This window comes from Oncorhynchus nerka, linkage group LG15 (genome assembly GCF_034236695.1).
Source record: "Oncorhynchus nerka isolate Pitt River linkage group LG15, Oner_Uvic_2.0, whole genome shotgun sequence".
Classification (NCBI taxonomy): Eukaryota; Metazoa; Chordata; class Actinopteri; order Salmoniformes; family Salmonidae; genus Oncorhynchus; species Oncorhynchus nerka.
In genome coordinates this window covers 13,009,087-13,073,337 of record NC_088410.1, presented here as the reverse complement: position 1 = coordinate 13,073,337, position 64,251 = coordinate 13,009,087, and the positions used below count along the sequence as shown (strand labels likewise).

Sequence of the window (64,251 nt, the reverse complement as noted above, 5' to 3'; positions counted from 1 at the left end):
CTTGGAGTGGGTTTAGCATGCCTACACACACACACACACACACACACACACACACACGTACATGCACACGCACACACACACACACACGCATGCACAGGCACACACACGCATGCACAGGCACACACACACACACACACAGACACACACACACACACACACACACGTACATGCACACACACGCACACACATGCACGGGCACACACACTCTGGAGTTCAAGTGGGGCTTTTGGGAAAGGGCCCCTCTTGAGTTTTCCACAGACTGAAGCGATTTCTGGGTAGTCTTTAATCTGAAGACTACTGGGTTGATGGATGAACTGAGGTGTTCTATTATTTCTTTACCTCCTTCCATCTCTCTCTCTCTCCTTTCACTCTCTGTCTCTGTCTCTCTCTGTCTCTCTCTCCTTTCACTCTCTCTCTCTCTCTCTCTCTCTCTCTGTCTCTCTCTGTCTCTCTCTTCTTCTCTCCTTTCTCTCTCTCTCTCTCTCTCTCTCTCTCGTTTTTACCAAACGTGAAACACTATCTACTTCAATTTACTATGGCGGTTCAACGTGACTCAACACACCAGCTAAACACACACACACACACACGTCTTTTAGTGTGGTTTGTGGTTGTAGTTGCTGAGAGATCACATTTCTCTCCTAGCATCCTGAACCCTTGACACCATTATACCAGAGCAGCAGAGAACTACTGTAAACCAGGAGGAGTGGGTGTGTGAGAGATTGACAGTTGGGTGAAATACCATATTGTCCAATCACAGCAGCAAGATTTATGACCTGTTGCTACAAGAAAGGGCAACCAGTGAAGAACAAACACCATTGTAAATACAACCCATATTTAAGTTAATTTTTTGCACATGGTTAAAACACTGTGTACATGATATGACATCTCTTTTCTTTTGGAACTTTTGTGAGTGTCACTTTTGTTTATTATCTATAGTCTCTGATTAGAGGTGAAGACTGACAAAAGCAGTGGAACTGTCTTCAAGGTCCAACATTGACAAGAGAGGAGATTTTATTGGAACGCACCCTCTGCTTGTCCCTCAGTGCTGGGACCTTTGACCCCACAGCCCAGGGAATACTACTTCCTGTTTTAGTGATGAACTGTCCTGACTCACAGATGGCAGGGTTTGCGGCAACATGGGTCATTGACTGTGTGTGTGTGTGTGTGTGTGTGTGTGTGTGTGTGTGTGTGTGTGTGTGTGTCACGAACCGGCTCAAAGCCCGTAACAAAGGGAGACAACGTGGAGATAATGAGTAGAAAGATATATATTTATTAACTAAAGCAAATAAATATAATATACAATGGTGTGTGTAATCAGTAATCAGTAGTGTAAGTGAGTGTTTTGCAGGCGTGAATGTGATAATGCAGGGTGATGAAAGGTGCCAAAGCAAACAAACAAACAAACGGCCATCAAGAACCACAACACAATCTACAGAGGGTGTCTGCATGGAGAGAGTCTCCTCCATGAATGGGGAAGTGGTGTTTTTATCCTGGGAGACACCGGGCCCAGGTGTTTCCCATGTAGCTGACGACCCTCCCAACTCCGCCCACCAGCATCCTAATAAGGAAATAACAGAGAGAATACAGCAGACAGAGTGGGAGGGTCGTCACAGTGTGTGTGTGTGTGTGTGTGTGTGTGTGCGCGTGTGCGTGTGCGTGCGCGCGTGCGTGCGTGCGGAAGGTTGATTCGGTGTGCGGCATCCCCAGCCGCGCCCTCAGAGCATGCGCAGACCAGCTGGCCGGTGTGTTTACGGACATATTCAATCAATCCCTATACCAGTCTGCTGTTCCCACATGCTTCAAGAGGGCCACCATTGTTCCTGTTCCCAAGAAAGCTAAGGTAACTGAGCTAAACGACTACCGCCCCGTAGCACTCACTTCCGTCATCATGAAGTGCTTTGAGAGACTAGTCAAGGACCATATCACCTCCACCCTACCTGACACCCTAGACCCACTCCAATTTGCTTACCGCCCAAATAGGTCCACAGACGATGCAATCTCAACCACACTGCACACTGCCCTAACACACCTGGACAAGAGGAATACCTATGTGAGAATGCTGTTCATCGACTACAGCTCGGCATTCAACACCATAGTACCCTCCAAGCTCGTCATCAAGCTCGAGACCCTGGGTCTCGACCCCGCCCTGTGCAACTGGGTACTGGACTTCCTGACGGGCCGCCCCCAGGTGGTGAGGGTAGGCAACAACATCTCCTCCCCGCTGATCCTCAACACGGGGGCCCCACAAGGGTGCGTTCTGAGCCCTCTCCTGTACTCCCTGTTCACCCACGACTGCGTGGCCACGCACGCCTCCAACTCAATCATCAAGTTTGCGGACGACACAACAGTGGTAGGCTTGATTACCAACAACGACGAGACGGCCTACAGGGAGGAGGTGAGGGCCCTCGGAGTGTGGTGTCAGGAAAATAACCTCACACTCAACGTCAACAAAACTAAGGAGATGATTGTGGACTTCAGGAAACAGCAGAGGGAACACCCCCTATCCACATCGATGGAACAGTAGTGGAGAGGGTAGCAAGTTTTAAGTTCCTCGGCATACACATCACAGACAAACTGAATTGGTCCACTCACACTGACAGCGTCGTGAAGAAGGCGCAGCAGCGCCTCTTCAACCTCAGGAGGCTGAAGAAATTCGGCTTGTCACCAAAAGCACTCACAAACTTCTACAGATGCACAATCGAGAGCATCCTGGCGGGCTGTATCACCGCCTGGTACGGCAACTGCTCCGCCCTCAACCGTAAGGCTCTCCAGAGGGTAGTGAGGTCTGCACAACGCATCACCGGGGCAAACTACCTGCCCTCCAGGACACCTACACCACCCGATGTTACAGGAAGGCCATAAAGATCATCAAGGACATCAACCACCCGAACCACTGCCTGTTCACCCCGCTATCATCCAGAAGGCGAGGTCAGTACAGGTGCATCAAAGCTGGGACTGAGAGACTGAAAAACAGCTTCTATCTCAAGGCTATCAGACTGTTAAACAGCCACCATTGAGTGGCTGCTGCCAACACACTGTCATTGACACTGACCCAACTCCAGCCACTTTAATAATGGGAATTGATGGGAAATGATGTAAATATATCACTAGCCACTTTAAACAATGCTACCTTATATAATGTTACTTACCCTACATTATTCATCTCATATGCATACGTATATACTGTACTCTACATCATCGACTGCATCCTTATGTAATACATGTATCGCTAGCCACTTTAACTATGCCACTTTGTTTACTTTGTCTACATACTCATCTCATATGTATATACTGTACTCGATACCATCTACTGTATGCTGCTCTGTACCATCACTCACTCATATATCCTTATGTACATATTCTTTATCCCCTTACACTGTGTATAAGACAGTAGTTTTAGAATTGTTAGTTAGATTACTTGTTGGTTATCACTGCATTGTCGGAACTAGAAGCACAAGCATTTCGCTACACTCGCATTAACATCTGCTAACCATGTGTATGTGACAAATAAAATTTGATTTGATTTGATTTGGAGAAGCAGTTCCAGGCCTTCAGACTGTTAAACAGTCTCCACTATTCAGCCTCCTCCCAGTACCCTGCCCTGAACTTTAGTCACAGTCACTAGCCGGCTACCAGCCAGTACACTACACTGACTTTTAGTCACAGTCACTAGCCGGCTACCAGCCAGAACTCTACCCTGACCTTCAGTCACAGTCACTAGCCGGCTACCAGCCAGTACACTACCCTGACCTTTAGTCACAGTCACTAGCCAGCTACCAGCCAGAACTCTACCCTGACCTTTAGTCACAGTCACTAGCCGGCTACCAGCCAGGACTCTACCTTTAGTCACAGTCACTAGCCGGCTACCAGCCAGGACTCTACCCTGACCTTTAGTCACAGTCACTAGCCGGCTACCAGCCAGGACTCTACCTTTAGTCACAGTCACTAGCCGGCTACCAGCCAGGACTCTACCCTGACCTTTAGTCACAGTCACTAGCCGGCTACCAGCCAGTACTCTACCTTTAGTCACAGTCACTAGCCGGCTACCAGCCAGTACTCTACCCTGACCTTTAGTCACAGTCACTAGCCGGCTACCAGCCAGTACTCTACCCTGAACTTTAGTCACAGTCACTAGCCGTCTACCAGCCAGGACTCTACCCTGACCTTTAGTCACAGTCACTAGCCGGCTACCAGCCAGGACTCTACCTTTAGTCACAGTCACTAGCCGGCTACCAGCCAGGACTCTACCCTGACCTTTAGTCACAGTCACTAGCCGGCTACCAGCCAGTACTCTACCCTGACCTTTAGTCACAGTCACTAGCCGGCTACCAGCCAGTACTCTACCCTGACCTTTAGTCACAGTCACTAGCCGGCTACCAGCCAGTACTCTACCCTGTCCTTTAGTCACAGTGACTAGCCGGCTACCAGCCAGGACTCTACCTTTAGTCACAGTCACTAGCCGGCTACCAGCCAGGACTCTACCCTGAACTTTAGTTAAACTTAACCCTTAACCCTTAACCATTCAGATGTAATGTCTAACCTTAACCATTCAGATGTAATGTCTAACCTTAACCATTCAGATTGAATGTCTAACCTTAACCATTCAGGTGTAATGTCTAACCTTAACCATTCAGATTGAATGTCTAACCTTAACCATTTAGATGTAGTTCCTAACCTTAACCATTCAGATTGAATATCTAACCTTAACCATTCAGATGTAATGTCTAACCTTAACCATTCAGATGTAATGTCTAACCTTAACCATTCAGATGTAATGTCTAACCTTAACCATTCAGATTGAATGTCTAACCTTAACCATTCAGGTGTAATGTCTAACCTTAACCATTTAGATGTAGTTCCTAACCTTAACCATTCAGATTGAATATCTAACCTTAACCATTCAGATGTAATGTCTAACCTTAACCATTCAGATGTAATGTCTAACCTTAACCATTCAGATTGAATGTCTAACCTTAACCATTCAGGTGTAATGGCTAACCTTAACCATTCAGATTGAATGTCTAACCTTAACCATTCAGATGTAATGTCTAACCTTAACCATTCAGATGTCATGTCTAACCTTAACCATTCAGATGTAGTTCCTAACCTTAACCATTCAGATTGAATGTCTAACCTTAACCATTCAGATTGAATGTCTAACCTTTGATTTTTGAGAAACATGGATGAAGGTGTAATTTTGCCATCAGACTGTGAGAGCTTGTTGGTCAAGCCACCAGAATGGGAACTCCCTCTCCTATGTCTCCATCGACCAGTCATTCTGTTCCAGGCTGCAGCAGCTACACTGTTTCCACATCCTAATGCTGTAGCTTATCACAATTCTACAGGTGGAAACCATGGTGACATACGTTGTCGGGCGCCTCCACCTCTCACATCCTGCCAGGGGGAAACCCTCACACCCTATTGTTTCCTTCCTGACAGGCTGGGGTCATCGGGTCGTTGCCGTGGGAATGTCTCGTGTTGCCAAGTGCTCTACTTTAACTATGATTATTCCTTTCTACCTTTCTACCTCCTTCAGTTACACCACATACACACCACAGACATATATACACACACCACAGACACACAGACACACACACACACACCACACACACACACCACAGACATACACACACACACACACACCACATACACACCACAGACATACACACACACACACCACAGACACACAGACACACACACACACACCACACACACACCACAGACATACACACACACACACACACACCACATACACACCACAGACATACACACACACACACCACACACACACCACAGACATACACACACACACCACACACACACCACACACACAGACATACACACACCACATACACACCACATACATACACACACACACCACATACACACCACAGACATACACACACACACACACACACACACACACACACACACACCACAGACATACACACACACACACACACACACACACAGACATACACACACACACCACAGACATACATACATACACACACACACACACACTAATGAAGACATTTTTAGTTGTGACTAGTTTTGGAGAGAGATGCTGTGTTACCCTTGGTGTGTTTCTGATGGAATGCTACAGTAAACAGATGTTTCTAATGGAATAATACAGACAACGGATGTTTCTAATGGAATGCTACAGTAAACAGATATTTCTAATGGAATGTTACAGTAATCAGATGTTTCTAATGGAATGTTACAGTAATCAGATGTTTCTAATGGAATAATACAGTAAAGAGAGGTGTTTCTAATGGAATGTTACAGTAATCAGATGTTTCTAATGGAATAATACAGTAAAGAGAGGTGTTTCTAATGGAATGTTACAGTAAACAGATGTTTCTAATGGAATGTTACAGTAAACAGAGATGTTTCTAATGGAATGTTACAGTAATCAGATGTTTCTAATGGAATGTTACAGTAATCAGATGTTTCTAATGGAATGTTACAGTAATCAGATGTTTCTAATGGAATAATACAGTAAAGAGAGGTGTTTCTAATGGAATGTTACAGTAATCAGAGATGTTTCTAATGGAATGCTACAGCAATCAGAGATGTTTCTAATGGAATGTTACAGTAAACAGAGATGTGTCTAATGGAATGCTACAGTAAACAGATGTGTCTAATGGAATGTTACAGTAAACAGATGTGTCTAATGGAATGCTACAGTAATCAGATGTTTCTAATGGAATGCTACAGCAATCAGAGATGTTTCTAATGGAATGGTGGTCCCAGCGCGCACGACCCACGTGGAGTTCCAGGTCTCCGGTAGCCTCTGGAACTGCCGATCTGCGGCCAACAAGGCAGAGTTCATCTCAGCCTATGCGTCCCTCCAGTCCCTCAACTTCTTGGCACTGACGGAAACATGGATCACCACAGACAACACTGCTACTCCTACTGCTCTCTCTTCGTCTGCCCACGTGTTCTCGCACACCCCGAGAGCTTCTGTATTCTCTCTAATGGACTGAGTGTGTGTGTTTGTGTGTGTTTCTGTCTGTCTGTCTGTCTGTCTGTCTGTCTGTCTGTCTGTCTGTCTGTCTGTCTGTCTGTCTGTCTGTCTGTCTGTCTGTCTGTCTGTCTGTCTGTCTGTCTGTCTGTCTGTCTGTCTGTCTGTCTGTCTGTCTGTCTGTCTGTCTGTCTGTCTGTCTGTCTGTCTGTCTGTCTGTCTGTCTGTCTGTCTGTCTGTGTGTCTGTGTGTGTGTGTGTGTGTGTGTTGAGTAACTACCGGCTGGTAAAGACTGTCTGTCTGTCTGTCTGTCTGTCTGTCTGTCTGTCTCTGTCTGTCTGTCTGTCTGTCTGTCTGTCTGTCTGTCTGTCTGTCTGATGTAATCTCTCTAATGGACTGTGAGGTAAACACTGAAATACCTCCCAGGCACCCTATTCCCTATTCAGTGCACTACTTTTGTGGTAGGGAATAGGGTGCCCTTTGGAACGAAATCAGAGCCTCTGATGACGTCCTGCTGGGAAGTCGTACGACAGAGAAACACACACGTACACACACACACACACACACACACATATATACGCATATACACACACACATATATACACATATATATATACACACACACACACACACACACATACACTCTCTCTCTTCCTGAACTTTCCTCCCAGACACCCTTCACCCCTATTCCTCTCCCTCCCCACCTCTCTCTCTCCCCCTCCCTCCCTCCCTCTCCCCTCCCCACCTCTCTCCCTCCCTCCACTTTTCCTCCCTCCCTCCCCACCTCCCTCCCTCCTCCTTTCCTTCCTCCCTCTCCCCTCCCCACCTCTCTCACTTCCTCCTCTTTTCTTCCCTCCATCCCCACCTCCCTCCCTCCTCCTTTCCTCCCTCCCTCTCCCCTCCTTTCCTCCCTCCCTCCCTCCTCCTTTCCTCCCTCCCTCCCTCTCCCCTCCCTCCCTCTCCCCTCCTTTCCTCCCTCCCTCCCTCCTCCTTTCCTCCCTCCCTCCCTCCCTCCCTCTCCCCTCCCCACCTCCCTTCCTCCTCGTTTCCTCCCTCCCTCTCCCCTCCCCACCGCCCTCCCTCCTCCTTTCCTCCCCCCCCATCTCTCTCTCTGTGTGAAGTGAGGGGGTGGTGAGAGGTGATAGAGGGCAGATGTTTCCTCTCTTCCTCTTTTAAAGACTTGAAACATCCCTTTGAAGAGGGGGGTGATGAAAGGAAATAAAGAGGTAGAGAAAGAGAGAAACCTTTAAACAGCGTGTGTATAAAACCCAGGAACAGGTACTGGTTGGCCCATTAGGTGTATAAAACCCAGGAAAAGGTACTGGTTGGCCCATTAGGTGTACAAAACCCAGGAAAAGGTACTGGTTGGCCCATTAGGTGTATAAAACCCAGGAACAGGTACTGGTTGGCCCATTAGGTGTATAAAACCCAGGAAAAGATACTGGGTGGCCGATTAAGTGTATAAAACCCAGGAATAAGTACTGGTTGGCCGATCAGGTGCCAGTGATCTGTTCTACTTTAGTCCAGCCTACCATTATATATTTGCCTAGTTAAATAAAGGTTAAATAAAATAAATAAATACGCATCAAAATATGTGTCATGTAGTTGAATGAAATCCAACAGAACTTTGTCCTGATAGTTTGAGTGTATTATAGGTCAATGTCTGCTTACTTGCATGAAGCTAACTCAATATCCCCATCATGTGGCGGAAAGCAGAACATTAAAGTGACGTCAAAATTGTGACCACTTATTTATTTATTCATTTATTTTACCTTTATTTAACCAGGCAAGTCAGTTAAGAACAAATTCTTATTTTCAATGACGGCCTAGGAACAGTGGGTTACCTGCCTTGTTTAGGGGCAGAACGACAGATTTGTACCTTGTCAGCTCGGGGATTTGAACTCGCAACCTTCCGGTTAGTAGGAGAAGGGTTGCAAAATTCAGAGAACTTTCAATAAATTCCCTGGTTTTCCCCAAATCCCGGTTGGACGTTTCCCAGAATCAGGAGGGAATAAATTGGACATTTGGAATATTCCAAACAGGATTTTTGTATGTGAAGGCTGTAATTGTAAATTACTGAGCTGAACATGAAATCAGGGATTCACATACAGAGAACATCTCAAAATATTTACCATTATTGATTATATCAACATTTATTTCATAAACATTTTTTTCCCCACTATATATGCATATCTTGGGGGGGTTGTGGGGTTCGTGACATCAACATTAGACGTATGACGAGAGCCGCAGGGGAGATGAGTTGGCTTAGGCTGTGGACAGGGAGAGAAAGAGAGTGAGAGTGAGAGAAAGAGAGAGATTGAAAGAGAGAGATTGAAAGAGAGAGAGAGAGAGAGAGAGAGAGAGAGAGAGAGAGAGACTATTAACATTTCACACTTGTTATTTTACTCTGAAGGGTTCAGACAGAAGTCTACATCTATACGATTGGTTTTCATATCAGCCTAATACGTTACAACTCACCTTTCACTGTGACCTTCGCCAGAGCCTCGCTGGAACCAACGTGGTTGGTCGCCACGCATTTGTAGGTCCCGCTGTCATTCAACTTCACCTGGCCAATCAGCAGCTGGCCATCCTTAATGGTCTCCGCCCGTGCGGGCATGCCGGCCCGGCCCACCCGTGTCCAACGGAATGTGATTGGGTGAGAGCCGTGGGCGAGGCACTGGAGACGGAGGGTGTCACCGGGGCGGAGTCTAACCTGGTCTGGTAGACTGGTGGTGTAGGGAGGGGCTGGGGAGGAAGAGGAGGAAGAGGGGGGAGAGTTATGACATGTCAATGTGTGTGTGTGTGTGTGTGTGTGTGTGTGTGTGTGTGTGTGTGTGTGTGTGTGTGTGTGTGTGTGTGTGTGTGTGTGTGTGTGTGTGTGTGTGTGTGTGCGTGTTGGAGTGTGTGTACTCACAGTCCACCTCTAGCTGTGTGTATGCCTGGCTGTATCCGTGTGTATTGGTGGCATTACAGATGTACTGTCCTGAATCCTGGCGCCCCACGCTGGTCAGAGTCAGAACTCCACCCTCCACAGTGTGCTTCCATGGTAACGGGGCTCGCAGTTTAGACCAGGAGACAACAGGAAGGGGAGAACCTGGGGGGGGGATACAGGGATGTGGTTATAAAGTAGTCCCATAGGGCTCTGGTCAACAGTAGTGATTACATAGAGAACAGGGAAACAGCCTGTCTGATATCAAATCCATTATTATCATTGATTGATTTACTGACTGATTGATTGACTGACTGGTTGACTAATTGACTGATTGGTTGACTCACTGACTGATTAAATGATTGATTGATTGACTGATTAAATGTTTGATTGAGTGATTAACTGACTGATTGACTGACTGATTGATTGACTGATTAAATGATTGATTGACTGATTAACTGACTGATTGATTGATTGACTGATTGACTAATTGACTTATTGGTTGACTCACTGACTGATTAAATGATTGATTGATTGACTGATTGCCTGACTAATTGATTGAATGACTCACTGACTGATTGACTGAATGATTGACTGACTGATTGACTGATTGACTGACTGATTGATTGAATGACTCACTGACTGATTGACTGACTGACTGATTATTACCTGTGGCCTGACACTGCATGGTGACCATGTGACCCTCCACAGCTGTCACCTCTGCCATGGATACCGTCGCCTTGGGTGCGTTGGCAGCGCCCTGGCCGCCCTCAACGATGACCTCCACCTTGACCTCGGCGACCCCCTCAGTGTTCTGGGCCTGACACACGTACACTCCAGCGTCCTCAGAGCTCACTGCTGCCACCTGGAGACAGGGGACATGGAGGGAGACAGTTGTGTCTGTCTGTCTTTGTGTGTCTGTCTGTCTTTGTGTGTCTGTCTGTGTTTGTGTGTCTGTCTGTGTTTGTGTGTCTGTCTGTCTGTCTTTGTGTGTGTATGTCTGTGTTTGTGTGTCTGTCTGTCTGTGTTTGTGTGTCTGTCTGTCTGTCTTTGTGTGTGTCTGTGTGTGTGTGTGTGTGTGTGTGTGTGTGTGTGTGTGTGTGTGTGTGTGTGTGTGTGTGTGTGTGTGTGTGTGTGTGTGTGTGTGTACAGCATGTCTATATGTAGGTGTACGGGCAGATCGTCTGACCTTCAGTGTACTGGTGTCCTCTGTCTTTGTGGTTACCAGCTGTGTTCCGTGGCGTTGCCAGGTAACGGAGGGGCGTGGCCTACCTGTGGCGTGGCATTCCAGAGCTACAGGTTCACCAAGCCGGACTCGCAGGGGCCCTGCCGGGGTTACCCGCACCTTAGGGGAATCTGAGGCGAGAGGACATGCACAACACACACACACACACAAACACACAAACACACACAGAAGAAGAGAGGGTTGAGTGTGGTTTTCCACTTCTTCAGGTGGTACACAGACAGATACATGATACATGAAAAAGTTTAATTTACTGACGTTTCAAGTTCCAACCATATGAAGAATGATCCTCCAACTCTAGAACTACATGTCAACTACTATAACTCCAGCCCTCCTGATTCCTCTCAGTATACACCCTTCCCCATCCTACCCTGAAACTGCATGTCAACTACTATAACTCCAGCCCTCCTGATTCCTCTCACTATACACCCTTCTCCATCCTACCCTGACACTACATGTCAACTACTATAACTCCAGCCCTCCTGATTCCTCTCACTATACACCTTCCCCATCCTACCCTGACACTACATGTCAACTACTATAACTACAGCCCTCCTGACTCCTCTCACTATACACCCTTCTCCATCCTACCCTGACACTACATGTCAACTACTATAACTACAGCCCTCCTGACTCCTCTCACTATACACCCTTCCCCATCCTACCCTGACACTACATGTCAACTACTATAACTACAGCCCTCCTGATTCCTCTCAGTATACACCTTTCCCCATCCTACCCTGACACTACATGTCAACTACTATAACTACAGCCCTCCTGATTCCTCTCAGTATACACCCTTCCCCATCCTACCCTGACACTACATGTCAACTACTATAACTCCAGCCCTCCTGATTCCTCTCACTATACACCCTTCTCCATCCTACCCTGACACTACATGTCAACTACTATAACTACAGCCCTCCTGACTCCTCTCACTATACACCCTTCTCCATCCTACCCTGACACTACATGTCAACTACTATAACTACAGCCCTCCTGATTCCTCTCAGTATACACCCTTCTCCATCCTACCCTGACACTACATGTCAACTACTATAACTACAGCCCTCCTGACTCCTCTCACTATACACCCTTCCCCATCCTACCCTGACACTACATGTCACCACTATAACTCCAGCCCTCCTGATTCCTCTCAGTATACACCCTTCCCCATCCTACCCTGACACTACATGTCAACTACTATAACTACAGCCCTCCTGACTCCTCTCACTATACACCCTTCTCCATCCTACCCTGACACTACATGTCAACTACTATAACTACAGCCCTCCTGACTCCTCTCACTATACACCCTTCTCCATCCTACCCTGACCCTACATGTCACCTACTATAACTCCAGCCCTCCTGATTCCTCTCACTATACACCCATCTCCATCCTACCCTGACACTACATGTCACCACTATAACTCCAGCCCTCCTGATTCCTCTCACTATACACCTTCCCCATCCTACCCTGACACTACATGTCAACTACTATAACTCCAGCCCTCCTGATTCCTCTCAGTATACACCTTCTCCATCCTACCCTGACACTACATGTCAACTACTATAACTCCAGCCCTGCGGATTCCTCTCAGTATACACCTTCTCCATCCTACCCTGACACTACATGTCACCACTATAACTCCAGCCCTCCTGATTCCTCTCACTATACACCTTCCCCATCCTACCCTGACACTACATGTCAACTACTATAACTCCAGCCCTCCTGATTCCTCTCAGTATACACCCTTCTCCATCCTACCCTGACACTACATGTCACCACTATAACTCCATCCCTCCTGATTCCTCTCACTATACACCTTCCCCATCCTACCCTGACACTACATGTCAACTACTATAACTCCAGCCCTCCTGATTCCTCTCACTATACACCTTCCCCATCCTACCCTGACACTACATGTCAACTACTATAACTCCAGCCCTCCTGATTCCTCTCAGTATACACCCTTCTCCATCCTACCCTGACACTACATGTCACCACTATAACTCCATCCCTCCTGATTCCTCTCACTATACACCCATCTCCATCCTACCCTTACCCATGATCCTCTCCATCACCACCCATCCATCCTCACTCCTGGAGCTCTATCTCTGGGCCTCTTCTCCCCTCAGCCCTGTCCCTCCCTGAAGCTCTATCTCTGGGGCGCTTCTCCCCTCAGCCCTGCCTCTCCCTGGAGCTCTATCTCTGGGGCTCTTCTCCCCTCAGCCCTGTCCCTCCCTGGAGCTCTATCTCTGGGCCTCTTCTCCCCTCAGCCCTGTCTCTCCCTGGAGCTCTATCTCTGGGCCTCTTCTCCCCTCAGCCCCGTCCCTCCCTGGAGCTCTATCTCTGGGCCTCTTCTCCCCTCAGCCCTGTCCCTCCCTGGAGCTCTATCTCTGGGCCTCTTCTCCCCTCAGCCCTGTCCCTCCCTGGAGCTCTATCTCTGGGCCTCTTCTCCCCTCAGCCCTGTCCTTCCCTGGAGCTCTCTCTCTAGGTTAGGGATGGTCACTCACGTTTGATGGTCAGTGAGGCCATCATGGTGCTTCGGCCCGCAGAGTTAGTTGCCACGCAACGGTACTGCCCCTGGTTACCGTTCCTGGTGTTAGCGATGGTGAGCACGGAACCATCCGGACCAATCTTCACGTTATCTAAGGACAGAGTAGATAGGATCGGTTAGAACGAGTTAGAACCATCTAACCACTTATGACCGGTTAGGACCAGTTAAAACCAGTTCAATTATCACATTTTTTATAAACTGTCCATTTAACATTGTGTCACAGCTATTGTGTAGTTGAGTACCATTCAAGGGCTGTGTGTGCGTGCGTGTGCGTGCCTGTGTGTGTCTGTCTGCCTGTGTGCATATGTGTGGTCAGAGCCCTACCTGCCAGTGGATGGTTGTTGGTTCTCTTCCACTCCAGATGGACGGGCTGTGACCCACTGACCACCCGGCAGCGGAAACTGACCGACTCCCCCTGCCGGACCCCTGCTGACCTGGGCTCAACTGACACTACTGGGGCCTGGGCACATACTGGATAGGAGGGAGAGATAAGTAAGTAACACACACACTGCCATACACTCTATAGGTGTCCTCCAGGGCTCAGATCTAGGCCCTCTCCTATTTTCTCTTTATACCAAGTCACATGGCTCTGTCATATCCTCTCATGGTCTCTCCTATCATTGCTATGCGGATGACACTCAACTACTTTTCTCCTTCCCTCCTTCTGACACCCAGGTGGTGACACACATCTCTGCTTGCCTGGCAGATATCTCAGCTTGCATGTCGGCCCACCATCTCAAGCTCAACGTCGACAAGATGGAGCTGCTTTTCTTCCTGGGGGAAGGCCTGACCACTCCAAGACCTCTCCATCCCGGTTGACAACTCCAAGTTGTCCCCCGCCCAGTGTGAAAAGAATTTTGGCGTGACCCTGGACAACACCCTGTCGTGACCCTGGACAACACCCTGGCGTGACCCTGGACAACACCCTGGCGTGACCCTGGACAACACCCTGCCGTGACCCTGGACAACACCCTGCCGTGACCCTGGACAACACCCTGGCGTCCAAAACAAGACCATGGTACTTGCCTACGGAGCAGCAAGAGGAACTGTCCCTCCCTACCTTCAGGCTATGCTCAAACCCAAGCTCTCTGTTCTGCCACCTCTGGTCTCCCACTCAGCCCATTCCAAGCTATTCTCTGTCCTGGTACTCCAATGGTGGAACCAGCTTCCCCCTGAAGCTAGGACAGCATCTTCTGAAAACATCTGAAAATCTACCTCTTCGAACAGTATCTTAAATAATCACACAGCACCCCCCCCCCCTCCCCCCACTAGCTCTGACTCTGCTATTAGCTTCTTTATTGAAGAAAATGTCATGACTATGACTGTGATATGTGGTTGTCCTAACTAAGCAGGTTGGCCATTTGAGAACAAGTTCTCTTTTACAACTGCGACCTGCCCAAGATAAAGCAAAGCAGTGCGACAAAAACAACATCACAGAGTTACACATGGAATAAACAATCATGCAATCAATAACACAATAGAAAAGTGTACGCACAGTGTGTGCAAATGTAGAAGAGTAGAGATGTAGGCAATAAATAGGCCATAAAGGCAAAATAATTACAATTTACTATTAACACAGGAGTGACAGATGTGCAGATGATGATGTGCAAGTAGAGACCCTGGGGTGCAAAAGAGCAAGAGGGTAAGTAATAATATGGGATGAGGCAGTTGGGTGTGCTATTTACAGATTGGCTGTGTACAGCTACAGTGATCGGTAAGCTGATGCTTAAATTTAGAGAGGGAGATATAAGACAGTGATTTTTGCAATTCGTTCCAGTCATTGGCAGCAGAGAACTGGAAGGAAAGGCGGCCAAAGTAAGTGTTGAAGTGTTGATGACCAGTGAAATATAACTGCTTGTGCTACGGGTGAGTGTTGATATGGTGACCATTAAGCTGAGATAAGGCTTGACTTTACCTAGCAAAGACTCATAGATGAACTGGAGCCAATGGGTTTGACGACGAATATGTAGTGAGAGCCAGCCAACGAGAGCATACAGGTCGCAGTGGTGGGTAGTATATGGGGCTTTGGGGACAAAATGGATGGCACTGTGATAGACTACATTCACTTTGCTGAGTAGAGTGTTGGAGGCTATTTTATAAATGACATCGCCGAAGTCAAGTATCGGTAGGATAATCAGATTTACCAGGGTATGTTTGGCAGCATGAGTAAAGGAGGCTTTGTTGCGAAATAGGAAGCTGATTCTAGATTTAATTTTGGAATGGAGATGCTTAATGTGAGTCTGGAAGGAGAGTTTGCAGTCTAACCAGACACCTAGGTATTTGTAGTTAGTAGTCCACATATTCTAGGTCAGAATCGTCCAGAGTAGTGATGCTAGTCGGGCGGGAGGGTGCGGACAGCAATCGGTTGAAGAACATGCACTTAGTTTTACTGGCATTTAAAAGCAGTTGGAGGCCACGGAAGGAGTGTTGTATGACGTTGAAGCTCGTTTAGAGGTTTGTTAGCACAGTGTCCAAAGAAGGGCCAGATGTATAGAGAATGGTGTCGTCTGCGTTGAGGTGGATCAGGGAATCACCAGCAGCTAGAGCAACATCATTGATATATACAGAGAAAAGAGTCGGCCCGAGAATTGAACCCTGTGGCACCCCCCCTGTGGCACCCTGTGGCATCCGATTTGACACACTGAACTCTATCAGAGAAGTAGTTGGTGAACCAGGTGAGGCAGTCATTTGAGAAGCCAAGGCTATTGAGTCTGCCGATAAGAATGCGGTGATTGACAGAGTTGAAAGCCTTGGCCAGGTCGATGAAGACAGCTGCACAGTAATGTCTCTTATCGATTGCGGTTATGATATCGTTTTGGACCTTGAGCGTAGCTGAGGTGCACCCATGACCATCTCGGAAACCAGATTGCATAGTGGAGAAGGTACGTTGGGATTCGAAATGGTTGGTAATCTGTTTGTTAACTTGGCTTTCGAAGATTTTAGAAAGGCAGGGCAGGATGGATATAGGTCTATAACAGTTTGGGTCTAGAGTGTCTCCCGCTTTGAAGATGGGGATGACCCCGGCAGCTTTCCAATCTTTGGGGATCTCAGACAATACGAAAGAGAGGTGGAATAGGCTAGTAATAGGGGTTGCAACAATTTCGACGGATAATTTTAGAAAGAGAGGGTCCAGATTGTCTAGCCCAGCTGATTTGTAGGGATCCAGATTTTGCAGTTCTTTCCGAACATCAGCTGCCTGGATTTGGATGAAGGAGAACTGGGGGGCGTGGGCAAGTTGCTGCAGGGGGTGCTGAAATGTTGGCCGGGGTAGGGGTAGCCAGGTGGAAAGCATGGCCAGCCATGGAAAAATGCTTCCTGAAATTGTCGATTATCGTAGATTTATCGGTGGTGACAGTGTTTCCTAGCCTCAGTGCAGTGGGCTGCTGGGGGGAGGTGGTCTTGTTCTCCATGGACTTTACAGTGTCTCAAAACGTTTTGGAATTAGTGCTACAGGAAGCAAGTTTCTGTTTGAAAAAGCTAGCCTTAGCTTTCCTAACTGGCTGAGAATATTGGTTACCGAGTTCCCTGAAAATGTGCAAATTGCCGGGGCTATTCGATGTTAATGCAGAATGCCACAGGATGCTTTTGTGCTGGTCAAGGGCAGTCAAGTTTGGGATGAACCAAGGGCTATATCTGTTCTTAGTTCTAAATGTTTTGAAAGGGGCATGCTTATTTAAGATGGTGAGGAAAGCACTTTTGAAGAGCAACCAGACATCCTCTACTGACGGGATGAGGTCAATATCCCTCCAGGATACCCGTGCCAGGTTGATTAGAAAGGCCTGCTTGCTGAAGTGTTTTAGGGAGCGTTTGACGGTGATGAGGGGCGGTCGTTTGACCGCGGGCCCATTACGCACGCAGGCAATGAGGCAATGATTACTGAGATAGTGGTTGAAGACAGCAGAGGTGTATTTAGAGGGCAAGTTGGTCAGGATGATATCTAAGAGGGTGCCCATGGTTACGGATTTAGGGTTGTACCTGGTAGGTTCCTTGATCATTTGTGTGAGATTGAGGGCATTATGCATGTCCCAGTTTAGGTCACCTAACAGTACGAACTCTGAAGACAGATGGGGGGCGATCAATTCAAATATGGTGTCCAGGGCACAGCTGGGGCTGAAGGGGGTGTATAACAAGCGGCAACAATGAGAGACTTGTATCTGGAAAGGTGGATTTTTAGAAGTAGAAGCTCGAATTGATAGGACACAGACTTGGATAGTATGACAGAACTCTGCAGGCTATCTCTGCAGTAGATTGCAACTCCGCCCCCATTGGCAGATCTATCTTGTTGGGAAATGTTATAGTTATGGATGGAAATTTCAGGATATTTGATGGCCTTCCTAAGCCAGGATTCAGACACGGCTAGGACATCCGGGTTGGCGGAGTGTGCTAAAGTAGTGAGTAAAACAAACCTAGGGAGGAGGATTCTAATGTTAACATGCATGAAACCAAAGCTTTTACGGTTACAGAATTCAACAAATGAGAGCGCCTGGGGAGTGATGCTGGGGGCTGCAGGGCTTGGGTTAATTTCTACATCACCAGAGGAAAAGAGGAGGAGTGGGGTAAGGGTAGGATAAGATTTCTGGGTGCGGAAAAATAGATTCAAGGCATAATGTACAGACAAGGTTATGGTAGGATGTGAGTACAGTGGAGGTAAACCTAGGCATTGAGTGACGATGAGAGAGGTTTTGTCTCTAGAGGCACCACTTAAGCCAGGTGAGGTCACCGCATGTGTGGGGGGGTGGAACAAAGGGGCTAGCCAAGGCATATTGAGCTGGGCTGGAGGCTCTACAGTGAAATAAGACAATCACTAACCAAAACAGCAGTAGACAAGGTATATTGACATTAGGGAGTGGCATGTGTTGCAGAGGAATCATAGGGTCCAGTGAGCAGCCAGGCGAGCTGGAGACACGACGATTCAGACAGCTAGCAGACCAGGGCTAGCAGGCTAGCAGATGGGCCTCAGGGGGACGTCGCAATGGAAGAGCCTATTGAAACCCCCTTGGACGGTCACGTCGGCAGACCAGGGCTAGCAGGCTAGCAGATGGGCCTCAGGGGGACGTCGCAATGGAAAAGCCTATTGAAACCCCCTTGGACGGTCACGTCGGCAGACCAGGGCTAGCAGGCTAGCAGATGGGCCTCAGGGGGACGTCGCAATGGAAAAGCCTATTGAAACCCCCTTGGACGGTCACGTCGGCAGACCAGACGTGATGGATCGGCAGGGATCCATTTCGGCAGCGAAGAGTCCAGGCCAATCAGCAAAAGAGGTATTGAAGCCCAGGAATTGTCTGATGGATCTCTTCGGCTAGCCGGAACATGGGCCTAGCTCAAGGCTAGCTTCAGGCTAACTGGTGCTTTCTTCAGGACAGAGACGTTAGCCATGAGTAGCCACTCGGATAGCAGCTAGCTAGCTGCGATGATCCGGTGTAAAGGTTCAGAGCTTGCGGTAGGAGTCCGGAGATGTGGTAGAGAAAAGCAGTCCGATATGCTCTGGGTTGACATCACGCTGTGCAGACCGGCAGACCGGCAGGACCGAGGCCGGCTGATGCCTGGGTTAACGGTAAGGACCGCTAGCAGTGGCTAACTGACTACTAGCTAGTAGCTAGTTAGCTGGCTAGCTTCTGATGGGGGTTCCGGTTCTAAAGTGTAAAAATAGCAGATCCGTACCACATTGGGTGAGGCTGTCATGTTATGTCTTGTCCCTGTGCTTTCTCTTCTCTTCGTTTCCCCCTGCTGGTCGTATTAGGTTACTATCTTTCTCTCTCTCTATCGTTCCGTTCCTGCTCCCAGCTGTTCCCCATTCTCCTAACGACCTCGTTTACTCTCTCACACCTGTCTCCTCTTTTGCCCTCTGATTATGTCTCTATTTCTCTCTCTGTTTCTGCTTCTGTCCTTGTCGGATTCTTGTTTGCTTTGCCCTTGTCCCGTCCTGTCGTAATCTGCCTCTTCATTAGATGCTGCGTGTGAGCAGGTGTCTCTGTCCTCTACGGCCCGCGCCTACCCAGAGGGACCTGCAGTCTGTTGCCGCTAGCCCTGCAATTCTCCTCTACTACTAGAAGGAGGACTCTCCTGCAAAGATAGAGGATTTATGTTTTCCCTGTTTGGACATCTCCTGTAAAGATTGAGGATTTATGTTTTCCCTGTTTGGACATTAAAAGACTGTTTCTGTTGAATCGCTGTTGGGTCCTCACTCACGCATAACAGAAGAATCCGACCAAGAATGGACCCAGCGACTTCGGATCCTCTCTACTCAGCCGTCGAGATCCAGGGAACGATGCTAGGCAGACACGAGCAGGAATTGTCTGCTGCTCGACATGCCGTTGAGACCCTGGCCGCCCAAGTCTCCGACCTCTCGAAACATATTCACAATCTCCGCCTCGATCCACCGGCTACTTCCAGGGCTTCCGAGTCTCCGGAGCCCAGAATTAATAACCCACCGTGTTACTCTGGGGAGCCCACTGAATGCCGCTCGTTTCTCACCCAGTGTGATATTGTGTTCTCTCTCCAGCCCAACACGTACTCCAGGGGTACAGCTCGTATCGCCTACGTCATATCTCTCCTTACTGGACGGGCTCGTGAGTGGGGCACCGCAATCTGGGAGGCAAGGGCTGAGTGTACTAACCAGTATCAGAACTTTAAGGAGGAGATGATACGGGTTTTTGATCGTTCAGTTTTTGGGAAAGAAGCTTCCAGGGCTCTGTCTTCCCTATGTCAAGGTAATCGATCCATAACGGACTACTCTATAGAGTTTCGCACTCTTGCTGCCTCCAGTGACTGGAACGAGCCGGCGTTGCTCGCTCGTTTTCTGGAGGGTCTCCACGCGGAGGTAAAGGATGAGATTCTCTCCCGGGAGGTTCCTTCCAGCGTGGATTCTTTGATTGAACTCGCTATTCGTATAGAACGACGGGTAGATCTTCGTCACCGAGCTCGTGGAAGAGAGCTCGCGTTATCCGTTTCCCCCCTCTCCGCATCACTACCATCTTCCTCCACTGGCTCAGGTGCTGAGCCCATGCAGCTGGGGGGTATTCGCATCTCGACTAAGGAGAGGGAACGGAGAATCACCAACCGCCTCTGTCTCTATTGCGGTTCCGCTGGTCATTTTGTCATTTCATGTCCAGTAAAAGCCAGAGCTCATCAGTAAGCGGAGGGCTACTGGTGAGCGCTACTACTCAGGTCTCTCCTTCAATATCCTGTACTACCTTGTCGGTCCATCTACGCTGGACCGGTTCGGCAGCTTCCTGCAGTGCCTTGATAGACTCTGGGCGGAGGGCTGTTTTATGGACGAAGCCTGGGCTCGGGAACATGACATTCCTCTCAGACAGTTAGGGGAGCCCACGGCCCTGTTCGCCTTGGATGGTAGTCCTCTCCCCAGGATTCAGCGTGAAACGTTACCTTTAACCCTCACTGTCTCTGGTAATCATAGCGAAACCATTTCTTTTTTGATTTTTTGTTCACCTTTTACACCTGTTGTTTTGGGCCATCCCTGGCTAGTGTGTCATAATCCTTCTATTAATTGGTCTAGTAATTCTATCCTCTCCTGGAACGTCTCTTGTCATGTGAAATGTTTAATGTCTGCTATCCCTCCTGTTTCTTCTGCCCCCTCTTCACAGGAGGAGCCTGGTGATTTGACAGGGGTGCCGGAGGAATATCATGATCTGCGCACGGTCTTCAGTCGGTCCAGGGCCACCTCCCTTCCTCCTCACCGGTCGTATGATTGTAGTATTGATCTCCTTCCGGGTACCACTCCCCCCCGGGGTAGACTATACTCTCTGTCGGCTCCCGAACGTAAGGCTCTCGAAGATTATTTGTCTGTAGCTCTCGACGCCGGTACCGTAGTCCCTTCCTCCTCTCCCGCCGGAGCGGGGTTTTTTTTTGTTAAGAAAAAGGACGGTACCCTGCGCCCCTGCGTGGATTATCGAGGGCTGAATGACATAACGGTTAAGAATCGTTATCCGCTTCCCCTTATGTCTTCAGCCTTCGAGATCCTGCAGGGAGCCAGGTTTTTCACTAAGTTGGACCTTCGTAACGCTTACCATCTCGTGCGCATCAGGGAGGGGGACGAGTGGAAAACGGCGTTTAACACTCCGTTAGGGCACTTTGAATACCGGGTTCTGCCGTTCGGTCTCGCTAACGCTCCTGCTGTCTTTCAGGCATTAGTGAATGATGTACTGAGAGACATGCCGAACATCTTTGTTTTCGTGTACCTAGACGATATCCTGATTTTTTCACCGTCACTCCAGATTCATGTTCAGCACGTTCGACGTGTTCTCCAGCGCCTTTTAGAGAATTGTCTTTATGTGAAGGCTGAGTAGTGCGCTTTTCATGTCTCCTCCGTCACATTTCTCGGTTCTGTTATTTCCGCTGAAGGCATTCAGATGGATTCCGCTAAGGTCCAAGCTGTCAGTGATTGGCCCGTCCCTAAGTCACGTGTCGAGCTGCAGCGCTTTCTCGGTTTCGCGAATTTCTATCGTCGTTTCATTCGTAATTTCGGTCAGGTGGCAGCTCCTCTCACAGCCCTTACTTCTGTCAAGACGTGCTTTAAGTGGTCCGTTTCCGCCCAGGGAGCTTTTGATCTCCTCAAGAAGCGTTTTACATCCGCTCCTATCCTTGTTACACCTGACGTCTCTAGACAGTTCATTGTCGAGGTTGACGCGTCAGAGGTGGGCGTGGGAGCCATTCTGTCCCAGCGCTCCCATTCTGACGATAAGGTCCATCCTTGCGCGTATTTTTCTCATCGCCTGTCGCCGTCGGAACGTAACTATGATGTGGGAAACCGCGAACTGCTCGCCATCCGCTTAGCCCTAGGCGAATGGCGACAGTGGTTGGAGGGGGCGACCGTTCCTTTTGTCGTTTGGACTGACCATAAGAACCTTGAGTACATCCGTTCTGCCAAACGACTTAATGCGCGTCAGGCTCGTTGGGCGCTGTTTTTCGCTCGTTTCGAGTTCGTTATTTCTTATCGTCCGGGCTCAAAGAACACCAAGCCTGATGCTTTGTCCCGTCTCTTCAGTTCTTCAGTAGCCTCCACCGACCCCGAGGGGATTCTCCCTGAGGGGCGTGTTGTCGGGTTGACTGTCTGGGGAATTGAGAGGCAGGTAAAGCAAGCACTCACTCACACTCCGTCGCCGCGCGCTTGTCCTAGGAACCTTGTTTTCGTTCCCGTTCCTACTCGTCTGGCCGTTCTTCAGTGGGCTCACTCTGCCAAGTTAGCCGGCCATCCCGGCGTTCGGGGTACGCTTGCTTCTATTCGCCAGCGTTTCTGGTGGCCCACTCAGGAGCGTGACACGCGTCGTTTCGTGGCTGCTTGTTCGGACTGCGCGCAGACTAAGTCCGGTAACTCTCCTCCTGCCGGCCGTCTCAGACCGCTTTCTATTCCCTCTCGACCGTGGTCTCACATCGCCTTAGACTTTATTACCGGTCTTCCTTCGTCAGCGGGGAAGACTGTTATTCTAACGGTTGTCGATAGGTTCTCTAAGGCGGCTCATTTTATTCCCCTCGCTAAGCTTCCTTCTGCTAAAGAGACGGCACAAATCATCATTGAGAATGTTTTCAGAATTCATGGCCTTCCGTCAGACGCCGTTTCGGACAGGGGTCCGCAATTCACGTCTCAATTTTGGAGGGAGTTTTGCCGTTTGATTGGGGCTTCCGTCAGTCTCTCTTCCGGTTTTCACCCCCAGTCTAACGGTCAAGCAGAACGGGCCAATCAGACGATTGGTCGCATCTTACGCAGTCTTTCCTTTCGAAATCCTGCGTCTTGGGCAGAACAGCTCCCCTGGGCAGAATACGCTCACAACTCGCTTCCTTCGTCTGCGACTGGGCTATCTCCTTTTCAGAGTAGCCTCGGGTACCAGCCTCCTCTGTTCTCGTCCCAGCTCGCCGAGTCCAGCGTCCCCTCCGCTCAGGCTTTTGTCCAACGTTGTGAGCGCACCTGGAAGAGGGTCAGGTCTGCACTTTGCCGTTATAGGGCGCAGACTGTGAGAGCCGCTAATAAGCGTAGGACTAAGAGTCCTAGGTATTGTCGCGGTCAGAGAGTATGGCTCTCCACTCGTAACCTTCCCCTTATGACAGCTTCTCGCAAGTTGACCCCGCGGTTCATTGGTCCGTTCCGTATTTCTCAGGTCATTAATCCTGTCGCAGTGCGACTTCTTCTTCCGCGACATCTTCGTCGCGTCCACCCGGTCTTCCATGTCTCCTGTGTCAAGCCTTTTCTTCGCGCCCCCGTTCGTCTTCCCCCCGTCCTTGTCGAGGGCGCACCTATCTACAGGGTCCGGAAGATTATGGACATGCGTCCTCGGGGCCGTGGTCATCAGTACCTAGTGGATTGGGAGGGTTACGGTCCTGAGGAAAGGAGTTGGGTTCCATCTCGGGACGTGCTGGACCGTTCGCTGATCGATGATTTCCTCCGTTGCCGCCAGGTTTCTTCCTCGAGTGCGCCAGGAGGCGCTCGGTGAGTGGGGGGGGTACTGTCATGTTATGTCTTGTCCCTGTGCTTTCTCTTCTCTTCGTTTCCCCCTGCTGGTCGTATTAGGTTACTATCTTTCTCTCTCTCTATCGTTCCGTTCCTGCTCCCAGCTGTTCCCCATTCTCCTAACGACCTCGTTTACTCTCTCACACCTGTCTCCTCTTTTGCCCTCTGATTATGTCTCTATTTCTCTCTCTGTTTCTGCTTCTGTCCTTGTCGGATTCTTGTTTGCTTTGCCCTTGTCCCGTCCTGTCGTAATCTGCCTCTTCATTAGATGCTGCGTGTGAGCAGGTGTCTCTGTCCTCTACGGCCCGCGCCTACCCAGAGGGACCTGCAGTCTGTTGCCGCTAGCCCTGCAATTCTCCTCTACTACTAGAAGGAGGACTCTCCTGTAAAGATTGAGGATTTATGTTTTCCCTGTTTGGACATTAAAAGACTGTTTCTGTTGAATCGCTGTTGGGTCCTCACTCACGCATAACAGAGGCGGGATGCAGGAGAGTAAGTTCAGTCCGTAGATCGATTTTGAGATTAAAAATATATTTTTTTAAATATACAGAGAAAACGATATATATGACAAGACAAAGACAAGACAAAGACAAAACAGACGTCCGACTGCTACGCCATCTTGGAATGCATGAATGCAAGCTATCTTCAGGCGAATGCTCTGTCAGGCACTCTGCTAAATGACTCAATGTAAAATGTAAAAATGAGGAGAGATAGGTTAGTAAGACACACACACACACACACACACACACTGTAGGAGAGATAGGTTAGTAACACACACACACACATATAACACAAACACACACTGTAGGAGAGAAGAGACAAGGTTATAGCACACACACACACACACACAGAGAGACACGCACACACACACACACACGCACACACACACACACACACACACACACAGAAATAGACACACACACTAGTTATTGACATCCTCCGATGCAACAGAGAGTTCAGGGTTCCACCCAAAGGGGGGGTTCAATGAGTTGACACACACTCACTCACACACACACACACACACTCACTCACACACACACATGCACGTACACACACTCACACACACTCACACACAAGCACGTACACACACACACACTCACACGCTATTCTTGCATATACAGGATTCACATATAGAGAGTAATATAGACCATGTCCACATTGAATGGTATACATCTAAAGGCATGCAGGCACGCACGTACACTCACACACCAAACACACACACACACCAAACACACATACACACACTCAAATAAAACACACACACAGGGGCAGACTGTGAGCTTTCAGTCTGGTCTGTGGGGAGAACAGCAAACAAATGCCACCCCAGAGCAAACATCCAATAGGACCATGACTCAGCAAGACTAGATCATTGGGACATGATATTAACACGGTATTATAAATTCACATCTACAGTAAAAAAAAAAGGAAATGTATCACCGTGCATTTACATTTCTGAGAAACATTTTATGTTAAGATTAAGAATTCTAAACCATCACCAACATTAGTTTATTAGTTTATTCATAATACCAAAACTTTTTTTAGAAAGTAGAAAGTTTAAAGCAGTTTAGAGCTAATAATATCTACTTAAAAGGGATAGTGCAGCAATTTAACATATGTAGATATTTATTTCCTGGCCTTGTCTATAGACTGCTTTCAAGATTAGGAAACAAAAATTAAAATAAAAAAATCTCTGAACTATCCCAGTAAATGATTTAATAACATGTTCTGCATTGTAGTGTAGAGAGAAGCAGCTTATAGTTTAATAACATGTTCTGCATTGTAGTGTAGAGAGAAGCAGCAGTAGTAGTTTACCTGTCCAGAGTAGAGAACAGAGGAGCAGTGCTGTTGTGGAGGAATCCATGTTGCATAGAGCAAAGATATCCCTCTCTCCTGTCCTACAACCTCTATCTCTCTCTCTGCCTCTCTCTCTCTCTCTCTCTCTCTCTCTCTCTCTCTGCCCCTCTCTCTCTGCCCCCTCTCTCTCTGCCCCTCTCTCTCTCTCTCTCTCTCTCTGCCCCTCTCTCTCTCCCTCTCTCTCTCTCTCTGCCCTCTCTCTCTCTCTCTCTCTGCCTCTCTCTCTCTCTCTGCCTCTCTATCTCTCTTTCTCTATCTCTCTGCCTCTCTCTCTCCTGTCCTACAACCTCTCTCTCGCTCTCTCCCTCTCTCTCTCTCCCTCTCTCACTCTCTCTGCCTTCCTCTCTCTCTCTGCCTCTCTCTCTCTCTCTGTCTGTCTTCAGTCTTCTGCTGTGTGGTGTGTTGTCTCGCAGTCTCTCTTTCTCTCCTCCCCCTCTCTCCCTCCTCACTTATTTGTGTGTTCAGCTTACCCAGATAGGCAGGCAGTCAGACAGTTAGACAGACAGACTGGCAGTCAGTTGCAGGATATTAGCTCAGAAACAGAGAAGAAATGTCTGCCCCCCCCCAACATTACATTTACATTTACATTTAAGTCATTTAGCAGACGCTCTTATCCAGAGCGACTTACAAATTGGTGCTTTCACCTTATGACATCCAGTGGATAGAACATAGAACCAGCATAGAAAAATCATCCTAGAACCAGACAATAAATGTCATTCTAGAACCAGGCCATGAATATCATCGTAGAACCATCCCTGAAATATCATCCTAGAACCAGACAATAAATGTCATTCTAGAACCAGGCCATGAATATCATCGTAGAACCATCCCTGAAATATCATTCTAGAACCAGCCCATAAATATCATTCTAAAACCAGCTCATGAATATCATCCTAGAACCAGCCCATAAATATAATCCTGAACCAGCCCATGATTATCATCCTAGAACCAGCCCATAAATATAATCCTAGAACCAGCCCAGAAATATAATCCTAGAACCAGCCCATAAATATAATCCTAGAACCAGCCCAGAAATATAATCCTAGAACCAGCCCAGAAATATAATCCTAGAACCAGCCCAGAAATATCATCCTAGAACCAGCCCATAAATATCATTCTAGAACCAACCCAGAAATATCATCCTAGAACCAGCCCAGAAATATCATTCTAGAACCAACCCAGAAATATCATCCTAGAACCAGCCTAGAAGTGTCATCCTAGAACCAGCCCATAAATATCATTCTAAAACCAGCCCATGAACATCATCCTAGAACCAGCCCAGAAATATCATCCTAGAACCAACCCAGAAATATCACCCTTTAACCAGCCCAGAAATGTCATTCTAGAGCCAGCCAATGAATATCATCCTAGAACCAGCCCAGAAATGTCATCTTAGAACCAGCCCAGAAATGTCACCCTAGAACCAGCCCAGAAATGTCATCCTAGTACCAGCCCATAAATGCCATCCTAGAACCAGCCCAGAAATACCCCCGTAGAACCAGCCCAGAAATATCACCCTAGAACCAGCCCAGAAATATCATCCAGAACCAGCCCAGAAATGTCATCCTAGAACCAGCCCAGAAATGTCATCTTAAAACCAGCCCTGCTGTTTGATATATACTCAGAAAGGTCTCATTATAATGTACTGGATTGTAGCCTAGAAGTTATCACTTGTTACTTTATTATGAATTAATAACATATATTTGTAAGTATTCTTCATATGTTAAATGAATTCAATAACCCCACTTAAGGAGTCTGAATTTTGTATCATTACAAATACAACCTGGGAGTCAACTGGAAACATAAAGAACAAGATCACATCAGAGATGTTGTATCGACTTCATCGCTAGATAAGAAGGGCTTCTCTCTCATACCTATTTTGTTTTGGTGTCAGTTTGTCAACAAGAGGGCAACGCACTACTAGAGACCTCTAGGGAGAGAAGCCTCTGACTGCAGTGTGCAGTTCGGGGCCGGGCTCAATGTGGGCGGAGTCAGAAGTCGGGGCCGACCTCAATGTGGGCGGAGTCAAACACGTTTAACCCGAACCCTTCCCGTCACCTTCAAGGTCTTTGAGGTTCACGTCGAAGGTATCAACGCGCCAATGAAAGCCAATCTTAATCAAGCCTAACCTACATAGATAAAACTATAAACCATGGAAGTAAGTGAGACTGTCATTATGCATAATGTACTATAAACCATGGAAGTAAGTGAGACTGTCATTATGCATAATGTACTATAAACCATGGAAGTAAGTGAGACTGTCATTATGCATAATGTACTATAAACCATGGAAGTGAGTGAGACTGTCATTATACATAATGTACTATAAACCATGGAAGTAAGTGAGACTGTCATTATGCATAATGTACTATAAACCATGGAAGTAAGTGAGACTGTCATTATGCATAATGTACTATAAACCATGGAAGTGAGTGAGACTGTCATTATACATAATGTACTATAAACCATGGAAGTGAGTGAGACTGTCATTATACATAATGTACTATAAACCATGGAAGTGAGTGAGACTGTCATTATACATAATGTACTATAAACCATGGAAGTGAGTGAGACTGTCATTATACATAATGTACTATAAACCATGGAAGTGAGTGAGACTGTCATTATGCATAATGTACTATAAACCATGGAAGTGAGTGAGACTGTCATTATACATAATGTACTATAAACCATGGAAGTGAGTGAGACTGTCATTATACATAATGTACTATAAACCATGGAAGTGAGTGAGACTGTCATTATACATAATGTACTATAAACCATGGAAGTGAGTGAGACTGTCATTATGCATAATGTACTATAAACCATGGAAGTAAGTGAGACTGTCATTATACATAATGTACTATAAACCATGGAAGTAAGTGAGACTGTCATTATGCATAATGTACTATAAACCATGGAAGTAAGTGAGACTGTCATTATGCATAATGTACTTTGTAATACTCATGTTATACCAGTGCAGTGGTATATTTCTATATGACCAACTACCGCACCAATGTTAGCATAGCATTAATTAGCACCCATTTGCACGTGAGCTAGCTAATTGCTCACAATGAGGGAATCTTATTTGGACAAATTTGAGCAGTACGCCTAGGTTTACATTTTTATTTTTATTTTTTTATTTTACCTTTATTTAACTAGGCAAGTCAGTTAATTAAGAACAAATTCTTATTTTCAATGACGGCCTAGGAACAGTGGGTTAACTGCCTGTACAGTTATGTAATCGATTTGATCCTTGATTTTCTGTGTTTCTTCAATGTATGCCTTGTTGTGTTTGGCTCTAAATGTGTATCGTTGATGCCGACAGCCATCCCCTAAGTTGCACATAGCGAGTCTACACAGCCTACACATAGTTTATACACTAATGAAATCCCCTGGTCCCAACATGCATGACAAGTCAAGAAAAGTCATTGTAACTTGTCCACATTTCAAACAAGTTAAATTGTTATGGCTGGAATCATAGTTCAATAACAATAATACTATCAGAGAACTACAACACGTAACAGTACTACAACATGTACCAGTGATACTATCAGAGAACTACAACATGTAACAGTAATACTATCAGAGAACTACAACATGTAACAGTACTACAACATGTACCAGTGATACTATCAGAGAACTACAACATGTAACAGTAATACTATCAGAGAACTACAACATGTAACAGTGATACTATCAGAGAACTACAACATGTAACAGTAATACTATCAGAGAACTACAACATGTAACAGTACTACTATCAGAGAACTACAACATGTAACAGTAATACTATCAGAGAACTACAACATGTAACAGTAATACTATCAGAGAACTACAACATGTAACAGTACTACTATCAGAGAACTACAACATGCAACAGTAAAACTACAAAATGTAACAGTACTACTATCAGAGAACTACAACATGTAACAGTAAAACTACAAAATGTAACAGTACTACTATCAGAGAACTACAACATGTAACAGTAAAACTACAAAATGTAACAGTACTACTATCAGAGAACTACAACATGTAACAGTACAACTACAAAATGTAACAGTACTACTATCAGAGAACTACAACATGTAACAGTAATACTATCAGAGAACTACAACATGTAACAGTGATACTATCAGAGAACTACAACATGTAACAGTACTACTATCAGAGAACTACAACATGTAACAGTGATACTATCAGAGAACTACAACAACATGTAACAGAGAATAATACCTATCAGAGAACTACAACATGTAACAGTACTACTATCAGAGAACTACAACATGTAACAGTAATACTATCAGAGAACTACAACATGTAACAGTAATACTATCAGAGAACTACAACATGTAACAGTACTACTATCAGAGAACTACAACATGTAACAGTATACTATCAGAGAACTACAACATGTAACAGTAATACTATCAGAGAACTACAACATGTAACAGTAATACTATCAGAGAACTACAACATGTAACAGTACTACTATCAGAGAACTACAACATGTAACAGTACTACTATCAGAGAACTACAACATGTAACAGTACTACTATCAGAGAACTACAACATGTAACAGTACTACTATCAGAGAACTACAACATGTAACAGTAAAACTACAAAATGTAACAGTACTACTATCAGAGAACTACAACATGTAACAGTACTACTATCAGAGAACTACAACATGTAACAGTACAACTACAAAATGTAACAGTACTACTATCAGAGAACTACAACATGTAACAGTAATACTATCAGAGAACTACAACATGTAACAGTAATACTATCAGAGAACTACAACATGTAACAGTGATACTATCAGAGAACTACAACATGTAACAGTAATACTATCAGAGAACTACAACATGTAACAGTACTACTATCAGAGAACTACAACATGTAACACAGTACTACTATCAGAGAACTACAACATGTAACAGTACTACTATCAGAGAACTACAACATGTAACAGTAATACTATCAGAGAACTACAACATGTAACAGTGATACTATCAGAGAACTACAACATGTAACAGTAATACTATCAGAGAACTACAACATGTAACAGTGATACTATCAGAGAACTACAACATGTAACAGTACTACAACATGTAACAGTGATACTATCAGAGAACTACAACATGTAACAGTAATACTATCAGAGAACTACAACATGTAACAGTGATACTATCAGAGAACTACAACATGTAACAGTACTACTATCAGAGAACTACAACATGTAACAGTGATACTATCAGAGAACTACAACATGTAAGAATAATACCATCAGAGAACTACAACATGTAACAGTACTACTATCAGAGAACTACAACATGTAACAGTAATACTATCAGAGAACTACAACATGTAACAGTACTACTATCAGAGAACTACAACATGTAACAGTACTACTATCAGAGAACTACAACATGTAACAGTAATACTATCAGAGAACTACAACATGTAACAGTAATACTATCAGAGAACTACAACATGTAACAGTACTACTATCAGAGAACTACAACATGTAACAGTACTACTATCAGAGAACTACAACATGTAACAGTACTACTATCAGAGAACTACAACATGTAACAGTACTACTATCAGAGAACTACAACATGTAACAGTACTACTATCAGAGAACTACAACATGTAACAGTACTACTATCAGAGAACTACAACATGTAACAGTAATACTATCAGAGAACTACAACATGTAACAGTAATACTATCAGAGAACTACAACATGTAACAGTACTACTATCAGAGAACTACAACATGTAACAGTACTACTATCAGAGAACTACAACATGTAACAGTAATACTATCAGAGAACTACAACATGTAACAGTAATACTATCAGAGAACTACAACATGTAACAGTAATACTATCAGAGAACTACAACATGTAACAGTACTACTATCAGAGAACTACAACATGTAACAGTACTACTATCAGAGAACTACAACATGTAACAGTACTACTATCAGAGAACTACAACATGTAACAGTACTACTATCAGAGAACTACAACATGTAACAGTACTACTATCAGAGAACTACAACATGTAACAGTAATACTATCAGAGAACTACAACATGTAACAGTGATACTATCAGAGAACTACAACATGTAACAGTACTACTATCAGAGAACTACAACATGTAACAGTACCACTATCAGAGAACTACAACATGTAACAGTACCACTATCAGAGAACTACAACATGTAACAGTACCACTATCAGAGAACTACAACATGTAACAGTACTACTATCAGAGAACTACATCATGTAACAGTACTACTATCAGAGAACTACAACATGTAACAGTACTACAACATGTAACAGTACCACTATCAGAGAACTACAACATGTAACAGTACTACTATCAGAGAACTACAACATGTAACAGTACTACTATCAGAGAACTACAACATGTAACAGTACCACTATCAGAGAACTACAACATGTAACAGTACTACTATCAGAGAACTACAACATGTAACAGTACTACTATCAGAGAACTACAACATGTAACAGTACTACTATCAGAGAACTACAACATGTAACAGTACTACTATCAGAGAACTACAACATGTAACAGTACTACTATCAGAGAACTACAACATGTACTAGTTCTGCTGCTCCTGGTCTGACTTCATTTGATTTGATCTCTGAATGTCTGTTACCTGGCAGCCAGACAAGTCTGTTCCATACAAGTTCATCAACTTCCTTTTCTTACAGAAGCAGATCAACTTCTTTAACTATAGTTTATAAGAACAACTGAAAGTAGTTGTTTTCATAGGAATCACATTTCACAAACACTGCTTCCTGAAATCAAGAGACCTTTGTAGTCAGTGAAATGATAAGTGAGAATTAAATGAAAAGTTACATAGGAATATAAAAAATTGTTTTTCAAAAATATCCCAGATTTGCGTTTGGTTGTATTCGATGTCCATCTGCAGAATAAGTGGAGAGGGTGTATTCTTGCTTCGGGGTTAGTTTACACTGAGAAGTTGTTAGAATTTCTCTAATTCCATCCCTTTCAATCACCTCCCGCACCTTGAAAGGACCAACTATAAACAGGTTAGTTGTGCTTCAAAATGACATTTTTTAAATATTTAATTTATATGGGTAAAGAAATACATAAAGTTTGAGAATAAAGCAATAAGATGAAAAAGGTCAGCAGATGGAATTCAGTCAAACCTGATACTTGTTCCTTGCTACTCTCCATAATGGTTTGATTACATGTTTAGCCGTTATGCTAGCATTACATTTCCCATTGTGTGTTTGATTACATGTTTAGCCGTTAAGCTAGCATTACATTCCTCATTGTGTGTTTGATTACATGTTTAGCCGTTATGCTAGCATTACATTTCCCATTGTGTGTTCTACATTGCACAAGCCATCTATGTGGTTATGCTCCAGCTGTTGTAAGAGTGTGCTTGCATGTTAGGTCTGAGTCAAACTGAAACTAGATAAAGAGAAGTTACCACTGTCTGGTGTTGACATTTTGTGTAACAGTGGACAATGCTAATGAATTCAGAGAAACTATTGTACTAGGTTGCCTTATAAGGTAACTTCAGCTTTTTGATACACACATACATTGACGTAGGTGATCACACCACTAGGGAGTGATCACATGTATATAATCAGCTGGGCCCTTAGGTGGGCTGCATACAACCTGTGTTTCCATTGTTAACTTCTGTCTGCAGTTGCATTAATAAAGGTGTGATTGGTTTACTTAAAGAAGATATTGGTGAAATCAGCAGTCAGACACTAAGCCAATGATTGATAAGAAACAAGGAACCTACCGAGACAGAATCCAGTGATGTATATTATGACGTGTGTCTGTTGTCTCAAGAGGGATAAACTCAGTCATCAGTCACATGGGCTACAGACAGGAAGTCACATCCACCACCTGGGAAAGAAAGAGAACATTTAGAGATTTCTCAGATATACAATATAACATTTGGCTTAGTGACGCCATTTCATAGTTGTAAACTGGTTTTCTAGTTCTATACGGTACATTCAGAAACTGTTCAGAACCCTTGACTTTATCAACATTTTGTTACGTTACAGCCTTATTCTAAAATTGATATAATAACAATTTTTCCTCATCAATCTACAAATAATACCCCATAATGACAAAGCAAAACAGGTTTTAGACCCTTTGCTATGAGACTCAACATTTTGCTCAGGTGCATCCTGTTTCCATTGATAATCCTTGAGATGTTTCTACAACTTGATTGGAGTCCACCTATTCTAAATGAAATTGATTGGACATTATTGGAAAGGCACACACCTGTCTATATAAGGTCCGAATGTTGACAGTGAATATCAGCGAAAACCAAGCCATGAGGTTGAAGGAATTGTCCGTAGAGGGCAGAGACAGGATTATGTCGAGGCACAGATCTGGGGAAGGGTACCAAAACACTTCTGCAGCATAGAAGGTCCCCCAAAAACACAGTGGCTTCCATCATTCTTAAATGGAAGGTTAGAACCACCAAGACTCTTCCTCGAGCTGCCTTGTCACGACTTCCGCCGAAGTTGGCCCCCTGCCTGTTCGGGCGGTGCTCGGCGGTCGTCGTCACCGGCCTACTAGCCTTTTTCGTTTTTTGCTTGTTTTGTCTTATTAGTTGCACCTGTGTCTTTTGTGTTTACTTGATGTGCTTCCTTATTTATAGCTAGGCTACCCGCCCTTGTTTTGTCTTATTAGTTGCACCGGTGTCTTTTGTGTTTACTTGATGGGCTTCCTTATTTATAGCTAGGCTACCCGCCCTTGTTTTGTCTTATTAGTTGCACCTGTGTCTTTTGTGTTTACTTGATGGGCTTCCTTATTCATAGCTAGGCTACCCACCCTTGTTTTGTCTTATTAGTTGCACCTGTGTCTTTTGTGTTTACTTGATGTGCTTCCTTATTTATAGCTAGGCTACCCACCCTTGTTTTGTCTTATTAGTTGCACCTGTGTCTTTTGTGTTTACTTGATGGGCTTCCTTATTTATAGCTAGGCTACCCACCCTTGTTTTGTCTTATTAGTTGCACCTGTGTCTTTTGTGTTTACTTGATGGGCTTCCTTATTCATAGCTAGGCTACCCGCCCTTGTTTTGTCTTATTAGTTGCACCTGTGTCTTTTGTGTTTACTTGATGGGCTTCCTTATTTATAGCTAGGCTACCCGCCCTTGTTTTGTCTTATTAGTTGCACCTGTGTCTTTTGTGTTTACTTGATGTGCTTCCTTATTTATAGCTAGGCTACCCGCCCTTGTTTTGTCTTATTAGTTGCACCTGTGTCTTTTGTGTTTACTTGATGGGCTTCCTTATTTATAGCTAGGCTACCCGCCCTTGTTTTGTCTTATTAGTTGCACCTGTGTCTTTTGTGTTTACTTGATGGGCTTCCTTATTCATAGCTAGGCTACCCGCCCTTGTTTTGTCTTATTAGTTGCACCTGTGTCTTTTGTGTTTACTTGATGTGCTTCCTTATTTATAGCTAGGCTACCCGCCCTTGTTTTGTCTTATTAGTTGCACCTGTGTCTTTTGTGTTTACTTGATGGGCTTCCTTATTTATAGCTAGGCTACCCGCCCTTGTTTTGTCTTATTAGTTGCACCTGTGTCTTTTGTGTTTACTTGATGGGCTTCCTTATTCATAGCTAGGCTACCCGCCCTTGTTTTGTCTTATTAGTTGCACCTGTGTCTTTTGTGTTTACTTGATGGACTTCCTTATTCATAGCTAGGCTACCCGCCCTTGTTTTGTCTTATTAGTTGCACCTGTGTCTTTTGTGTTTACTTGATGGGCTTCCTTATTTATAGCTAGGCTACCCGCCCTTGTTTTGTCTTATTAGTTAGACCTGTGTCTTTTGTGTTTACTTGATGGGCTTCCTTATGTATAGCTAGGCTACCCGCCCTTGTTTTGTGCTGGATTATTCTTATGTTACGTGTGTATGATTTTGGTGTTTGTGCTCCGGACCTGGTACCCTGTGTGTTGGCTTGGTCCACATTTTCCGCGCCCTGTGTTGTGGGCATTGTGTTCGGTGCGTCATTAAAGTGCACTTCTTGGAACTCTATGCTCTCTGCTTCTGATTCTTCCCTCACTCACCTAGTTTCCTGTGACACGCCTGGCCAAACTGAGCAATCAGGGGAGAAGGACCATGGTCAGGGATGTGACCAAGAACCCGATGGTCACTCTGAAAGAGCTCCGGAGTTTCCAGAAGGACAAACATCTCTGCAGCACAGGCCTTTATGGTAGAGTGGCCAGACGGAAGCCACACCTCAGTAAAAGGCACCTGACAGCCTGCTTGGAGTTTGCCAAAAGGCTCCGAAAGGACCATGAGAAAGAAGATTCCCTGGTCGGATGAAACCAAGATTGAACTCTTTGGCCTGAATGCCAAGCGTCACGTCTGGAGGAAACCTGGCACCATCCCTACAGTGAAACATTGTGGTGGCAGAATCATGATGTGGGGATGTTTTTCAGCGGCAGGGACTGGGAGACTATCAGGATCGAGGGAAAGATGAATGGAGCAAAGTACTGAGAGATCCTTGATGAAAACCTGCTCCAGAGGCACTCAGGACGTCAGACCGGGGCGAAAGTTCACCTTCCAACAGGACAATGACCCTAAGCACACAGCTAAGATAACACAGGAGTGGCTTCAGTCTCTGAATGTCCTTCAGTGGTCCAACTTGAACCCGATCGAACATCTCTGGAGAGACCTGAAAGTAGCTGTGCAGCGACTCTCCCCATCCAACCTGACAGAACTTGAGAGGATCTGCAGAGAAGAATGGGAGAAGCTCCGTAAATGCAGGTGTGCCAAGCTTGTAGTGTCATACCTAAGAAAACTCAAGGCTGTAATCGCTGCCAAAGGTCTGTCAACAAAGCACTGACTAAAGGGTCTGAAAACATATGTAAATGTGTTATTTCACTTGTTTGTTTTTAATACAGTTGCAAAATATTCTAAAAACCTATTTTTGCTTTGTCATTATGGCTTACTGTGTTTAGATTGATGAGGGAAAAAATCAATTTAATAATTTTTAGAATAAGACTGTAACTAAAAAGTCAAGGGGTCTGAATACTTTCAGAATACACTGAACTACAATTGAAATGAAAATGAAGACAATGTAGCATATTTGAAGAGTAATCTTTTTTAGAGCGGTTTTGAAATTGAAATGACTCTTTCACTCCTGAATGTTTCTTGATATGAATACTTTCCAGAATGCATCTCACAGTGTGGAAGGTGTAGTTGACTGACAGACCCCTTAAGGCATGTAAACATGAACAGGGGTCCTGCAGGTCTCTTGCTTCTCTGGGATAGAAGCCTCCTGTCCCAGTGGACTGTCCTATAGAGCACCTCTCCTTCTCCCTCCATCCTAAACACCAGGCCTGTTATACTGCACTGGAACAGACCTGCACTGGGGCACTGGAACCTAGAGGAAACAGTATGATCAATATAATGTAGTAATATTTCCAATCTCCAATAAATATATGTTACCGGTAAGTTCCCATGATCCAAGATGTCTGGAGTAAATGAATTGCAAAGATCCTAAAATGGAAAAACAACAGCTCTTAAACCAACAGTTTGGAGAAGTGAATAGAGAATAGAACTGCTACAGTGCACTGTAGTTATGTTTCGGTTCCCTTCCCCAGATCTGTGCTTTTACACAATCCTGTCTCGGAGCTCTACGGACAATTCCTGCCATAGCAAAGGCTCAGAATACTCATGTAAATAAGGCATTTTGGGGTTTTATTTTTTATACATTTGCAAACATTTCCAAAAACCTGTTATGCTTTGTCATTATAGATATTGTGTGTAGATTGATGAGGAGGAAAAGTATTTAATCCATTTTAGAATAAGGCTGTAACGTAACAAAATGTGGAAAAAGTCAAGGGGTCTGAATACTTTCTGAATACACTGTAATTACCTGTTATGACTGTTTCTAGTTTATTTCTCTGCATTGTTGGGAGGAGCCGTTAGTTAGCATTTCCCTGTTAGTCTATACTTGTTGTTTACCAAGCATGGGACAAATAACATTTCATTTGAATCGTTTTCAGACACCAATACCTTTTAGCATCTTCAAACTGAACGTTGTCATGTTTTAAAGAAACCTCGGTAAGGCCAATTTTAGCAACCTTAACCCGACCACTAGCGACCTCGTCAAGGTGGTCGGGAACTCTTAGCATAACGGTTTTGGCTTGACAGTCGCTGGACCCAAATGGGAGTACCGCATAGGTTTTTAAAAGAAGAATATTACTGAAAAATGCTTCATGATCATAGTTCAACTGTCACACCCCATCGTAACCCAAAAGATAAGCGGATTTTACCACATCGTTTCAAAACAATGTAATTGTAAACAAACACCATAAAGCCTCCAACACATACGACGTTGAACTCATGGATGGTTAGTCGTTGCATCCATCTCTCTGTTTATGAATGTGAGTGTTTACAGTTCTCCACCCTGTTTAACAAAACAGAGGTGGGGTAACTGCTTTGTGGTTGTAGTTTGAACGTCAGATTGGCCATCAAAGCTCAACTCCATGAACTAAAACTGGTAGGACCTAGAGGAGTCCTCTAGCTCAGCTGGTAGAGCATGGTGCTTAGTGCTTACAATGCCATGATGGGGCCCAGGACCGAGTTGGGGAAACCCTGTCTTAACACTCTGCTGCAGACAACAATACATTATTAACACTCTGATGACACCCAGTGGACAAAAACACAGGACCAGCACCACTACTAACAATGAAAACAGTACCAGCACCACTACTAACATAATGAAAACAGAACCAGCACCACTACTAACATAATAAAAACAGAACCAGCACCACTACTAACATAATGAAAACAGAACCAGCACCACTACTAACATAATGAAAACAGAACCAGCACCACTACTAACATAATGAAAACAGAACCAGCACCACTACTAACATAATGAAAAAAGAACCAGCACCACTACTAACATAATAAAAACAGAACCAGCACCACTACTAACATAATGAAAACAGTACCAGCACCACTACTAACATAATGAAAACAGAACCAGCACCACTACTAACATAATGAAAACAGTACCAGCACCACTACTAACAATGAAAACAGTACCAGCACCACTACTAACAATGAAAACAGTACCAGCACCACTACTAACATAATAAAAACAGAACCAGCACCACTACTAACATAATGAAAACAGAACCAGCACCACTACTAACATAATGAAAACAGAACCAGCACCACTACTAACATAATGAAAACAGAACCAGCACCACTACTAACATAATAAAAACAGAACCAGCACCACTACTAACATAATGAAAACAGAACCAGCACCACTACTAACATAATGAAAACAGTACCAGCACCACTACTAACAATGAAAACAGTACCAGCACCACTACTAACAATGAAAACAGTACCAGCACCACTACTAACATAATAAAAACAGAACCAGCACCACTACTAACATAATGAAAACAGAACCAGCACCACTACTAACATAATAAAAACAGAACCAGCACCACTACTAACATAATGAAAACAGAACCAGCACCACTACTAACATAATGAAAACAGAACCAGCACCACTACTAACATAATAAAAAAAGTCTGAAGACATGGGCTATTCCGTTCCTATTTTACAGATATGCCTAATATGAACAAAACGTCACAATCCCTAGCAGGCCTACGGTCAGTTATGTCAATAGCCAAAGTGTAATAGCAGGTTATAACACATCACCCCTAGTGCTCTACGTGTGGTAATTTGGCAGTTCAACTGTAGTTCTGTTTTTCTATTATAATTACATTGCATAAAAACAACTTGTTTGGACACTGGTTGATAGCAGTTATTCACGATAATTCCTGTTTAATGTCTGTTAACAGTTCCATTGGAATTGTCCTGCAACCAGGCAATTCATTAACTAATTTCCCTTGGGGGGAAAAAAATCTTCGCCGGAAATGGAGGCGAGTAGTGCGGACCAATTGGAGGAAACGGAGAAAAAGTTGGTGAAGCAACAGCTGAATGAGAACAATATAGTTGTCAGTTGCGATGGTATGGAGCAGGAGGATGAGGTTCAAGGACAGGAACGGTCTGTAGTGGAAAGACAGGAAGAAGAAAGATGATACAGAAAGCAGTGGAGCGTCTAGTAAAGAAAGAAGAAGAAGAGAGATGATACAGAAAGCAGTGGAGCGTCTAGTAAAGAAAGAAGAAGAAGAAAGATGATACAGAAAGAAAGAAGAAGAAGAGAGATGATACAGAAAGCAGTGGAGCGTCTAGTAAAGACAAAAGAAGAAGAGAGATGATACAGAAAGCAGTGGAGCGTCTAGTAAAGAAAGAAGAAGAAGAGAGATGATACAGAAAGCAGTGGAGCGTCTAGTAAAGAAAATAGAAGAAGAGAGATGATACAGAAAGCAGTGGAGCGTCTAGTAAAGAAAGAAGAAGAAGAGAGATGATACAGAAAGCAGTGGAGCGTCTAGTAAAGAAAGAAGAAGAAGAGAGATGATACAGAAAGCAGTGGAAGCAGTGGAAAGCGTCTAGTAAAGAAAGAAGAAGAAGAGAGATGATACAGAAAGCAGTGGAGCGTCTAGTAAAGAAAGAAGAAGAAGAGAGATGATACAGAAAGCAGTGGAGCGTCTAGTAAAGAAAGAAGAAGAAGAGAGATGATACAGAAAACAGTGGAGCGTCTAGTAAAGAAAGAAGAAGAAGAGAGATGATACAGAAAGCAGTGGAGCGTCTAGTAAAGAAAGCATAAAGAGGGCCGAGGTAGGAAGCAAGAGCAGTGATGTGTTGGAGTGGAGTTGGTGAGTTTAATGAGACCACAGGGCCTCACTTACACCTTATCTGACTAACTAATGCAGAAAAATAGATTGAGTTGTAGAGAATCAAAGGACCATGAATGTAATAATAAATCGGTAGTCACCACTACAGAATATCCAGTCAGAACAAGGATGAGATGGATGTCAAAGGCTTTGAAGGTTTTCCTGGGAAATGTACGTATAGGATTCCTTAGTTTCAATGTTAGAGAATTTGTCCCATATGCACTGTAGTGTTTTAAATACCAAAGAATGGGACATGTAGTTGCTCAGTGTAAAGAAAAGATGTGCCAAGTGTGGAGAACAACATGATGACGGTGGATGTGGAAGCAATGTGAAGGTTAAGTGCTGTAATTGTGGGGGAGAACACAGTGGATGCCAGGTACAGAGAGAGGATAGAGAGGCTCAGAGATACAGGATCAGTCATGATGTATCATATGCAGAGGCTGTAAAACAGATTGGTAGAACTACAGTGAGGACTGATGGAGCTGACATGGATGTATCTGTAGTAAGTGGACCTAATGTCAGACTGATGGAGCTGACATGGATGTATCTGTAGTAAGTAGACCTACTGTCAGACTGATGGAGCTGAGATGGATGTATCTGTAGTAAGTGGACCTACTGTCAGACTGATGGAGCTGACATGGATGTTCCTGTAGTAAGTGGACCTACTGTCAGACTGATGGAGCTGACATGGATGTTCCTGTAGTAAGTGGACCTACTGTCAGACTGATGGAGCTGACATGGATGTATCTGTAGTAAGTAGACCTACTGTCAGACTGATGGAGCTGAGATGGATGTATCTGTGGTAAGTAGACCTACTGTCAGACTGATGGAGCTGAGATGGATGTATCTGTGGTAAGTAGACCTACTGTCAGACTGATGGAGCTGACATGGATGTATCTGTGGTAAGTAGACCTACTGTCAGACTGATGGAGCTGAGATGGATGTATCTGTGGTAAGTAGACCTACTGTCAGACTGATGGAGCTGAGATGGATGTATCTGTGGTAAGTAGACCTACTGTCAGACTGATGGAGCTGACATGGATGTATCTGTGGTAAGTAGACCTACTGTCAGACTGATGGAGCTGAGATGGATGTAACTGTGGTAAGTAGACCTACTGTCAGACTGATGGAGCTGACATGGATGTATCTGTGGTAAGTAGACCTACTGTCAGACTGATGGAGCTGAGATGGATGTATCTGTAGTAAGGGAACCTACTGTCAGACTGATGGAGCTGAGATGGATGTATCTGTAGCAAGGGAACCTACTGTCAGACTGATGGAGCTGAGATGGATGTTCCTGTAGTAAGTGGACCTACTGTCAGACTGATGGAGCTGAGATGGATGTATCTGTGGTAAGTAGACCTACTGTCAGACTGATGGAGCTGACATGGATGTATCTGTAGTAAGGGAACCTACTGTCAGACTGATGGAGCTGAGATGGATGTATCTGTAGTAAGTAGACCTACTGTCAGACTGATGGAGCTGACATGGATGTTCCTGTAGTAAGTGGACCTACTGTCAGACTGATGGAGCTGACATGGATGTATCTGTAGTAAGTAGACCTACTGTCAGACTGATGGAGCTGACATGGATGTATCTGTAGTAAGTAGACCTACTGTCAGACTGATGGAGCTGAGATGGATGTATCTGTAGTAAGGGAACCTACTGTCAGACTGATGGAGCTGAGATGGATGTTCCTGTAGTAAGTGGACCTACTGTCAGACTGATGGAGCTGAGATGGATGTATCTGTGGTAAGTAGACCTACTGTCAGACTGATGGAGCTGACATGGATGTATCTGTGGTAAGTAGACCTACTGTCAGACTGATGGAGCTGAGATGGATGTATCTGTGGTAAGTAGACCTACTGTCAGACTGATGGAGCTGAGATGGATGGTAGACCTACTGTCAGACTGATGGAGCTGACATGGATGTATCTGTGGTAAGTAGACCTACTGTCAGACTGATGGAGCTGAGATGGATGTATCTGTGGTAAGTAGACCTACTGTCAGACTGATGGAGCTGACATGGATGTATCTGTGGTAAGTAGACCTACTGTCAGACTGATGGAGCTGAGATGGATGTATCTGTAGTAAGGGAACCTACTGTCAGACTGATGGAGCTGAGATGGATGTATCTGTAGTAAGGGAACCTACTGTCAGACTGATGGAGCTGAGATGGATGTTCCTGTAGTAAGTGGACCTACTGTCAGACTGATGGAGCTGAGATGGATGTATCTAGACCTACTGTCAGACTGATGGAGCTGACATGGATGTATCTGTAGTAAGGAACCTACTGTCAGACTGATGGAGCTGAGATGGATGTATCTGTAGTAAGTAGACCTACTGTCAGACTGATGGAGCTGACATGGATGTTCCTGTAGATGGGTCAGACTGATGGAGCTGACATGGATGTATCTGTAGTAAGTAGACCTACTGTCAGACTGATGGAGCTGACATGGATGTATCTGTAGTAAGTAGACCTACTGTCAGACTGATGGAGCTGAGATGGATGTATCTGTAGTAAGTAGACCTACTGTCAGACTGATGGAGCTGACATGGATGTATCTGTAGTAAGTAGACCTACTGTCAGACTGATGGAGCTGAGATGGATGTATCTGTGGTAAGTAGACCTACTGTCAGACTGATGGAGCTGAGATGGATGTTCCTGTAGTAAGTGGACCTACTGTCAGACTGATGGAGCTGACATGGATGTATCTGTGGTAAGTAGACCTACTGTCAGACTGATGGAGCTGACATGGATGTATCTGTAGTAAGTAGACCTACTGTCAGACTGATGGAGCTGACATGGATGTATCTGTAGTAAGTAGACCTACTGTCAGACTGATGGAGCTGACATGGATGTATATGTAGTAAGTAGACCTACTGCCAGACTGATGGAGCTGACATGGATGTACCTGTAGTAAGTAGACCTACTGTCAGACTGATGGAGCTGACATGGATGTATCTGTAGTAAGTGGACCTACTGTCTGTCGGGTCTTGTGTTTCTGCTGGTCCTGGCTTGGTTTGGAGGTCTGTTCAGAAATATTGTGGACACTTTGATTAAAATTATTATTTACCGTTATTTAACTAGGCAAGTCAGTTAAGAACAAATTCTTATTTTCAATGACGGCCTAGGAACAGTGGGTTAACTGGTCTAGGAACAGTGGGTTAACTGCCTGTTCAGGGGTAGAACGACAGACTTGCCAGCTCGGGGGGATTGAACTAGTCCACCACTCTAACCACTAGGCTACCCTGCCGCCCCATAATGAATAAAGTTGGCTTCATAGTTTTTATCAATACGACTCTGGATGTGGAAAGCAGAAATGACAGGTTGAAGGTTATTGTGAAGATGGAAAAATATATATTGGTGGTAACAAACGGTTGTTGACATGCTGAACAATCCTAAAGCAGGAGTTTTAAAGATAAAGCTTATTAGGGTTGGGGAGTGGGGGGAGGTTGTGGTAGAAGTTAAGGATTTATTTGGTTTTGAATTGTATATTCGTGGTAGTACAGAATTAGTCAAATCATGATTGATTCCAGGACAGGAGTTGGCGGCACTTTAAACGTTTGTTTGCGGACCGCCATGAAGAAGAAGAAAACCTCGCCAACAACACAACGTCAATCCCGGAAATACGACACGAACAAAGAGGAGAACAACACGAGACTCAGTCGTATCGATTGTGCTGTGGACAAACTACGCGGTGAGGTGATACCTATTCCGCAGCTAGTTAGCTAGATTAATTGATCAAACCACTTTGTATATGTTGTTCGTTGGCAACCTTGAACTTTATGAAGTTTTTGGAACAGATTCCTGTTGGAACGTTCCACAGTAGAACGTTGAACCAGTAACCGGAAGGTTGCTATATCGAATCCCCGACCTGAAAAGGTAAAAATCTGTGGTTCTGCCCCTGAACAAGGCAGATAACCCGCTGTTCCTAGGCCGTCGTTGTAAATAAGAATGTGTATTTAACTGACTTGCATAGTTAAATAAAGGTCCAATAAAAAAAAATATAAATTCATTTTCGTAGGAAATACTACAATCTTTACTGGTCTCTCTATCTAATTTACACACACACAGTAGATTGCAGTGTTTGCAGAGAATATCTACTATATATGATCTATATGTGATTTACTATATGTTCCTTGCTCATTGACTTTAGACATGGCCCATAATCCTCCTAGAACCCAAGGTTAATTATAATACACAATGTGCTACCAAGGGGTGCAGCGGTCTAAGGCACTGCATCTCAGTGCAAGAGGCGTCACTACAGTCCCTGGTTCGATTTCCAGGCTGTATCACAACCGGCTGTAATTGGAGTCCAATAGGGCTGCGTACAATTGGCCCAGCGTCGTCCGGGTTTGGTTGGGGTAGGGCGTCATTGTAAATAGGAATTTGTTCTTAACTTATTTGCCTAGTTAAATGAAAAATAGTTCACATTTCCTGTTGCTGCAGGATTATTTTCTTGCTGAAGCAAACATGGCTCAGATTAAGATCCTACCTCTGTATGTAATACAAAGACCACTTTAAACCAGTAACTAACAACATTTGATGTTTACACTATTTTTGTGCAGATTCTCCTCTCCTCCTGGAACCCAATGATCCCGTTGTTGGACAGGCCTTCACCTTGTCATCATCGACTAATGGGACAATGGAAGAAGAGAGCCAGGACTGTGTCAGAGTGTCTGACAGCTCAGCTGAGGCTATGGAGGAGTTAAGCATCACAGAGTGTAGAGTAGTGGACCAGAGCCTGTGTACTACTGATCCTCCCATGGTAAGACCCTCACTGGAAAGAAATACAAGTTGACTATGTTTCTATTACATTTCTCTTCATATTCTTTCAAATCTATTGTTTTTCAATTTTAGAGGTCTCTTGACAACTTTGAAGCAGAAATCTACGATCATGAGGGCAAGGGAGCATACAGGTAACTCAGTATTATTTTACTTGTTTTCTCATGAATAGTTTGTAAGGACAATGCCTCATTTTTCAAGTCATATTCAGGGAATGTAATTAAAATGTCATTCTTCACCATTGTTTCCTCTAGGTTCCAGTGCCCCAGTGCAGGTCTGTTCCAGTGCAGTATAACAGGCCTGGTGTTCAGGATGGAGGGAGAAGGAGAGGTGCTCTATAGGACAGTCCACTGGGACATGAGGCTTCTTTCCCAGAATGGAAAGAGGCCTGCAGGACCCCTGTTCAACATCGACTGTCCTCAGAAGTCTGTCTGTCAACTACACCTCCCACACTGTCAGATTCATTCTGGTGAGTATTTTCATGAGTGAAAGATGTTCAACTGACCAGAACAAGATTGTAAATGAATTTGTTCATTGCCTCATTTGTCATTGCTGTTGTAGTACATCAGAGAAAGCTCAGTGTTCTCTTTTGGGAGATTCTCAATTGCACAAAAGTCTGCCTAGAAAGAGTAGTAATAATTACTAATAATAAAATGCCGATTGCCTCCTGCAGAAGAGGATGCTCAGGCCTATCCTCCTGCAGAAGAGGATGCTCAGGCCTATCCTCCTGCAGAAGAGGATGCTCAGGCCTATCCTCCTGCAGAAGAGGATGCTCAGGCCTATCCTCCTGCAGAAGAGGATGCTCAGGCCTATCCTCCTGCAGAAGAGGATGCTCAGGCCTATCCTCCTGCAGAAGAGGATGCTCAGGCCTATCCTCCTGCAGAAGAGGATGCTCAGGCCTATCCTCCTGCAGAAGAGGATCTATCCTCCTGCAGAAGAGGATGCTCAGGCCTATCCTCCTGCAGAAGAGGATGCTCAGGCCTATCCTCCTGCAGAAGAGGATGCTAAGGCCTATCCTCCTGTAGAAGAGGATGCTCAGGTCTATCCTCCCGCGGAAGAGTTACGAAATCAGCCCTTTGAAACAGCTGTTTTCTTATAAGAGAAAATGCGTACCTTTGAAAACAAATGGAGAAGTAGCATATTATCTATGAAACATCCAGCACAACTAACTACATGTCATTTGGGATTCCACCCTTGTAAATTTAATTTGTGTGACTCGATAGTGGAGAAGGAGTTTCATTTCATACAAGCGCATTTGTTTCCACATTACTTCAATTACCTTTGACCTTTTTCAGAAGGAGGTGAGGAGAGGATGCGAGGAATTGAGGAAATCCAATTTGAGTTTCTGTTTCTTTCCTAGATGGTGGATGTGACTTCCTGTCTGTAGCCCATGTGACTGATGACAACGTGGAGTTTCTCCCCCCCATGAGACAACAGACACACATGTCATAATAAACATCACTGGATCCTCTGCTTATGGTGATGTCACAGATGATGATGCTCCCATCTCTCCTATCCAGGGGCTTGTGTTGTTGTTCTACCAACCGTTTCTCTCTGAAGAGCGGTCCATCCTGAATGTGTTGTTGCTTCCCAGAAATGTTGTGATCAGGGAGGTAAGCATAACTAAGATTTCAAATCCCACTTCTATCTGTCTGGAATTCTATCAGGCTGGCAGTGTCAAACAACATAGAATAATAACATTCTCTCTGTGCCACAAGAACACATGTTCTTATACTTGTTGACACCAAACCAGAATCAAGTATTAATAATTCTGACAAAGGGCTTGAGTTTGTACCACATGTGTATTTGATTGAAGCAACATTTCTGTCCATTGTTGATTCTCAAGGTGCAGGAGGAGAGGAAGAGGAGGAATGGAGACAAAGAAACCTTTGTTGAAACAAATCCTCACTGTAATCTAACCCCGAAGAAAGCATACATTCTCTCCACAGATATTACAGATGGATATAGGATCAGCCCAACAGTAATTCATATCTATAAGTCATAAAGAGATTACAACTTTAGATTTTTCTCTGTGACCTCAGTATCTTCACACTTCATTTAAATCGTAGATTCTGACTCTGGCTTTTTCTGTTCCAGACAGCAGAATTTCTGGATTTCCAGTCCTATGAAAACTACTTCCCCACATTTCAGTTGTTCTTGCTGACTGTTGTTAAAGAGTTTGATCTCCTTCTGAAAGAAAATGGCAGCACTGAAAATCAATGGGAGAGACGTGTCTGGCTTCCAGGTAACAGAAATGTTGAGCTAAACTCAAATGAACTCTGACATGTGGTGTAGGTAGAAGTAGCATTAGGAATAGAAGTAGAACTACAGGTGTTGCTGTTATTGAATTATGATGAAATGTTCTCATCAGGATTTCTAGTTCTATTAGTCTCCTCCCTGATGGCCACCTCATCACAAACAATGATAATATGAGGAAATCCCATTTGAAAAAAAACAAAAATTCTTCTAATGGTTCTGTGTTGTAAAATGTGTTATGTGTTACACCTGCAGCTCCTGTCCAGGTCCAACCTCACGGGCCTGTGGCACCAGTACCAGCAGCTTCTGCCCAGCCTCATGGGCCTGCAGTTCCTATCCAGCTTCAGGCAGTTCCAACTCTGCATCAGCCTGCACCTCAGCCAGCAGGCCCCGCCCAGGTCCAGCCTCATGGGCCTGTGGCACCAGTACCAGCAGGCCCCGCCCAGGTCCAGCCTCATGGGCCTGCAGCTCCTACTGCTGTTGTCCGTCCATCTGTCCGTGAAGATTAACTAGACTTGAGATAATCAAATCAGCGGCTTCCAAATAAACATTTAATGAAAAGTATCTTAAAGGAGCAATCTGTGATTTAGTAGAGCTGGGAATTTCCAGGGACCTCACAATACAATACTTCAGTGCCGATACGATATGTATTGCAATTCTATACTGAACAAAAATGTAAACGAAACAAGAACCCCCAAAAATGTCATAAGCACAGAAAGCTTATTTCTCTCAAATTCTATGCACAAAGTTGCTTACTTCCCAGTTAGTGAGCATGTCTTGTTTGATAGGATAATCCATCCACGTGACAGATGTGGCTTATCAAGAAGTTGATTAAAACAGGATGATCATTACACAGGTGCACCTTGTGCTGGGGACAAAAGGCCACTCTAAAATGTGCCGTTTTGATGCACAACACTACAGATGTCTCAAGTTTTGTGGGTGGGTGCAATTGGCATGCTGCCTGCAGGGATGTCCACCAGAGCATTTTATGATTGTTTCTCAGCCATAAGCTAACTCCAACGTCGTTTTAGAGAATTTGGCAGTATGTCCAACCGGCCTCACAACCTCCTACAAAGTGTAACCATGCCAGCCCAGGGCCTCCACATCCGGTTTCATCATCTGAGACCAGCCACCTGGACAGCTGAGGAAACTGATGAGCATTTTTGTCTGTAATCAGTCCTTTTTGTGGAGGAAAAACTCATTTTGATTGGCTGGACATGGCTCCTAAGTGGGTGGGCCTATGCCCACCCATGGCTGCGCCCCTGCCCAAAAGTGAAATCCATAGATTAAAGACTAAATAATTCATTTCAGTTGACTGATTTCCTAATATGATATCAGATATTTTATACACCAGGGTTGTGCTCAATTCAGAATTTGGGAATTGACTCCCATTCCACTCATGAGTTGAAATTAAATTTCAATTGGCCACAACACAGGATGTAGAATATGAATTTGAGTGACAGGAAGTATAATTTAATTCAGTGTAATTCAAAGAAATTTCACTCGGTCATAGAACATGAGTTTAATTGAATCTGACAGGTCACACTTCCAGACACCAAAGAATATATCACTTTTCCCTGGAAACAATGTTCATATACTCTATTAACATTAGTACTTAGAATAAACCATTATATTTCCACCAACCATTTCATTTGTTTGGCTTATTCTTGAAGGCTTTAGGGTAAATTTGTGCACTAAACTAATGCATTGTGGGAAATGTATTTTCCCCATATTGAACAACATTTAAGTGATTAATTAAATATAACTACAGGTTTTGTTTTCCTTGTTTTCATTCATTTTAAGAGTTTGTCCTGGAAATCAATTGTTTCATCAATATTTTATATGCATGTATATAACATGTTTGGTATTTTATTTACAAGATGTATATTTGTATAGACTACAACTATAGAAGAGAATACACATTTGAATATTACTGAATTCAACTCCATTTCCTTGAATTGCAATTCGGTATCCTGCTTATTAATTCATTAATTTAATTTATGAGCCATTCTAAATTCAATTCTGAATTGACCACAACTCTGTTATACACTACAGTACATATTTCCCTGAGTGAAATGACTCCCTGACATTCAGGCTGATTAAAGCTGGAATCCTTAATGGTTAAACAGCCACGTCCATTTGCAATATTACAAACAAGCTGTAAACAACCACACTGTTTTCCCCTTGAACGTCCTTTTATGCTCAATAGAGGAGCACAATATTCACTTGAACTATTTTTACCATGCTACGTGGCGCTCCGTTGCTAGGCAACAAAAACAACTGGTGGGGCGGACAGTGGGGCTGTTTCCCCCTACTGCTGATACACAGTATTTGTAATCTCAATTGAATTGAGGGAGTTTGAATAGATTCATGCAATTACAAAACACTATAACAGATATTTAACTTCTTAAGGATGTAGCAGAATACAGTTCCCTGGAAGGAACACCACTCAGCGGAGTTCAGAGCGCCACCTATAGTTTTTGATAAAACTCAAACTGTCATTAAACTTTCATTAAAATACACATTCAAGGTAGTGAATTAAAGCTACACTCGTTGTGAATCTATCCACCAAGTCAGATTTGTAAAATGCTTTTCGGCGAAAGCATGAGAAGCTATTATCTGATAGCATGTAACACCCCAAAAGACCCGCAGGGACGTAAACAAAATAATTAGCATAGTCGTCGCTACACAAACCGCACAAATAAAATAAAAAAACATTCATTACCTTTGACCATCTTCTTTGTTGGCACTCCTAGATGTCCCATAATCACTATTGGGTCTTTTTTTCGATTAAATCGGTCCATATATAGCCTAGATATCGATCTATGAATACTGTGTGAACAACGGAAAAAAATAGCGTTTTCTAACGTAACGTCATTTTTTTAAATTAAAAAAGTCGACGATAAACTTTCACAAAACACTTCGAAATACTTTTGTAATGCAACTTTAGGTATTAGTACACGTTAATAAGCGATACAATTTATCACGAGGCGATGTAAATTCTATAGGTGTCCATCTGGAAATAATGTCCGGAGAAATCTCAACCAAAACATCCGGTCGGAGACCGGAGGAAATCGGCTCCCTTGTTTCGGTTTGACCAAGAAACAAAGCCGAAGCAAATGACAAGACTCTAGACATCGTGTGGAAGCTGTAGGTACTGCAACCTCGACCTAATTTAATCCGGTTCACCTTTAACAAATCCTGGAAGTAGCGCATGGATATATTTTTTTCCATTTTCAGTGATCAGATTTTCCTGCACTTTTCGATGAAACGCACGTTCTGTAATAGTCACAGCCGTGATTTAACCAGTTTTAGAAACGTCTGAGTGTTTTCTACACATACTACACATCCACACATACTAATCATATGCATATACTATATTCCTGGCATGAGTAGCAGGGCGCTGAAATGTTGCGCGATTTTTTACAAAAAGCTGCGAAAATTCGCAACAGCCTTAACAGGTTTTAAACACTACACAATATAACATCTTTCCCTGAGAGTGAAATGAGTCCCTGAGATTCAGCCTGATTAAGTCTGTAATGGCAGAGAAGTCAAACATAAAGGACACATTCCTTATCTCAAGAGTTGCTCCTATTTCTCCTGATCAATCACAAAAGGAGACTAGTCCCTATTGTTGGAAAATAATGTCAGTACATTTTAAAAGATGCTCTTAACCATTATATAAACATATACACTATCTAAACAGAGATATACAGTGGGGAGAACAAGTATTTGATACACTGACGATTTTGCAGGTTTTCCTACTTACAAAGCATGTAGAGGTTTGTAATTTTTATCATAGGTACACTTCAACTGTGAGAGACGGAATCTAAAACAAAAATCCAGAAAATCACATTGTATGATTTTTAATTAATTAGCATTTTATTGCATGACATAAGTATTTGATCACCTACCAACCAGTAAGAATTCCGTCTCTCACAGACCTGTTAGTTTTTCTTTAAGAAGCCCTCCTGTTCTCCACTCATTACCTGTATTAACTGCACCTGTTTGAACTCATTACCTATATAAAAACACCTGTCCACACACTCAATCAAACAGACGCCAACCTCTCCACAATGGCCAAGACCAGAGAGCTGTGTAAGGACATCAGGGATAAAATTGTAGACCTGCACAAGGCTGGGATGGGTTACAGGACAATAGGCAAGCAGCTTGGTGAGAAGGCAACAACTGTTGGCGCAATTATTCGAAAATGGAAGAAGTTCAAGATGACGGTCAATCACCCTCGGTCTAGGGCTCCATGCAAGATCTCACCTCGTGGAGCATCAATGATCATGAGAAAGGTGAGGGATCAGCCCAGAACTACACGGCAGGACCTGGTCAATCACCTGAAGAGAGCTGGGACCACAGTCTCAAAGAAAACCATTAGTAACACACTACGCCGTCATGGATTCAAATCCTGCAGCGCACGCAAGGTCCCCCTGCTCAAGCCAGCACATGTCCAGGCCCGTCTGAAGTTTGCCAATGACCATCTGGATGATCCAGAGGAGGAACGGGAGAAGGTCATGTGGTCTGATGAGACAAAAATATAGCTTTTTCGTCTAAACTCCACTCGCCGTGTTTGGAGGAAGAAGAACACCATCCCAACTGTGAAGCATGGAGGTGGAAGCATCATTCTTTGGGGATGCTTTTCTGCAAAGGGGACAAGACGACTGCACCGAATTGAGGGGAGGATGGATGGGGCCATGTATCGCGAGATCTTGGCCAACAACATCCTTCCCTCAATAAGAGCATTGAAGATGGGTCGTGGCTGGGTCTTCCAGTATGACAACGACCCGAAACCCACAGCCAGGGCAACTAAGGAGTGGCTCCGTAAGAAGCATCTCAAGGTCCTTGAGTGGCCTAGCCAGTCACTAGACCTGAACCCAATAGAACAACTTTGGAGGGAGCTGAAAGTCTGTATTGCCCAGCGACAGCCCCGAAACCTGAAGGATCTGGAGAAGGTCTGTATGGAGGAGTGGGCCAAAATCCCTGCTGCAGTGTGTGCAAACCTGGTCAAGAACTACAGTAAACGTATGATCTCTGTAATTGCAAACAAAGGTTTATGTACCAAATATTATGTTCTGCTTTCCTGATGTATCCAATACTTATATCATGCAATAAAATGCAATTAATTACTTAAAAATCATACAATGTGATTTTCTGGATTTTTGTTTTAGATTCCGTCTCTCACAGTTGAAGTGTACCTATGATAAAAAATTACAGACCTCTACATGCTTTGTAAGTAGGAAAACCTGCAAAATCGGCAGTGTATCAAATCCTTGTTCTCCCCACTGTATCTAGATCTGGTGTTCAGCCAGTACAGCTGTCCAGTACAAGTCAGTAGATGTTAAGTCTCACATGTTGTTGTCTGAGACCTGTCCAAGATGATTCAACATTCACCATGTTCCAGATAGAAATTCAATCATCTTGTTGTCTATAGCCAGTGTACCAGAGTAACACAGGTAGGTTGTCTGGTAGACAGTAGCTCCTCAAAGTGCTGCTCTCGGTCTCTGATAACTGTTTTGATGTCTTCTGAGGTTGTATCCATGGTTACCTCTGTCTCTTTCAGAGCATGTATTAGTATTGTGGTGATATATATCTTGATAATGTTGGATCCATGGTTCCCTCTCAGACTGGTCTTCGACCAGGCAGGGATCTACTTCCTTCAGGACCTGGTAGAAGTGTTCCTGGGCCCGAGACCCCTTCCTTACCACCATGTCCAGCAGGGCTTGGTTCTGTAGGGTCTTGGTGGATTTACTGACCACCTCCTCCCTCTCCTCGTCAATCAGAACCCTACGATCCTGGAGACGCAGGAATATGGGCTGTAAGAGCCCCAGGCGAGTCTCTAGAGACATCCTGTTTCTTCTGATGAAGGCTCTGCCAGGGGGGGTAGAGGGGTTGGCAGTAGGGGCTGCAGGGGAAACAGCTGAAACTGGGAGGGGGAAATTATGTATTAAAACCCTGTCTAGGGTGATAGGATACTGTTTAGGATGATAAGATACTGTCCAGTTAACGTTAGTTTGTTATTGAGAGGTTTATAATGGTGATGAATCTCTAGCTGGTTATTGAAAGGTTTATAATGGTGATGAATCTCTAGTTTGTTATTGAGAGGTTTATAATGGTGATGAATGTCAGTAGAAGGTCAACAGTACCTGTAGAGGGGACATCCGTTGGTGAGGCTGAGGATGAAAAGAGAAGGTGTTTAAGTATCTGATGAAGGGTACATTCATAAAAACCAACCATAATCATATGTACATATCTACAACATGTAACAGTGATACTATCAGAGAACTACTACATTTAACAGTACTACTATCAGAGAACTACAACATTTAACAGTACTACTATCAGAGAACTACAACATGTAACAGTACTACTATCAGAGAACTACAACATGTAACAATACTACTATCAGAGAACTACAACATGTCTCTGTACGTCGCACCGACAGAAATAAACACCTCTCTGGTAAGAAGAAGGGTGGGCGTGTAAGTATCATGAATAACGACTCATTATGTAATTGTAACATACAGGGACTCAAGTCCTTTTGTTCACCTGACCTAGAATTCCTCACAATCAAATGCCGACCTTATTATATCCCAAATGAATTCTCGTCGGTTATTGTCACAGCCGTGTATATCCCTCCTCAAGCTGATACCATGACGGCCCTCAAGGAACTTCACTGGACTCTATGCATATCCTGAGGCTGCATTTATTGTAGCTGATGATTTTAACAAAGCAAATTTGAGAACAAAGCTACCTAAATTCTATCAGCATATTGATTGTAGCACTCGCGCTGACAATACTCTGGATCACTGCTACTCCAACTTCCGTAATGCATACAAGGCCCCCCCCTGCCCTCCTTTCGGCAATCTAACCACGGCTCCGTTTTGCTCCTCCCTTCCTATAGGCAGAAACTCAAAACATGGTGTCCCCGTCACAAGGACTATTCATCGCTGGGCACACTGCCATCACACTGCCCTATCCCATCTGGACAACACCTATGTAAGAATGCTGTTCATTGACTACAGCTCAGCATTCAACACCATATTACCCTCCAAGCTCATCATTAAGCTTGAGGCCCTGGGTCTCAACCCCGCCCTGTGTAATTGAGTCCTGGACTTCCTGACGGGCCGCCCCCAGGTGGTGAAGGTAGCAAACAACATCTCCACTTTGCTGATCCTCAACACTGAGGCCCCACAAGGGTGCGTGCTCAGCCCTCTCCTGTACTCCCGGTTCACCCATGACTGCGTGGCCATGCACGCAGCCAACTCAATCATCAAGTTTGCAGATGACACAACAGTAATAGGCTTGATTACCAACAATGTCGAGACAGCCTATAGGGAGGAGGTGAGGGCACTCGGAGTGTGATGTCAGGAAAACAACCGCTCACTCAACGTCAACAAAACGGAGATTATCGTGGACTTCAGGAAACAGCAGAGGGAGCACCCCCCTATCCACATCGATGGGACTGCAATGGATAAGGTGGAAAGTTTTAAGCTCCTCGACGTGCACATCATGGGACAAACTGAAATGGTCCACCCACACAGACAATGTGGCTTTTCAACCTAAACCCTCAAACTTTTATAGATGCACAATTGAGAGCATCCTGTCGGGCTGTATCACCGCCTGGTATGGCGACTGCACCGTCCACAACCGCAGGGGTCTCCAGAGGGTGGTGCGGTCTGCACAACACATCACCGGTGGCAAACTACCTGCCCTCCAGGACACCTACACCACCTGATACCACAGGAAGGCCAATAAGATCATCAAGGCCTGTTCACCACGCTACCATCCAGAAGGTACAGAAGTACTGGTGCATCAAAGCGGGGACCAAGAGACTGAAATATAGCTTCTTTCTCAAGGCCATCATACTGTTATTAAACAGCTTCTTCCCCAAGGCCATCAGACTGTTAAACAGCTTCTTCCCCAAGGCCATCAGACTATTAAATAGCTTCTTTCTCAAGGCCATCATACTGTTAAACAGCTTCTTCCCCAAGGCCATCAGACTGTTATTAAACAGCTTCTTCCCCAAGGCAATCAGACTGTTAATAAACAGCTTCTTCCCCAAGGCCATCAGACTGTTAATAAACAGCTTCTTCCCCAAGGCAATCAGACTGTTATTAAACAGCTTCTTCCCCAAGGCCATCAGACTGTTAAACAGCTTCTTCCCCAAGGCCATCAGACTGTTAAACAGCTTCTTCCCCAAGGCCATCAGCCTGTTAAACAGCTTCTTCCCCAAGGCCATCAGACTGTTAATAAACAGCTTCTTCCCCAAGGCCATCAGACTGTTATTAAACAGCTTCTTCCCCAAGGCCATCAGACTGTTAATAAACAGCTTCTTCCCCAAGGCCATCAGACTGTTAATAAACAGCTTCTTCCCCAAGGCCATCAGACTGTTAATAAACAGCTTCTTCCCCAAGGCCATCAGACTGTTAATAAACAGCTTCTTCCCCAAGGCCATCAGACTGTTAATAAACAGCTTCTTCCCCAAGGCCATCAGACTGTTAATAAACAGCTTCTTCCCCAAGGCCATCAGACTGTTAAACAGCTTCTTCCCCAAGGCCATCATACTGTTAATAAACAGCTTCTTCCCCAAGGCCATCAGACTGTTAAACAGCTTCTTCCCCAAGGCCATCAGCCTGTTAAACAGCTTCTTCCCCAAGGCCATCAGACTGTTAATAAACAGCTTCTTCCCCAAGGCCATCAGACTGTTATTAAACAGCTTCTTCCCCAAGGCCATCAGACTGTTAAACAGCTTCTTCCCCAAGGCCATCAGACTGTTAAACAGCTTCTTCCCCAAGGCCATCAGCCTGTTAAACAGCTTCTTCCCCAAGGCCATCAGACTGTTAATAAACAGCTTCTTCCCCAAGGCCATCAGACTGTTAAACAGCTTCTTCCCCAAGGCCATCAGACTGTTAAACAGCTTCTTCCCCAAGGCCATCAGACTGTTATTAACAGCCATCACTAACACAGAGAGGCTGCTGCCTACATACAGACTTGAAATCATTGGCCACTTTAATAAATTGATCACTAGTCACTTTAATAATGTTTACATATCTGGCATTACTCATCCCGTATGTATATATTGTATTTTATACCATCTATTGCACCTTGCCTATGCAGCTCTGTCATTGCTCATCCCATATGTATATATTGTATTTTATACCATCTATTGCACCTTGCCTATGCAGCTCTGTCATTGCTCATCCATATATTTACATGTATTCTTAGTCCATTCCTTTACTTAGATTTGTGTTTATTAGGTAGTTGTTGTGGAATTGATAGATTACTTGTTAGATATTGCTGCATTCGGAACTAGAAGCACAAGCATTTCGCTACACTCGCAATAACATCTGCTAACCATGTGTATGTGACCAATAACATCTGCTAACCATGTGTATGTGACCAATAACATCTGCTAACCATGTGTATGTGACCAATAACATCTGCTAACCATGTGTATGTGACCAATAACATCTGCTAACCATGTGTATGTGACCAATAACATCTGCTAACCATGTGTATGTGACCAATACAATATTATTTGACAACGCAGGAGTGGCTTCTGGACAAGTCTCTGAATGTCCTTGAGTAGCCGTGCCAGAGCCCAGACTTAAACACAATCAAACATCTCTGAAGAGACCTGAAAATAATTGTGCAGTGACACTCCCCATCCAACCTGGCAAAGCTTGAGACAATCTGCAGAGAAGAATGGGAGAAACTCCCCAAGTACAGTTGTGCCACGCTCATAGAGTCATACCAAAGAAGACTCAAGGCTGTAATTGCTGCCAATTGTGATTCAACAAAGTACTGAGAGTAGATGAGGTCAGTGGTGACTCACTTTTTTTCTGTTTCTTTCCTGTAAGAGAGAGAGAGAGATAACACCTTACTAATATTGAGTTACACCCCTCCCCCCATTTGCCCTCAGAACAGCCTCAATTCGTAGGACATGGACTCCACAAAGTTCCACACCTCCAATTTACTCAAATGATGTCAATTAGCCTATCAGAAACTTCTAAAGCCATGATGTCATTTTCTGGAATTGTTCAAGCTGTTTAAAGGCACAGTCAACTTAATGTATGTAAACTTCTGACCCACTGGAATTGTGATACAGTGAATTATAAGTGAAATAATCTGTCTGTAAACAATTGTTGGAAACATTACTTGTCATGTACAAAGTAGATGTCCTAACTGACTTGCCAAAATAATAGTTTATTAACAAGAAATTTGTGTAATGGTTGAAAAACAAGTCTTAATGACTCCAACCTGATTGTATGTAAACCTCCGACTTCAACTGTAGCTGTACCATGGTAGTTGCACTGCTACTAAGTAAACCTACAATTGTTCTCCACTTTACCACCTGCTAAAACCTCCCCCCATCCGTAGTTGGATTGTGGTCCCAGTGACTGTCAGACCACCCCTGTTCAACCTGTGTCTTAGGGCCTTGGAGAGATTGGGTCCCATCCTTTATAAAGAGCACACAGTTCCACCCACAGAACAGAAACAGATTTACTGACAAAAGCATTTTCCAACACTCACCTCGATAGTATTGTATATATATATATATAAAATCTTTCATATCTTAATTTATTTCCACAATTTACAAATAACATGTGTAATAATGTAGGTAGTTCATATAACCAGGACAGGCATTACACATTTTTATTTATTTTTGGTAAGCAATTATTATTTTGGAAACAATTTTTGTGATTCCTCCTATATTGTCCCTGACACCATAGCAACAGATGTGGGATACATACACCACCCTTCTCTCACAAAGATGTTCAACAGTTGCTCCATCCCAGAGCCCAACTTAAGAGAAGACATGATTTGCAAATGCGTTATTTCCACAATTAACAAATAGTTATGAGCAATAATCTAGGCAGTTCATACAAAGGATTGTTACCTATAACCAGGACTGGCATTACAAAAATCACATTTTTAGCAAGCAATTATTATTTTGGCAAATCATTATTGTGATTCATCCTATATTGTCCCTAACACCATTACCTCATAGCAACATATGTGGGATACATACACACACCCACAGTCACACACACTACCCACCCTTCCCCCACAAACAACCACACCCACAGTCACACACACTATCCACCCTTCCCCCACAAACAACCACAGATGTTCAACAGTTCTTCAACCCCTGAGCCCAACTCAAGAGAAGACTTGATGTGCGAATGCATATAGAGTTGTAGACATACTGTATACACTTCACACATTGTTTGGGAACCTCTTCTCTAACTCATCAGCCATTTTGTTCTGGTCCATCTTCCTCAGGGTCTCCAGTGTGATCGTCACAGCACCGTCCTCGTGGTATTGCTGCACCATCCTATCCACTGTGACCAGTCTGTTAGCGTTCTCCAGCTGGCCCCGTGGGATTGAAGTAAAGCCCTCCACACCCTGAATCAGGTGCCACTGAAATAACGTCAGCTCTTCTGAAACCAGCTCTGCCAGAGTGCCCAGCAGCAGATAAGAAACATTTGGTTTCGTCCCTGGATACAGAAAAATAAAACAATGAGAACTTTAACATGACATAGTAATAACTAAAATAAACAGTCCTGAAGGATCAGAATGATCCTTGTATGTTGATGTAGGTAAACAACAAGTTCCCTGTTGTGTTTCTTGATGTCATCTTGCTGAGTCTACCTTTAAAAACTGTAATTGAACAAGGAAAGAAGAAGTGGACAGCTCTTAACCACAGGAGTCGAGGTGCAGCCGAACAATTAACTCATAATTGCAGCACTTATTCACCATTAAGTAACTAATGTTTTCTAGCTCTTATCTTTAGGATTTTAAACATCTACAGTATTGTGTTTGCTGAAAATATCTGCTATTAGCTAACTCTCTCCTCTACCACAATTAAATATCTTGGGGGAAGACAGGAAATGATGTTTACCTGCTGCATTGCCAGCTGGTGGTGTAACTGTGGATAGAAAATACCTTGATTACACATGCTGATTAAGAAAATATTTAAGATGACAGACCATGAATATCATTAGAAAGTGAACACAAAACTGAGATATACAGTGCATTCAGGAAGTATTCAGACCCCTTCCCTTTTTCTACATTTGGTTACGTTACAGCCTTATTCAAAAACGTATTTAAATAAAAAATCCCTCATCAAGGTTTAGACATTTGTGCAAATGTATAATTTTTTAAAACTGAAATATCACATTTACATAAGTATTCCGACCCTTTACTCAGTACTTTGTTGAAGCACCTTTAGCAGCGATTACAGCCTCAAGTCTTCTTGGGTATGACGCTACAAGCACATCTGTATTTGGGGAGTTTCTCACATTCTTGGATGTGGAGCGTCGCTGAACAGTTATTTTTAGAGATGTTCAATCGGGTTCAAATCCGGGCTCTGACTGGGCCACTCGAGGACATTCACAGACTTGTCCTGAAGCCATTCCTGCCATGTCTTGGTTGTGTGCTTGGGGTCGTTGTTGTTGGAAGGTGAACCTTTGCCCCAGTCTGAGGACCTGAGCACTCTGGATCAAGTTTTCATCAAGGATCTCTCTGTATTTTGCTCTGTTCATCTTTCCCTCGATCCTGATTAGTCTTCCAGCCACTGCTGCTTAAAAACATCCCCAGAGCATGATCCTGCCTCCACCATGCTTCACCGTGGGGATTGTGCCATGTTTCTGCATGATCCTGCCTCCACCATGCTTCACTGTGGGGATTGTGCCATGTTTCTGCATGATCCTGCCTCCACCATGCTTCACCGTGGGGATTGTGCCATGTTTCTGCATGATCCTGCCTCCACCATGCTTCACCGTGGGGATTGTGCCATGTTTCTGCATGATCCTGCCTCCACCATGCTTCACCGTGGGGATTGTGGCATGTTTCTGCATGATCCTGCCTCCACCATGCTTCACCGTAGGGATGGTGCAAACAGCCAAGACAGAGAGTGTCCTTAGAAAAACTTAATTTGCCACTTTAATAAATTGATCACTAGTCACTTTAATAATGTTTACATATCTTGCATTACTCATCTCATATGTATATACTGTATTTTATACCATCTATTGCACCTTGCCTATGCAGATCTGTCATTACTCATCTCATATGTATATACTGTATTTTATACCATCTATTGCATCTTGCCTATGCAGCTCTGTCATTACTCGTCTCATATGTATATGCTGTATTTTATGTGACCAATAACATCTGCTAACCATGTGTATGTGACCAATCACATCTGCTAACCATGCGTATGTGACCAATCACATCTGCTAACCATGCGTATGTGACCATTAACATCTGCTAACCATGTCTATGTGACCAATAACATCTGCTAACCATGTGTATGTGACCAATAACATCTGCTAAACATGTGTATGTGACCAATAACATCTGCTAACCATGTGTATGTGAGCAATAACATATGCTAACCATGTGTGTGTGACCAATAACATCTGCTAACCATGTGTATGTGAGCAATAACATCTGCTAACCATGTGTATGTAACCAATAACATCTGCTAACCATGAGTATGTGACCAATAACATCTGCTAACCATGTGTATGTGACCAATAACATTTAACGCAGGAGTGGCTTCTGGACAAGTCTCTGAATGTCCTTGAGTAGCCGTGCCAGAGCCCAGACTTAAACACAATCAAACATCTCTGAAGAGACCTGAAAATAATTGTGCAGTGACACTCCCCATCCAACCTGGCAAAGCTTGAGACAATCTGCAGAGAAGAATGGGAAAAACTCCCCAAGTACAGTTGTGCCACGCTCATAGAGTCATACCAAAGAAGACTCAAGGCTGTAATTGCTGCCAATTGTGATTCAACAAAGTACTGAGAGTAGATGAGGTCAGTGGTGACTCACTTTTTTTCTGTTTCTTTCCTGTAAGAGAGAGAGAGAGATAACACCTTACTAATATTGAGTTACACCCCTCCCCCCATTTGCCCTCAGAACAGCCTCAATTCGTAGGGCACGGACTCCACAAAGTTCCACAGGGATGCTGGCTCATGTTGACTCCAATGCTTCCCTATTTTGTCAAGTTGTCTGGATGTCCTTTGGGTGGTGGATTGTTCTTGAAACACACATGAAACTGTTGAGCTTGAAAACCCCAGCAGCGTTGCAGTTCTTGACACAAACCGATATGCCTGGCACCTACTACCATACCTTGTTCAAAGGCACTTATATATTTTGTCTTGCCCATTCACCTTCTAAATAGCACACATACACAATCCATGTTTGAACTGTCTCAAGGCATAAGAATCCTTCTTTGACATGTCTCCTCCCCTTCATCTACACAAGTGACGTCAATAAGGGATCATAGCTTTCACCTGGATTCACCTGGTCAGTCTATGTCATGGAAAGAGCAGGTGTTCATAATGTTTTAATAACTCAGTGTATCTCAACTAACCAGAATACGACAAGGTAAAGGCTATTTAAAACAAAGAGAAGTATACAAAGTCAACAGGCTGAGGATTATTTAACAGATCTCTGGTCAACAAATGTACATTGGGATAATAGTTTTGTCCAGAAATTATTTAGATGCACAATTATGACTTTTTAACAGTCTATTTTTTCTACAGTTGTCCATGGTGACATTGCATTTTCAACTTTTTCAGCAAGTTGTGGTTCTCGTAGAGTGAAGGAAAGATGGTTATTCACACACTCAATGTATAAACAAGGAAGTGAACTTTTAAAAAACAGATTCATTGCTTGTTGTTTTACCTCTGTGATCTCTTTGTAACTTCTTAGTGAGATCATGCTGATTCATCTCCCTCAGGATATCCACTGTGATCTCCACAGCTCCCTCAGGGCCATATCTCTCCACCATCTGATCCACTGTGTCCTGTCTGTCAGTGTTCTCCAGCTGGCTCTCTGGGATGGGAGGAACGTCTAACATCCTGCCAATAGTCAGGTGAGACTGAAATGTCTTCAGCTGTTCTTCAGTGAGCTCCTGCAGACTGGTCAGCAGCAGGTCTAGAACAGCTAACATGGAAGATCTCTAAAATAACAAAGACGAAAAGATAAGGAAGGAATAGAAATACTGACTACTGATATAAAACAAAGACCATGAATATGTATTCATATTCACAATATTTCTACTGGTCTCAATACCTCACACACACACGTTTAGTTCACAATGACATTTGACCCTACTGAAATGCCACATGTCTTACCCTGATGGCCAGTGCCTTAGCCCCCTTCCTTTCCAGATGGCGACGCTTCTCTCCAGACCGGGTCAACCTGGACACAAGAAACAGTCACACACTGTTCTGTTCTCCTACACCACCACTACATGCTGTGGTCACTACACTGTTCTGTTCCCCTACACCACCACTACATGCTGTGGTCACTACACTGTTCTTTTCCCCTACACCACCACTACATGCTGTGGTCACTACACTGTTCTGTTCCCCTACACCACCACTACATGCTGTGGTCACTACACTGTTCTACATTAATTTCACTCAGTTCATGAGGATGATGCAATAGAGGTATTGAAGAGGTTAGTTTTTTGTTAGAGGGTCAATTCACCACTTTTAAAGTTGATTTTTCTCTCTAGTACCAGACCAGTAGACTCAGATATTCACTCTCACTAGTGACTACATAGTTTTAATACGTGACAAATACAGTGCCTTGAGAAAGTATTCGGCCCCCTTGAACTTTGCGACCTTTTGCCACATTTCAGGCTTCAAACATAAATATATAAAACTGTATTTTTTGTGAAGAATCAACAACAAGTGGGACACAATCATGAAGTGGAACGACATTTATTGGATATTTCAAACTTTTTTAACAAATCAAAAACTGAAAAATTGGGCGTGCAAAATTATTCAGCCCCTTTACTTTCAGTGCAGCAAACTCTCTCCAGAAGTTCAGTGAGGATCTCTGAATGATCCAATGTTGACCTAAATGACTAATGATGATAAATACAATCCACCTGTGTGTAATCAAGTCTCCGTATAAATGCACCTGCACTGTGATAGTCTCAGAGGTCCGTTAAAAGCGCAGAGAGCATCATGAAGAACAAGGAACACACCAGGCAGGTCCGAGATACTGTTGTGAAGAAGTTTATAGTACTGGTTTTGGATACAAAAAGATTTCCCAAGCTTTAAACATCCCAAGGAGCACTGTGCAAGCGATAATATTGAAATGGAAGGAGTATCAGACCACTGCAAATCTACCAAGACCTGGCCGTCCCTCTAAACTTTCAGCTCATACAAGGAGAAGACTGATCAGAGATGCAGCCAAGAGGCCCATGATCACTCTGGATGAACTGCAGAGATCTACAGCTGAGGTGGGAGACTCTGTCCATAGGACAACAATCAGTCATATATTGCACAAATCTGGCCTTTATGGAAGAGTGGCAAGAAGAAAGCCATTTCTTAAAG

General features: G+C 44.1%; 2 protein-coding genes across 3 annotated transcripts; one reads left to right on the top strand and one right to left on the bottom strand.

The window, feature by feature from the left end:
* Window positions 1-8,997: 8,997 nt before the first annotated feature.
* LOC135560024 (basement membrane-specific heparan sulfate proteoglycan core protein-like) lies at window positions 8,998-33,275 on the bottom strand. Of its 2 annotated transcripts, none has more exons than XM_065001028.1 (8): window positions 33,233-33,275; window positions 14,025-14,171; window positions 13,657-13,791; window positions 11,086-11,252; window positions 10,566-10,761; window positions 9,882-10,061; window positions 9,446-9,712; window positions 8,998-9,237 (listed from the first exon to the last, which is right to left on the bottom strand). In XM_065001028.1, exons 1-8 carry the CDS (start codon window positions 33,258-33,260, stop codon window positions 9,233-9,235), a joined length of 1,125 nt encoding a protein of 374 aa, XP_064857100.1. In that variant the 5' UTR covers window positions 33,261-33,275; the 3' UTR covers window positions 8,998-9,232. The 2 variants fall into 2 exon arrangements, with proteins under 2 accessions (XP_064857100.1, XP_064857099.1); XM_065001027.1 differs by lacking the exon at window positions 33,233-33,275 and adding an exon at window positions 25,975-26,117.
* An 11,058-nt stretch (window positions 33,276-44,333) lies between these two features.
* LOC135560328 (uncharacterized) lies at window positions 44,334-46,624 on the top strand. Its single transcript, XM_065002196.1, has 5 exons — window positions 44,334-44,528; window positions 45,400-45,599; window positions 45,692-45,750; window positions 45,871-46,085; window positions 46,290-46,624. Exons 1-5 carry the CDS (start codon window positions 44,354-44,356, stop codon window positions 46,622-46,624), a joined length of 984 nt encoding a protein of 327 aa, XP_064858268.1. The 5' UTR covers window positions 44,334-44,353.
* Window positions 46,625-64,251: the final 17,627 nt, after the last annotated feature.

What these genes read in the sequence shown, in the direction of transcription:
- LOC135560024 (XM_065001027.1), bottom strand. Translation starts at nt 26,023, where the DNA reads ATGGATTCCTCCACAACAGCACTGCTCCTCTGTTCTCTACTCTGGACA. An exon ending in AGGACACCAGTACACTGAAG is followed by an intron (nt 10,762 to 11,085) that starts GTCAGACGATCT and finishes CCCTGTCTCCAG; the next exon opens with GTGGCAGCAGTGAGCTCTGA. An exon ending in CATGCAGTGTCAGGCCACAG is followed by an intron (nt 10,062 to 10,565) that starts GTAATAATCAGT and finishes TCCCCCCCCCAG; the next exon opens with GTTCTCCCCTTCCTGTTGTC.
- LOC135560328 (XM_065002196.1), top strand. Translation starts at nt 44,354, where the DNA reads ATGATTGATTCCAGGACAGGAGTTGGCGGCACTTTAAACGTTTGTTTG. An exon ending in TGCTGTGGACAAACTACGCG is followed by an intron (nt 44,529 to 45,399) that starts GTGAGGTGATAC and finishes ATTTTTGTGCAG; the next exon opens with ATTCTCCTCTCCTCCTGGAA. An exon ending in GAGGGCAAGGGAGCATACAG is followed by an intron (nt 45,751 to 45,870) that starts GTAACTCAGTAT and finishes TGTTTCCTCTAG; the next exon opens with GTTCCAGTGCCCCAGTGCAG.